This window comes from Dermacentor variabilis, chromosome 7 (assembly GCF_050947875.1).
Source record: "Dermacentor variabilis isolate Ectoservices chromosome 7, ASM5094787v1, whole genome shotgun sequence".
NCBI classification, from domain to species: Eukaryota; Metazoa; Arthropoda; class Arachnida; order Ixodida; family Ixodidae; genus Dermacentor; species Dermacentor variabilis.
Window position 1 is genome coordinate 117,213,711 of NC_134574.1, and position 71,849 is coordinate 117,285,559.

Sequence of the window (71,849 nt, forward strand, 5' to 3'; positions counted from 1 at the left end):
AAGGAAAGGCGTGCTCTCCTCACCACGCGTTCCGCTTGATCGCAAGATTTCCAACATTGTGCGTGCATGTTAGACGGCACGCACGCAACTAGCCACCATCCTTGCCGACTCACGCTCACACGGCTTCCCTCATTCCCATAGGATGCGATGCCTTATAGGCGCGATCTTATTGACCGTCCGACTTTATACGCGGCATCGAAGCGACGGCGCAAGTTCGCCTGGAGTGTCTATCGAAATTATGTCTATCAGTTGGGCTTGAAGTATCATTTGATGCTTTCCCATCGCGTGTATAGTATTCTTGCGCCTAGAAAATTCCCTGTTTATTACGTGGTACCTGTTGCACTATGTTGCACAACGTTGCACGGTTTGTGCAACAGAGTTTCACATCTCTCAAAACACCTTTTCATCTCTCAGTATATGACAATCGGTGTTCTTCCTTCACCACTGCTTTTTCACTGCTGTTTTTCAATTATTCTTTTCATCGTAGAATTACCAGTGCTATTATTACCTCTTGCACAAACATATCCAAAGCTTTTCCAAATTTCTTGCTTTATTTGCAACTTTCTTCTTATTCCTAGCAAGCTGTATTTTTCATTTTATGCGATATCCTCCAGCTATTCTATGAGACGTAATGCCAGTAACTCTTCAACTATGTAACCCTATCTTTGAATTGTAACAGTCCCCCCCCCCCCCCCCATCTTGTGCAATGTAACATCTCCTTCTGAAGGCTTTGGGGTATTTTTGAATAAATAAATGAAGTTGGGTCAGCAAATGACCATGGCGCAAGAGAATGGCACCTTTTAATGATCCGTAGTGAAAACATAAACATTTTCCACCTAGCGTGACATGTCTAAGAACGTATGACGCTTGTGCTATTGCTCAGCGGCGCTTACAGTAAAGCCCCCCCCCCTTCCTTTATTGGACTTCGTAATTTCTGACTATCAACTTAAGCTAGAGTAAACAGGGCACTTGGGAGCAGGTCACAAGGTAGTTCAATGTCGTTTCGCGCTGCCGCATTGTACAAGCAGAGTTATTGTGGTCATGTGGCTAGAAGGGAACAGACTAATATTTTCTAAGTACAATTTAGTTAGAAAATTAATATAACGTTAAGGGTGGCATGACACACATGAGGCATTGGTAAACAGAAAAACTCGTGCACTTGTAGAACCCTTACGTTTAATATATTCCTCCAATCTCGATTTCTGCAAAAGTTCCCCTAGCACTTTCGTTTATTCTATATAAGCGCAAGGGAACTAAAGGAACATCACCAAGCGTAAGGAAGCAGTACTTGATCTGTTCGCTGTTCATAACTATTACGAGCCTCACGAAATCGCCGGAGGTTTAGCATTAAGCAATTAGTGTGGAATATCGGCGTCCTTCCACAAATCCATGACATCACTGCCAAGTGTTTTCTCCTGAATCCTCTTCTTTAATCGCTTCACCTGGTCTTCCGAGAAGTGGTTCCGCCAATCACCGACGACGCCTTTGCGAACAAAATCACCTGTCATCGGCCTATCGCAGGCCTCAGCTCCTATCGATTCCCTCAGAAGTGCGACCGATTTGGGCACCTTTGTACCGGGTGCGGTCTCGAGATCATCGAATAAGGCTCTTATAGAATCGTTAAGAGTTTCTTTCATGTTCTTAAAGCCGACGTTCAGCAGTATGCTCTCTAACCGACTGTTGTCACTCCGCAGCTTCTGGCCGAACTCCTTACCAATAAAGTCAGCGATTTTCAGGGCCCAAGCCTTTATGTCCTTCTTGAGCTGCTCGTAGGTCACGAACAAGACGTTCGGATCATTTCGATGCTCATACCATGAAAGCAAATGGTCGAAGTAGTCGCCAGCATCGACCTTGCCTTCCACGAACATGTCGAAGAACTGATCGAGCGTGCCTTCTTGGAAGCGGTAGATGGGCACGTTCCTGGTGTGGTAGAAATGAGACACGCAGCAGTCGTACGGGTTTCTCGCTACGTAGATGTACTTGGCGTCTTTCGAGTAAGGCTGGAATTGGAAAGCCATGTGTGTCTTGATTGGGCCGGGTCTCTTCATGTCCTTGACAGATTCGGCTCCCTGGGCTTCGAGGAAAGGCATCTCTATGCAGGTGAGCAGCTGATTTCTGGGGGGAGGGTGGTTGTTTATGATGTTGTACACAATGTGCTGCATCCATGTTGTCCCGCACTTGGGGTAGCTGACAATGAATAGGTCTCCCGGTTGCGCCTTGTAGTGCATAGCTGAACGGACGCATTCTTCTGGAAAGCTCTTGCAGATGTAATAGCCGTCCACTTCGTGATACTGTTGGTAGTGTTGCATTTTTTCTTCCATGACCAGGGTACTGCGAAGAAAGAGCGATGACCAAGTTAATTATTTGTCTAATACTAGCAATGGAGACTCATTCCGTGATTTCAAAAATAAGTCGCCGTATCCCACGCCAGGCCAGAGAATTTATTCACACAACAAATCATTCCGACATACGAAGTAAGCGTAGTAGTTTTGTCAACTCCATAAACTGCTGAAAACATTATCTCCCCATTTAAATTAAGAAGCAACTTGCGACGTGCGCAGGCGAGCATGCACACATGTCACTCGATGAACGCTGACGCTCTCTGCCAGAACGCTGGTGGTACGTCAGAGCACACACGACACCATCAGCTATCGTCCCATGCTTCATACTCACCGATGATATTATTTTTAAGATGGGGCGCCCGCGACCGCTCTCAGCTGCAGAATAAGCGAGATGCGCGCTAAGGTTTGAAGCCTTTCTGCTGCGACAAACCCCGTTTCCTTGCTTCTGTTAGGTCGCTAGGTAATGCGTAATGTTTAGCGAGCCTGTAACTGCCATTTAATGGGGAAGTTAGCCGCATATCCACGAATTTCTCCATCGACATCTTTCCGGGACAGAAAGGTGCAACGGCGCGTTCTAAAGCAACAACTTCTTCAGTTACATTTTGTACGCTTTAAATTGCTGTGCGGGTGGGGCATGTAATCTATGAGAAAGCGAGAACGACCATGTACGAGTCTACCTTCAGCAACGAAAGGCCGCAGTTTCGCCCGAAAAGCAAAGCATCCATTGCGATAGTAAAATTTGTAGACAGCAATATGAATTAAGGAAAGTAGTTTTATCGGCCGAGTGAACTTGTAAACATCAGCTTACTAATTAAAGCATGCACGCACGCACAAGAAATCATGAATAAAGCTCACTTGATGACCGCGCAAGCTCGCTGTGAAATCGCTGGAGTGGCAGCAGTGATCGAATTGACCTTTGTACTGCCTGTCGCTTCAACGCGAACTTAGCAGCTAGAACATATTGCCCACAAAGCAACGAATCCGCGGCGCTCCTACACTCTGTATTTATCGCAGATGGCTTTGCAGATAGGGCCTGCGCGGCCACTCCATACGCAGCAGCCGCCGGACTAGAACGCGCCCCTATCCCTTCCCTACCTGACCTCGGTGCCTTGCGCCCGACTGGAGACGGCGCGCTTCCTCACCCCTTTCGTCCCTTGCATGCGCGAGCTTCAGCTCTCATAGTCGGATCACCCTCATACAAACAACCTATAGCGCGACGACAGTGTTGTCACTTTTGGACTTTATATGGAGCTTTACGGCGACGCCGATAGCGGAAATGCTCCTGGAGTGGCTATATTATATAAGTGCTATTGCAACAAAACGAAATTAGAAGTTGATAGCGAGTGCTTTTCTACCTGTTTAAGACTTAATGCAGTATAAAACTCATGCACTCGGCAATTTTTCATACACGTCGCAAATTAAAAAAAAATCAATTAAGCAGTAGGTTCACGACAATTGATATTATGGCGAAAAATTAATTTTTGTCCGAAGTTTATATCCTCTATGAACTCATATTATCATACATTTCAGTTTATGACACCACAGATAAACCTTCACAATCTTTTATCTAAGAATGCGTCATACGCACTTGTGGTTCGCGAACCGGACATATTGCTTCACCAAAAAAAAATAATAAGTGTCGTTCAATGGAGATAATAGCGGTGGATTGCAACGTACTTTCGCCGAAGGTGGAGCGTAAGAAATCTTTATTTAAAAAACGATTTCGAAATGACCGTCTGCCATCACAGTCTCAAATTGTAATACTAAAAGAAATTCCGCGTCTACCGCGTGGCCCCGAAGGAACGCAAATAAATACAAAAGCAGGTGAAAAAAGTGCTCAAGGATGATGTGGTAAAGCCTTCGAAGAGTCTTGAGCATCCCAGTTGTGTTGGTGACGGAAAAAATATGGCACACTAGGCTTCTGTGTTGACTACCGTATGTTAAATCAGGTAACAAGGAAACATGTCTAACCCCTACCACGCATAGACGATCCACCAGACAAGTTAAGCAACGCACATTGATTTTTCCACACGCATCTACGACGGGGTATTGGCTGATAGAAGTCGATGAGAGAGCTCGTGAGAAAAACCACCTTCAGGACGCCCGATGTTCTTTACAAATTTAAGGTACTTCCTTTCGTTTTGTGTACAGTTGTATATATATATATATATATATATATATATATATATATATATATATATATATATATATATACATATGATATGGGGATATATATATATATATATATATATATATATATATATATATATCCCCATATCATATCAGTCAATATCATACATCTAATATCAATACAGTGCATCAGAGCAGCAGGCAGCGTGTCTCAACCAAAGCAGCTCAGGTAATCTCGAGCTCGCGCCTCCCGGTTGACTGGCAATGTGTCGGCAGCGCCGGGCATTCCTATTCGCTACAACCGCCCCCCCCCTCCCCCCATAGGAAAAAGGAGTGATCCTGGCGACTCATGGTGAACACAGAATCCTGTGGTCGTAATACGGCTTCAAGCGATGTACGTGGACGGTTTCACGACCACGACAGCGTTGGTCCGTATGTGGCGTGACAGTCTGGACAATATAGTTCACAGGCGATGTCTGCGCTACAACACGGTCGGGTCCTTGATATTTGTACCCAAGCTTGGATGAGAGTCCAGCAGGAACGGCGGGAACCCAAAGCCACACAAGGGAGTCCGGAAGAAAGTGACAATGCGGGTGATCATCGTCACGTGGAGACTTTTGTTGGCATTGGTCGACGGCTTAAAGGAATGGGCGAGCTGACGGCATTTCTTTGCTCGGCGGGCAGCTTCAGAGATGGGTGTACATTCGGATGAGTAAAGTCTGTACGGAAGAATGGTGTCGAGGGTAGTCGAAAGTTTGCGGCCATACAAGAGAAAGAATGAGGAGAAGTTCGTGGTCGCCCGTGGTGCAGTTTTGTAGGTGAAGGCGATAAACGGCAAAATGAGGTCCCAAACAGTGTGATCAGAGGCGACGTAGTTGGAGGGCATGTCGCCAAGGGTGCGGTTAAATCTTTCCGTCAGACCATTAGTTTGAGGATGGTAGGCAGTGGTGGCGCGATGAACGATACGACATTCAGGAAGGAGCGCGTTTGTGACTTCTGAGAGGAATGCACATCCTCTATCACTCAAAAGATCATGAGGTACATCGTGACGGAGAATAAAGTTTTTTTGGAGGAAGGATGCTATATCACGAGTGGTGGCAGTAGGCAGAGCGGGCGTTTCTGTGTATCGCGTCAAATGGTCGATGGCGACGACCATCCAGCGGTTTCCGGAAGCCGTGCTCGGAAAGCGTCTATACAGGTCAATGCCAATGCGATCGAAGAGCCTGGCAGGACACGGGATTGGCTGTAGTGGACCAGAGACATGCTGAGCAGAGACCTTGCGGTGTTGGCACTGAGGGCACGACTGAATGTACTTGCACACAAAGTTGTCCATGCCATGCGAATAAAACCTGGATCGAAGCCAGGTGTACGTCTTGAAGGCACCCGCATGTGACATTGCGGGTCAGTATGGAAGGCAGAACATATTTCACAGCGAAGATGTCGAGGTATGACCAACAACCACTTTCGGACGTCAGTGACGTAATTCCGGCGATAGAGAAGTTCATCCCGAATTTAGAAGTGAGATGCTTGATGGCGCAGAGCTTGAGAAAGTGAAGGAATAGTCGACGGGCTTGAAAGGAAGCAGATAAGAGCACTAATACAGGCATCCTTGCGTTGCTCCGAAGCCATGTCGCAGCCTGCTGGGAACGAAAGTACTTGGTCAACGGCAGAAAGGCAGGCATCGCTTTCGGTTGACACGGGCGAACCGGAAAGCGCGTCGGCATTGGTGTGGCGGCGGCCAGACCTGCAGAGAACGCGCACGTTGAAATCTTGCAACCGCAAAGCCCAGCGAGCTAATCGTCATGAAGGGTTCTTCAACGTGGACAGCCAACAAAATGCATAGTGGTCTGTAATCACGTCGAAAGGGCGGCCATAGAGGTAGGGTCGAAATTTACCAAGTGCCCAGATTATGGCCAAACATTCCGTCTCCGTAAAGGAGTAATTATCCTCGGCTTTGGTGAGGGTGCGGCTTGCGTATGCAACGGCGTGCTCGTCGAATCCAGATTTGCGCTGCGCAAACACAGCGCCGAGTCCAACACCGCTGGCGACGGTGTGTACTTCGGTCGGAGCTGTCGGGTCGAAGTGACGCAGTATAGGCGGCGAGGTCAGTAGACGACGCCACTCTTGGAAGGCATCGTCACAAGCGCACGACCAGGCGTAATCGTTCAAACCTCTCCGTAGAAGCTGATTCAAGGGAGCAGTGATGGACGCAAAATTCCGAATGAAGCGGCAGAAGTAAGAACACAGGCCAAGGAAGCTGCGAAGTTCTCTTATGGAGGAAGGTTTGGGAAAATCAGTAAGTGCACGGAGCTTGGCGGCGTCAGGAAGAATACCGTGTTTAGATACCACATGGCCAAGGATGGTGATCTGACTTGCGCCGAAGTGGCATTTATTTTCAGGTTGAGCTGAAGGCCGGCGGCAGTTAGGCACTATGAAACTTCCTCCAGCCTACAGAAATCGGGCGAAAAAATAACCACATCGTCTAAGTAGCATGGGGACGTTTTCCACTTGAGACCACGCAACAGGTTGCCCATCATACGCTCAAATGTTGTTTGGGCATTGCAAAGACCGAAAGGCATGACACAAAATTCATATAGGCCATCTGGTGTCACAAAGGCCGTTTTAGGTTGGTCTTCAGGTGCCATGGGGACTTGCCAATAGCCGCTACGTAAGTCGATGGAAGAGAAGAACTCCGTGCCTTGGAGACAGTCAAGGGCGTCTTAAATTCTCGGAAGAGGGTAAACATCTTTACGAGTTATTTTGTTAAGACGACGCTAATCGACACAGAATCGAATCGATAAATCCTTCTTCTTAACAAGAACAGCGGGAGATGCCCAGCGGCTATCCGAAGGCTGAATGACGCCGCGCTTGAGCATGTCAGCTACTTGGTCGTCGATAACACGGCGCTCTGTCGCAGATACACGATATGGTCTTTGTCGCAGTGGCGCACTGGTAATGTTGTCGATTCGATGACAAACAGTTGACGTACTGCCCAAGAGAACATGCCGGCAGTCGAAAGACGAACGGAACTTGTCGAGAAGGCGCAGAAAGTGGGCGCGTTGAGAAACAGTCAATGTGTCGGCGATGGAGCTATGTAAAACACCGGTCGAAGTCGGCTCCTGCGCGGGGTTACAGGTCACTCCGGCGACCTCATGAGCGGCGATGCAACCAGCTGGCGTGTCAATGATGGCAGCAGGGTCAACACACTCGGCACGGCCAACGCACGCCCCACGAAGCAAAGTGACAGGACAGGACAATCGGTTGGCGACGAGCAGTCTGCTGACGCCGGCATGAACCTACAAAAGAGCGAAAGGCAGCGGGGAACATTTGCAGATTGCAGAACATTTGCAGATTGTAGAACATTTACATTTGCAAATTGCAGATGGCGTAAAAAGTGCGCTGGCATCAGCTACAATGTTGCATGACACTGTAGAAAGGGCGGATGAGTGCGGTGGAATTGTAACGTCTTCGGCAACAAATATTTTATCTTCAGGCTCACGAGCGTCAAGGAGTGGGGCATGACACAGCGTTTGAAATTCCACTTCAGCACGAGAATAGTCGATGATTGCCTTATTAGCGGAAAGGAAGTCCTAGCCCAAAATAAGATAGTGGTAACAAGAACACAGTACCAAAAATTTGACGATGCAGACGAGGCCGTTGATCACAACGCGAGCAATACATGCAGTTGCAGGCGTGATGCGGTCTGCGGTGGCAGTACGAAGTGACACGTTTGACAGTGGCGTTGTAACTTTTCTGAGCGAACAGCATAGTTTGCCACTGATAACTGAAACTGCGGCACCAGTATCAACGAGGGCGAGTGCAGCGACGCCGTCCACATATATATCAATAACTTTAGTCGGAGGAGAGAGAGGCCTTGGTCTGTTCGTGGGTGACGCAGTTCTCGCCTCTAGAACGGCGACGATTAGTTTTCCCGTTCCCGAGTAGAAGGACGACGACGCATTGGAGAAAGCCCGCGACGTCGAGGCGAAGGCGCATGGCGGTCAACAAGAGCGCGGTGATTCGAGGAGGAAGACATCTGGCTAGGGTTCTGAGACGCGGAGGAGGACGGGTATGGGGAAGCGTCTGGCTCGATATAGACGCTACGGCTGTAGGATGTTGCTCGGCGACGACAAAATAGTGCAACGTGGCCAGTTAAAACACACGCAAAACATATTGGACGGTTGTCAGGAGTGCGCCATTGTCCACTGCTGTGTGGGTACAGCGGCTGAAGGAAGGGTGGAGCTGGACGCAGCGGCACGACTGATGGGAATGGCGTAAAAGTTGGAGGTGGTGGCCGTGCGAGAGCCTCGGCATAGCTGAGCGTTGCAGTCACCTCGGGAAAAGCAGCGGGAGTCGGCACTGGCGGAGTCGCGCGGGCAGAAGGGAGAGCTGCGCAAACTTGCTCCTGGACGACCTGGCGAATGTTGACCGGCAAAGGCGAAGGTGGTGGCTTGGCTGAGGACAGCAGCGAAAGCTGACGAGCGACCTCAGCAAGGACGAACTCTTTTATCTGTCAAAGCAGGGAGTCCATATAAGGAGCCGCGGTCATGCTCCCAAGGGTTTCGTCGTACGCAGGGGGGCGCCGAGTGAGAAGACGCTGTCCGCAGAGCTAGTCGAAAGTCTGGCAAAGCTCAATGACCTGAGAAACAGTGTTTGGGATTTTGAATAGCAGCATATGAAAGGCATCGTCGGAAATGCCTTTCATGATGTGACGTACCTTGTCCGCCTCCGCCATAGTCGGGTTGACACGCCGGCAGAGGTCGAAGATTTCCTCTATGTAGCTGGTGAACGCTTCACCAGTTTGCTGGGATCGGCTTCGTAGGCATTGCTCAGCGCGAAGTTTGCGTAGGCCAGGGCGGCCAAAAATGTCTGCGATGCTGGTTTTGAAGCTAGCCAACGTGCGGAGATCGGCTTCGTGGTTTTTGAACCACAGTTTGGCGACACCCGATAAATAGAAGATGTCGTTGCCGAGCTTGAGGGGATAGTCCCATTTGTTGGTGTTACTGGCGCGTTCAAACGATTCCAGCCAATCTTCAACGTCTTTCTCGTAGGTGCCGCTGAAGATATCAGGATCCCGCTGACGCTGGGCACCAGCACATAAGGTGGCTGGAGTAACCGGTGGGGATGTCGGGCTGGGGTCGTCAGGCATGACGGATTGCAAGGTTCGGGTGCGTAATTCCAGGTTGGGAGGAAACCGTAGCACCTCCACCAGAATCTAATATCAATACAGTGCAAGAGAGCAGCAGACAGCCTGTCTCAACCAGAGCAGCTCAGTCACTCTCGAGCTGGCGCCTCCCACGACTGGGGATGTGTCTGCATAACACACACACACACACACACACACACACACACACACACACACACACACACACACACACATATATATATATATATATATATATATATACATATATATATAGGCTTTTTTAAAGCTTTTGAGTCATTGCCACGTACGCCTTCTTCCTGCCGCCGACGCTGTTTTCGTGAGAATGAGGACGAGAAATTACGCGCAGAAACACCGACAACTAGTCGAGAACAATGTCTATGTGATCTGGATAACGTAATTGTTTTCCGCTACAGTACTGCTCAATGTGACCTCAGAAAAAAATTATGGCAGATTCTTCCGCTGTGAAAGTCTGCGTAAAGCGGAATACCGTGCGCTAATTGCACAAGGCTGCTTTTGCTCTATAGCTAAGTAAGCACTCGTCAGTCCTAATCGCAAATTGCCACCCTGGCACGAGTTAACCAAATGGAGGTGATAGTAGAAAACTTTCATTTTCTCTTCACGCTGTGACATAGGTGAGGATGCGATTTGGTCCGAAGATCAAAAAAACAAAATTCGTTGATTGTCGTCAATGACGACAAGGGCCGTCGTTAGCGTAACATAAGTTAGTGACAGACGTGCGCTACGGCGGAAAATGGCAAACCTAGTGTAAAGCAAGAAAAAAAAGCCGGTGCAGTAACATTTGAAAACGAAGAGAGAAATTGCCACGCAGTTTGTCAATCTGCTCCATGGAGTCAGCGTTACACACATGCCTAAAAAGTTATGGAATGGCTAATCTCATGAAGAATACACAGAAAAAGTAACACTGAAAAGATCCAACGAGATCCTATTATTCCGAACTAATAATTTGGTTTGCAAATAAGCCTCACGGAAATGCATGGAGTAGTAGAGAATGCGTCGCCTAGCCAGAAATACTACGCGTTAAATAAACTGTTCACTGCCAAGCATTGCCTTGTTGGCCAAACACGCACACAATTCCCTCATTTCCTCCCAGTAATCGCAGCATGAACCTCTTTACAAGGAACGTATATGTTCTGACTCTCTGCTTGCATAAAGGTTCTAGCAACGACCTTATGTTCATGAATGTACGTCCGGCTCGATTATCTTTCACCGAATAATGTTTCTTGGCGTGTGATTGAAGACCACGTCCGATGATACCACCGGCGCTACTTTTCCATCTACAAGCTGGGTTTTTCAACATTCCTTAAAGCAACACTAAGGATAAAGAGAGAGAGAAAAGCAATGGAAAGACGGAGAGCTTAACCAGAGGAGACGCTGGTTAATCTGTATTATCTTTCGTACTCCAAATCGAAAGACTTCTTAGTTTAGACTGATGAAGTGCTCATTCAAATTCTGTTTAGGTTAATTTCTCGTAGTTATGTTGATTATGGGAAGAGAAAATGAAATCAAACTTAAGATTTTGGAATTTCACGTGAGAGCACCACCATTGTCAAAACTTCAGAGCGACACAGCAGATACTGAAGCATTTTTACACAACTGGGCCACTAACATTTTTTAAAAATTTGCTATGTTTGGCCTTTGACTCACTTAGGTCAGTGTTAAGTTCGCCTTTCCCTATAACAGGCTAGCTGGGCCCGAGCTACCGCTGTCATACCATTGACGTCACGGAGGCCTCGGGCGAGAACAACAACGCTGCGTCCACACGCGCGTTTCGTTTTTGCGTCTTTTAAGGAACCTGTGTCATATCGAGTTACCGCCACTTTTCCGTGTCGGGTGTCTCTGTTTCTAGCCAAGCCTTTCGCGAGCCTTTCCTGTGGGGATGTAGTGTCTAAAAATATTACTCTTTTCGTAGATAGCGTAGCCAAAATATTTCGGCAGTACGACGCGCTCCTCTAGCCCCCCCCCCCTCCCCACTAAGCGAGGGTTCACGCGAGAGAGTGCCGTGCTTTGGAATTTTGCCCCATTCTTACCTCCTACTCGCTCAGCAAGATCTTTGTCTTTGAGTAACTTCGCTAACTACAGGTTGGCTTACCTCACAAGTTTTTTTTCTTTTCAATAAGCAAACACGCCTTTCACAATGAAAAAAAAAGAATTTAATTATGGGTTGTTACGTGACAAAGCAACGATCTGATTATGAGGCACGTCGTAGCGGGGGACTGTGATTAATTTTGACCAGCTTGGCTTTTCATCGTGCACCTAAATCTAAGTACACTTGTGTTTTTGCATTTCGTCCCCATGTAAATGCGGCCGCCGTCGTCGGGATATGATCCCGCGACCTCGTGCTTACCAGCACAACACGAAAGCCACTAAGTAACCACAGAGGATGTTTCACAGGGAGATTACCAATGTAAGAGTAGAAGGAAAACTTACCAATGCTGCAAAATCAGAATTTTTTCTTTAGTGTCCTTCCCTTTAGATGGTGGAGTGTGCCAGTCAGGCTAAAAGCCTCCAATGAGTAAGTGGTCGGAGCGACATGTAAATATGTAGAATGTCTGTACAATGTTCATTTTTTCTTTGATTTTGTGCTTCCGTTTCCTGCATGTGTTTTTTCACCTCTGCAGGGCCTTTTTGCCACGTGGCTTCGCAGGTGTAACGCAAAAAAAAAAAGAACATGTACAATGAATATCTGCCGGGGTCGAGGTAGCCATATCCTGTGCCATATCCTGTAATGTTGTTGCGGCATAAATTGAACTACGCTTCACCGTAGTGAAAAGCCGCCCGTTACCACTGAAGGCATTTTAGGCTGTCGTATCAAACCTAACTGAAAGAAAACTAAACGCGGATGCATTATGACTATTGAATGTACGTTTGTGCCTGATATCTTTTTATTATTTCCCTGTGTACCAATTCTTCCATTAGTCGCCTTTGTTACATCTTCTGAAACACGACACCATTCCACAGCAGGAGTCACACTGAAGGGACAAAGTGGGCGCACGCTGGAGTACTGTAAAAGCACGAGGAACGCTAGAATGAGAGCGTCGAGCAGCCCAATAACTATCGTGTAGGGGAGGAAAATGTTTCTAATAAGGCTTTGTAATAAGACCTTGTAATAATAATACACTGCAACGGAATGTAATATGCCGCCGTGTTGTTTCCTTTTTTTTTTTGCATATGTAACGCACAAGAGGGGGCTGGTCCAAAATTGCACCAAATGTCGGGTTCCTTAGAGAACGCCAGACACGCACCAATTCTGCCCGTTCGCTAACACGCGAGAAAGAAGCCGCTACACGCGACAGCCGCTCCAGTAAAGTCTCGTAGAAACGTGAACGGGAGCTCACGGTATGAGGCCACAACGGCGGCCAAGTAAGCCAGGAGAAAATATCTAAATAAAAATGGACAGCAACATAGAACAGCCCTTGGAAACGCTCGAATCATTCTTTTTGCTTGTTTTCCTTTTTCGTTGCCATTTTTCTCCTCAGCTCAGCTGACTTGGAGAAACAAATGTTGCACGCCGTGTTTCCTGCGGTGTTGTGCTGACGCTATGCCGTGCTATATGTAGCGCATAAGACTGCAGCAAGAAGTTCGAAGATGCATGTTATGCAGTTTTTTTATGGTACCACAAGGATAGTAGGACCGCTTGCACTAGGATCAGTGGCTGCACAACGTTGGCCAAAAGAACTTTGTTCCGACAAAGAATAGCGTTGTTTGCGAGATACGGTGCCTTTCTTATGGCTTGTATGAAAGCGTGCCCTAATGCTACATTTTTGAATATTCTTCTGGCCTGCTCGACGGTGTTCTGCCGCGACAATTATTGTGTTGCATAAAAATGGATTTGTCCTCAGTATGCTGAATTTTCTGCTTGCGCGCCATTACCTCGCCCGTCGTCAACTGTTATCCAGTGGTAAATGCAGCACTATTGGTTGTTATTTGCGCTGTGAACAATTACGTGCGAAGAGACAGCCTCTCTATTGCACTTTTCGTGATTGTTAGGATCCGTTGCCCTTTTTACTGAAAATATAAACAGGGGCCTCAAAAAGAGTTTTCTTTCGAACTTGCTTCCAAGTGTGCGCTAGTCACTTAGATACAATGAATGCAGGCCCTGAAAAAATTAATAACAAGTATACCCGTGGTATTGCGACTGAAGAGCGCTAGCTAGCTCAAGATGTGTTTCTTTTTTTCCTGTTCTTTTATTTGCTTTGGTGTGAGCTGCCATGCACGCATGTGTGGGTGACGATTATTATTTGGTTTTCTCGCGGATATAAGCAATCTGCAGAGGGTGTCCACATGATCGCGCGCGCTTGCTCGCAGTGAAATTGCGCAACCGTCCTATTCAGTTTAGAGATCGAACCGCAAAAGCTACTTTCACATTGATTAGACAAACACATGGATGAACGATGCACCCGCGACTAATTCATTATGAGAAGGCAGGCTGAGTACAATACCACAAACGAGAAAAATTGGCATTCACCCGAATGTAGCACAAGGCTACAAAGGAAAGCCATACGAGTTTCTCAGAAAAAACGCCTTCCAGTTGAGGGAAAATTCATGCCGGTTCGAACTTTTCCTCAACTGCGAGTCATTTTTTTCTGAGAAACCGGTATGGATTCCTTTGTAGCTTCGTGCTACATTCAGGAGGATGACAATTGTTCCTCCACCTTGCGAGATTCCGTAGAACTGATTTGCTAAATACACTGTCTGCGGTGCACAAGCGCGCACAGGCGAGAGAAAGAAGCCACTAACAGAGGTATGTGCCACAAGCAATGCCGTTTCAGATGCACAAGGTAAAGCAACTTATTATGTGGCACAAGAAGAAAAATGTCAGGAAAATGTAAATCGCCTCAAAGCTCTTTTAACATCAGTATGCCAAATTCATACGGCTTTAAGGAGAAACCAGCCTCCTCATTAACCTTATCCTCAGGATTCTCGATGCGGTTACCACAATTTTTCAGTTTCCTACAGCACTGGGGCACGCACTTGGAGCACAACCAAGCACCTCCATCGAATACTGCGGCTCGTCCGCTGGAGCCAAGGAGAAAAAGCGTGCCGTGCGCAACGCGCGAAGTCGGCGCGCGAGGCTAATCGAGGAGGAAAGCACCGCGGGAAGGAGAGTACCGCACTTTGGAATTGTCAAAAGGTTTTAGATGTCACGGATTGGCAGTGGTTCTGTCGGTGCAGTGGGTAAGCAATGTGCACCATGCAGCATTTCGGCGGCAGGTGTTCCGGCCTATACAGCCGCTGAATGCACTGTGTGAACCTTGCGTTAGTGAAATATTGGTTGGGATCTTTTTTAAATGAGGTGCGCCCACTATCGCGAGCGCCACTTCATTATTGATTTTATTATCCCAAATTTCTTAGCATATGGCAGTTGGTATATAAAAAGGTGTGCTTGGTCAGATTCTATCGGCATGTTCGTTTTCAGGATGCGTGAAACATATCAGAAAACTTCACTCATGCAAGGAATGCTTCACAAATAGTAAAATTGGTAGGAATAAAGAAAGGGAGCAGTGCAGTTGTAAAATTACGTTGCAATTTGGTAAGGGCCTTTGTACTGGTTGCGCAAGTGTATCAGGAAGTAAATGAAACTTCTCGTACATGCGCATTCTTTATAATGTTTTTGACAATTCGGAAACATTGGATACTCACATAAACTTTCTCTTTTTTTCTGGTATGCCTTCGAATCGGAGCCGACGTTTATTTTTTCAAAATGTGAGACAATAAATTCACGGGTCATTTCATGGGCTAAGAAGCAGTTTGGAATTTCACAATTGGAGGCGCTTATGTGCCCCACAACAATTTCATTGGTCCCTGCAACGAAACGACACCGCAGTCCTCATCTGCTCAGTGCAGCGAAACGGTGCCAAAGAAAGTGTTCTCGCTAATGCGAACTGATAGTGTCCCATCGCTCAACATGGGTGCCGAGCTTAATAACAGCTTAATAACAGGTGCGCGAATAGACGTCCTAGCTGCTAAGCTAATCTTCCGATCATCTCATAGGCAGTGCACTTCAAAAGCTATAAAACAGGAAGCAAAGCGCGAATGCTTAGGGCAAAAAAGTAAGAAGCTGTTTCTGCACGTGGTCCACGAACAGCAGTATGTTCATTGTGATTACTGAAACGCAATGTCCAGCCAGATAGCAAATGTTGTGAGGCAGCCTTGTTGCTTGCTGGATCTCGCATTCATATTTGCAGCGCGGATTTGAAGATCACTTGCGCAGGAGAAAACACGTAGACTGGACGCGCACCCGCGCTATACCAATCTACTTGTTTGCTCCTGTGCTAGCGTTTCTCAATTTCGCGCTACAAACATGAATAAGAGACGCACAAAAGTGCTGCGCATATTCGTAGCCTTTCTTTTCTTCATTCCGTCAAAACGTGCAAAATGTATCTGCCATCTGGGACACAGAACCCGTTTATATTACACAATATACTAATCAATTGATAACATGCCGTTCTTGTTAAAGCATGTTGTGTCCTTAATTGACTCTGACTACTTGCATTGCAATAGAGTCACTGTTCTTGAAAACACGTGCTAAATGCTTACTCTTTAGTATCGGCACAAGGTAGTTCGCTTTTCATTACACAGACACACACACTATCAAACATCGCATGATGCTCTCCTGCAGAATACACAGACACCTTTCTATACCGATATTTCTTTATACTTCACACTCATGTGTAATAACTTTACCAATTCGGGAAAAATTGATGCGCATCGCTCAATAACGGTCACCTAGCTGTCAGTCGTGTTGATCGGCTTCGCATGTGCGTAATTTCTAAGTTCCATACGCCCTGGAAAACTTATTTTAGTGTGTAATACCGTGCAATAGCATCTACGTACTGTACCACTCTTAAAAAGAACAGTTCGTCATATTCACTAACCATGCAAATACTAACGCATTACATCTCAAAAAAGCACTATGTTTTTACTAATTCTAGGTATGGAACCGATAGTATTTTTCATCTCCAGCTGCAGATAGCGAATAGACCCTACTTATACTAAATAACTAGTAACTAAACATTAACTAGCTGCTAAATGAATGCTACTAATTATTTTTCGTGATATTCACTACTTCGGTATACTCCAGTTAATAACCCGACTGAAATAGAATAACCAACAATACGCTGGGCATCACTGCGATGAATACAGTCAGGATTATTCTATTCCTAAGTGTTGCTTGCATTGTGACAGTAAACCGATGGCATTGATTAAATAAGGCTCATGGGAAAAAAGAGAACCGGTTCAGTTCGGTGTATACTAAGCATGAATGATTGCCAAACGTGATGCTTGCAGAAACATTCAGGCCCAGTCTCTTCGGGTGACATCATACTACATAACGCCATCGAGAGCCATAATCAAGAACATATAAAAGAAAACAAGTGACCTCTGCCGGGCTAGTTAGTTGACGCACATTATGGCGAAGCAGCACAGACAACTGACATGTCCGTTTTCCTCCCCCCCCCCCCCCATTGTCTGCGCTGGTTGACCATAATACAAATAACGAACGACAAAGATGCTAGGCGACACGTACTCTGAGAACAACTTGAAGAGTATTCATTGCCTCGGCCTTCTGGCTAGTAATGACAGAACTTATTAACTTTATCAGCCCCAGGCTAGTACAGAACTAAAGTAGTTTATTACCTAGTATTCTAGCAATCAGCGTGAATTTACTAGCTATTACTAACTTTATATTGAAGATTGTAGGACGACAAATGGTCTCGGGCTGCGAAAGAGTCGTGGTTATCACCGCGATTTGATAATAGCGAAGCGAAAGCCCGCGAAACAGCTCTTTCGGAACAAAGGACGATATCGCTACCTGGCGATAACCGTAGAAGCTCTAGAGGCACGACGACAATGCGTGCGCGGGTTTCTCTTACCACATCTTTTTTTTTTTTTCATTTCTGCCACCATTATAGCACCCGCCGCAGATTACCTCGACGATGCGGCAGGCGAGTCGAGTGGACTCGCGCGCCAGAATTCGTAAGTACGGCCGCGCTACGATGGCCTAGAATACTTTCCAGTAAACTCCATGCGGCATACAGAAGGAAAGGCGTGCTCCCTCACCAAGCGCTCCGCTTGATCGCAATATTTCTAACATTGTACGCGTGGATTACACGGCACCCGTACCCAACTAGCCACCATCCTTCCCAGCTCACCCTCACCCGGTTTCCCTCGTTCCCGTAGGAAACCACCGTCCTGGGCGCGATCTCACTGATCTTCCGGCTTTATACGCGGCATCACAGCGATGGCGAAAATTCGCCTGGAGTGCCTATCGCAATTATATGTATCGGCCGATCTTGAAGTATCAGTTGACACTTTCCCCATCGCATGTACAGTATTCTTGCGCAGAATAAATTCACTATTTTTTACATAGTACTCCGCCATATAATCTTCCGTGCTGCACGGTTTCTTCAACAGCGTTTCACATGTCTCAAAACAGTTTTTCATGTCTCAGTTACATGACCACTGCTTTTTCTCAATTACTCTTTTCACCTTACAATTACGAACGCTATTACTGCCTCGTGCACAAACGTGTGCAAAGCTTCCCAACCCTCTTTCTTCGTTTGCAACTTTCTTGTTATTCTTTGCAATCCATATTTTCTATTTTATGTGATCTCCTGCAGCTATTCTATAACACTTAATGCTAGTAACTCTACTTCTATATAACACTATCTTTTAAATTGTAACAGTTCCCCTCCCCCCCCCCCCCCCGTGTTCTTTGTAATATGTCCTTCTGAAGGACTTTCGGTTATTCTTGAATAAATAAACGAAGTTAGATCAGCCAGTGACCGTGGCTCAAGAGATTAAGACCTTTTGATGTTCCGTAGGGAAAACATGAACATTTTGCAGCTAGCGCGACATGGCTAAGAACATACACCGATTGTGCTATTGCTCCGGCGCGCTTACAGTAAAGCCCCCCGCGCCTTTTCTTTTTTTTTTGAACTTCGTAACTTCAGGCTTTCAACTTTAACTAGAGTAAATAGCGCACTTGCGAGCAGGTCACAAGGTAGCTCAATGTCGTCTTGCGCTGCCGCTTTCACCAGGCAGAGTTATTGTGGACATGTGGCTAGAATAGAACAGACTAATATTTTCTATGTACATTCGAGCTAGAAAGTTAAAATAACATTAAAGGCCGCGTGACACACACGAGGCATTGGCAAACAGAAGAGCTCGTACAATTGTTGAACTGCAATGCCTCTGATAGTTTCCTGCAACTTCAATTTCTGCGAAAAATTCCCCTAACATTTTGGTTTATTTTATACCAGCGCAAAAGATCTAAAGTAACAATAGCACGCTTAAGGAAGAAGTACTTGACCCGTTCGCATTACACACTCAGTGCGGAATATCGACGTCCTTCCACAATTCCATGACGTCACTGCCTAGCGTCTTCTCCTGAATTCTCTTCTTCAGTCGCTTCACTTGGTCTTCCGAGAAGTGGTTCCGCCAATCGCCGACAACACCTTTTCGAACAAAATCGCCTGTCATAGGCCTATCACAGGCCTCAGCTCCTATCGATTCCCTCATGAGTGCGACCCATTTGGGCACCTTTCTACCGAGTGCGGTCTCTGCACCATCGAATAACGTTTTCATAGAATCGTTGACAGTTTCTCTCATGTTCTTAACGCTGATGCTCAGTAGCACGTTCTCTAACCGACTATTGTCGCTCCGCAGCTTCTGGCCGAACTCTTCCCCAATGAAATCAGCAATCTTCAGGACCCAAGCCTTGATGTCCTTCTTAAGTTGCTCGTAGGTTACGAACAAGACGTTCGGATCATCTTTGTGTGCATGCCAAGAGAGCAAATGGTCGAAGTAGTCGCCAAAGTCAACCTTGCCTTCCACAAACATGTCGAAGAACTCATCGAACGTGCCGTCTTCGAAGTGGTACTCAGGCATGTGCTTGGTGTGGTAGAAATAAGACACGCAGCAGTCGTACGGGTTTCTCGCTACGTAGATGTACTTGGCGTCTTTCGAGTAGGGTTGGAATCGGAAAGCCATGTGTGTCTTGATTGGGCCCGGCCTCTTCATGTCCTCGACAGATTCGGCTCCTTGGGCTTCGAGGAAAGGCATCTCTATCCAGCTCAACAGCTGGTTTTTGGGAGGCGGATGGCCATTTATGATGTTATAAACAATGTGCTGCATCCATGTTGTCCCGCACTTCGGGTAGCTGACGATGAAGAGGTCTCCCGGTTGTGCCTTGTACCGGAGCGCTGAGCGGACGCACTCTACTGGAAAGCTCTTGCTGATGTAGAAGCCGTCGACTTCGTGATACTGTTCACAGTGCTGCATCTTTAGTTCCAAGCGCGAGGCACTGCGAAGAAAAAGGAGAACGCAAAAGCATATTAGTGTAATATTAGCAGGGTGACTAATTGTTTGCTTTCAGAAATAGTAAAAAGACTGGAACGTCGTAAATATAGAACAATCAACGCAATTCCTAACATTACAGGAGTAGATGCGAGCGGCGAGAGCAGTTTATTCGTACTTCTGAGTTGACACATTCTCGCACTGCTTTTTCACTTGAAGGTAACTAAACAAGAACTCTTTGTGGCGGGAACACGGTAGGGTTAGGTAAATAGACACGAAATGATGGCATCGCTGTACCGCCTACAAATCCCTTTCGACCCTAGTAAGATAAAACGAAACATTTCAAAGCTCAAAAGCGAGTTCAGTTTCCGAATATACACTTTTTTACCAGCTAAACGAGATGAGCTCTGAAGATTAACACAACTTACCACATGGTTTAACTTCAGAACAAGATAACGCAAATTTACAGCAACCGCAATAAGATGAGGCCTCCCAACCTTTCTGTTTGAAATAGCAATTCCTCATCTTCAGAGACCACATCTCGGTTATAAAGTGTCACGGGCACAAAACTATTTCTGAAGTACTGTAGCGCCAAATAGACGACACAAGAAGAAGAGACACGGACTTCGACGGTTCCGACTTCGTCGTCTTCACCGTCGACGACCTCGTCCTCTTTTGCACCGTAAAAAAAAAAAAGACATTGGGACTTCATGCTGCTAGAAAGCTGCAAGTAGCGACTTTCTAATTACACATAGTCCTGGTCAAATAAGAAACTGCAGATGGATAATGTCACTTGAAAAGGTGCTCAAAGAGGAAGGAAATACGAAATAGCAGCGCTAGAGAAAATAAAATGAGCAGTGACACTGTATGGCGCAGTTTGGGATTTCCACAGCGCTTATAAAAGACTCAGGCGGTTAAAATCAATGAAGAGACGTTGATTCCAGTATAACACAATGCTTCGCGGTTGTTGTGTCAGTTTAAGGCGTATCAGCCATCACGAAGGCACCGTATGTTTTTTTTTTCTATAGGAGCGACCCAGCTGTCTGAGTAAGCGCACTCTAACATTGACCATAAAGATAGGATAAGGTTCAGCGCTAAGGACATGCCTGCACGTATATTTGAAGCTCGCGTTGTTTGTCGCTTAGGGTGTATTTGGCACCCGCGTTACCTTTTCGACAATTTCAGGCGACTACATACTTCATAGCCTTGCGCACTTCGCGAAGCTGACACATACAAACTTATCCGGACCGCTCCCTGGATCTTTGGTGATTGCCTCGACGTCTTATTCTTGTTTTCACGTGCTTCCTGCATTATTACTGCAAAAAATACATGCTTACTGCATTATTTGAGTTATTTCTTTGAAAAAAAAAAACTCACGAAAAAGTAACCGCATGCCAGCGTGTGTTGTGCTCCTTACTTGGCTGCAGCTTTGTTTGTTTCTGTGAACTACCCGATGCAACGTAACATAACAAGTAACACGACCAAGAAATCCGGAGTTAAACTTACGTGACTCGTCTTCAAGGGTGTCAAATAGCCGCAAACACACCCGACCACGAGCGCCGATTAGAAGGAAGATACGAGCGACAAGACCCCGTGTCACACGCAATCTTTTTCTTTTTTTGGGTCGAAGCAAGATACCTTTATCGGCGGTATCGAGGAAATTGTGAGAATGCTAACGACTTTTACAATTTTCGCAGCTTTGCTAGCGCGTGAGTTGAGGGATACCCAGCGTGGAAGAAATTTAGAGGTCAACACACGTTGCCCTAAGAGGCATGTTACTGAAGGTGTCACCTTGCCAATATTTTCATACATTTAAACAATACGAGAAAAAAAGGGGGAAGCACCTATCGTATTTGTTAGAACAGAGTGCATCATACTGTAGTTCATTATCAAATGAAAATTGTAAGTAATTTTAGATCTTGCATAATGATTATTTAGAGAGATTTACATAGAGATTCATTCATAATTGGATGAGATCACTGCGAGCGCGATCGATTTGACTTAGCCTTACTTGCGAAGTTCTTTAAAGCGCTTCGATTGACCATTTCTGAAAATGCTGCATTGGCAGATTTCGATTAAGATATGGTTAAGTTTGCTAGCAAACAGAGCGAAGAGCAGTCCCATTTTGAAGTTTCATGGGTGCTTAACTATAAAATTACTATTAGTGTCCGCAGACAAAAGGGTCCCGTCAATACCTGTGACGAGGATTTGTGTAAGAATTCTAGATATCACCGGTACAAACCAAATTGAATCTAAACTTTTGGATCTACCTGTGAATTCGGCATTGCCAGCATTCCGATCATCGTTTATCATCGCCGTACTCTATGTCGGCAGTGGGAAAAATGCCTCTACCAGCGGTCTCCGCATTACTCTCGCCATGCACCAGCTACCCCATCTTATGTCCTGCAAATTTCCCATTATCACCACACCACATATTTCGCTGCCGCCCACGTCCGTGCTTTTCTTCCCTTGGCACGTAACCCGTAGCTTCATTTACCCATCTGAATCTCAACTAGAATATTGGCCACACCATCTTGCCCTCTTATCCACGACGCCGTTCTCCTGTCCCTTAACGTTACAGCTATAGTCTCTATTTCCATTAGTCGTTACGCAGGTTCTTAGCTTATTCACAAACGTCTTGGTTAAAGTCCAAGTTTTCGCCCCATATTTTAGCCGCAGTATAGTTCAATTATTGAATTTTTTTTTCTTTTCCAAAATAGCGGTCACTTGCCAGTCATGACTCCATACTACCTACCCTATGCATTCCAACCCATTTTTCAGTTTTCTGTATAATTTGTTTTCACTCTTCGGGTCACCGGCGACTAATCTTAACACATTTAACACTGGAACCGAATAATTACTTCTAATAACTTGCATACATGCACACGACATGAAACACGTTGCAAAAGAACACAAGCATAGCGTAAATGCGCAGTGAAAGTTACCTGAGCAAGAGCTTCGTTTTTGTTTTCTGTCTCTGCGGCAATGCTGCGCCTCAGGCGTGAACAGACCTCTCGTTCGTTGGACGAACGCTCAACAAAGAGCTCATGCCACGACGCACACGGCCAGCTTCCCATTACGATTTCCGTTGGCGATAGGAAAACGTTATCACATGATGGGGGCCTCGCCCCGACATAACCGGCATAATGAACGAAGTGCTTGATGCACTTTATGTTCCCCGTGCGCTGAGCAAGGTTTCCACGGCAAAGGACTGATAAAACAGCCTTCTATCACTATCGACTGCCCTCCTAGTCCCCGCTCTATTGAGGCGCCGAAGTATACAGACTATGGTGGTGACCGTGTGGTTATAATCCCAGATACCTCCTAATATTCGTAGCACATGTATTTAGTCACGGAGTTGTCCTACTCTTTTTTGTTCTCTGTGCACTCGCTGAACTTGGGCCCCTGTGTCCCCCTGTGCACTCGCTGAACTTGGGCAGAGTAGTCCAAGCTCCGACCCACAGCTCCGCGCATACGTACGTTGAGACGCGCGTGGCACCAAATAAACAAGCACAGTGGTATCTTCTATTCTGAATATAAAAAAACGAGAAAATAAAGTAAGGTAAGCGTCCGCACAGCTGAATACAGCACAGCGCAGAAAAAGCGATTACATAATAGAATCGGTATAAATTAATAGGGCTGCTAACTCATATGCAGTGTTCTAGTAGGGGAACTAAAACTACATACTTCAGAACCACCAGCTACACGGGAAATTAGTTCTGCGGAGGCCCGCAAGGTGAACGAAAGCGCATGAAAGTAAAAAATGGCATCCACCCGAGCTGTAGCACGAAGCTACAAAGGAAGCAGATACGGCTTTCTCAGAAAAGCTCGCAGTTGAAGAAAAATTCGTCCTGGTCCGGTACTCGAATATGGGGACGGATTACCCTAGAAGCTGCGTCGGCGGCATACGTTATAGAATCATTATTGTTTTCATAGGGCACTACACTACACCGCCACAACCGCCGTCGTGGTCAGCACGCATCCAAGAAATTTGCCACAACTGCTGCTGCAGCCGCTTCGGCACCTCCGCCGCACGTGACGTTATAAGCCCAGACGCACAGGTCACGTGCGCAGGCACCGTCGCCACACTCTTCGCTCCTCTCCGGTACCGGTTTCCATGCGCCTTTTTTCGCGGCGCGATGGCGCATAACCCTGCCCTAGCGAATTAGTCACCAAACGTGTTGGAAGGGGCACGCGCGCGGCCGCGCAGTCACAAGCCCCGTTTACATGAATGCGACAGTGGCGCATCGCATTTCCCAGCGCATTTGGGAAAGGCGATGCGACGCCGTTTACATGTAGCGCATTAACTCTCGCGAGAACGCAGCGCCACAAGGTGTCGCATAAGGGAAGTGCAGCCGACTTCCGGTCTAACTGGTATCCGGTAGTGGGCGGAGTGCACGTTGGTGGCTGAGTGCCGAGAAATAGACAGTTTTGGTTTAGCGTACGCAACTGATAGCGTACACTATACGCTATAGTGTAGTGTACGCTAAGCAGCGCACGTTTTTTACGGTTTTAGTTGACCAGCGAGATCTTCGGATCTCAGAGGCCATATGCCGTCGTTGTGGCTATTTCCCGACTCTAGAGATAGGTAGCGCTGACATCTCGAATGTTTCTTTCGTTAGGCTTCGACCCGTTCGAAACGAGCAGCGATCTCGAAAACACTACAAGGTTAGCCATAATACTCTGTCGTCGAAGCGGCCTGAGACTAAGCGAAAGCCGTTTACACAATCATTTGCTGCGAACGAAGTGCATTTTACAAAAGCAACGGCAAATTCAATTCGAAGCGGGCAGCCGGGACCGCCGCCATGTTGGTGGCCAATGCCTTCCCATCTTTCCTAATGCGACGATCCTGCGTTTACATGCTCCGCGAGAGTCGACTCGCGCCCGTAAATCTACCCTCGCCTGGCGCACTAATGCGATGCGCCTTCCTAGCGCATTACTGCTGTTTACATGAATGTGATGCGCTATAAATGCGATGCGATGCGACGTTGTCGCATTCATGTAAACGCGGCTATATATTGGGAGAAAGTATTACCCCGCCAAAAAAGTTCAGCAGAGACACTTAAAAGTGCTTGCGTGTGGAAATGCCAAAGCATTGTAGTCGTTTTGCGAAAATGTTTTCGCTTAGGTATTCATAGGTATGTCGTTTTGGACGCTGTAAACTTGCACGGCATTCCTTTTAGGAGAGTTTTTTTTTCACTTGATCTCACCCCAGAGCTCTCTGCGCTTGCGCCACGTTGCTATAGACGTCAGACTCTGGAGTTTTGCAAGAGCCGTAGCGCCACCTGCCGGTGCGAAGAGGCAGTAATTGAGTAGTGCGAAGCCAGACTCCCATGCTAAGTTGCCTAAGCAGCTTTCGACTGCGAAACAACAATTTGACTAGATTTTGGTCCATATTTCCAGTGTTTTGCCAATTTAACACCCATACAGAGAGCTATTAATTTCTCCGCTATTCGGACGGGCCACCGAACTGCCATAAAGTGCTTGCTGGCTGACGTGGTTCGCTCGTCAGTCTGATGGTGGAAACGACGACAACCTGGATAGCTCTGCGCGCTACCCAGAAACGCCGCAATCGACGCTACAGCTGTGTTGTAAATTGCGATGAGCGTGAAGGACTGAATAACAACGTTCACTTTTACCGATTTCCATCGCGATCGTATGAAGGGGAAAGGCGAGAGCGCTGGATACGGGCCGTTCAACCTGTTGGGCAATGGAATTACTTGCATTCCCTACAACACAACGGCTCGCAGGAGAAAGTGCGACAATTTTGCTCTGGTGTAATTGTGTTGCGTAGCCCTGACGGACGACAGCGGTAACCAAGCGAAAACACAAGAATCTGCAGCCGCCACTACGTTGGTAACAGAAAAAACAACGTTGCGAACCATCCTGCGCATGTGCCATCGATATTTGCACCTTTTAACAAGCGTCCGCCTCCGCTTGGCTGAACAAGTGAAACGGAGAGATTTGGCGGGTCAGTTTAACCAAACATTTTTGTTAGTTTATGAATTCAAATCCTGTTCTAGAGCATCGTTGTATCGCGAGCTGATTTATAGTTTCGGTGTTTTTTATGTCCTGCGACGATACAACAAGCATGTTTCACAATGTGCTGAGCCTGCCTGACTGTGTTTTTCGAGTGTGAGCAATAAAGTTGCTGTAGGAGCACTAGATGAGTAATTGCGAAGTAACGCACGCGTGCAAGAAAAAAATGTCAAGTTTGGTTACATTTATTTGTGCGCGCGTGTTGCTCGAAGCGTCTGCGAAAAGTTCAAAGCTACTGAGCGAGGCTGTAGCTCTTGCGAGAATTGAAGATGCGGCGCGTAGGCACTGTAGGAAGCTTACTTTCGTTATAGTCACACGCTGTTTGCCGCCTTGAAAAACGTTTTCTGTTTGCTGCCCTGAAAAAGCCTGTGGAAGGATTTACTCTATGTAAATAATTGCGAGTAAAACGTTACGATAAAATGCATAAACCTATAGGAGATACTTAAGTCTTTTGTTCGGGAGATTTTCAATATGAACCAATTTTACATGCTTAGATTTTTATGCTGATATGCCTATAAACAAACCTGATGCTCTCTGTACTTGCGAGTTGCAGCACGCCGAAATAGCACCGAGACTTCTTTCGTATTGTACACGTACTTCGCCCTGCTGAGCTTTCTCCCTTTCCGAAGCGTGGATGGGCGGAAGAAGCTTTCCAGGTCCTTGATATTTAGGAAACCGTGCCTCAACACAACCGAAAGCGGTGGGTCCATTGTGGCCTATGCACTTTCGGTTGCGGACAGATCTTCTTGCACTACTCAGTTCCCGTCAAGTCTGCAACGGGGGCGCTGGTGACGGGTTTTTCCGTAGCGCCGCCTGGGCAGAGTCTGATGTCTATAGCGATGGCGACGCGAGGTCTACGGCGGAAGGGAGGAGAGCCATGGGTGAGACAGTCTGTTTCGCGCGCCGTTGGCCTAACAGGCGGTAAAAGAAGTATTTCAGGAGAGGAATCTGGCTAGGCCGCGAGAGCGCGCGCGGAGAGCCCGAGAAGGTCACGGTACGGCGAGGACGAAATGCAGCTTTCGCCGCAGCACGGCAGATTACGCGTCGGGCGCGTTTCCATTATGTTGCCATCGTTTACGTGTTCTATGGACGCGACACACGAAAATTTCGATATCGTTTCATATATTGTAAGTTTTTCCAGATATCATTCTGTAACGCCAACTAAATCGAAGTGGCGGACATTTTGGCAGCCGCTATTAATGAATACTGTCCCAATTACACGGCATAGTGCGCTTCAAACAAGCTACTAGTAGTAATCCCGGAGCAGATTACGTCTGCCGACGTCGCAACAGTTCACTCGCTGGCATGTGATGTGAGTGCATGCGTAGGTGACCTTGGGAGGAAACGCTCCCAAATTGGGCATGCAAGCTGTCGCGGTTTCTTTCGCGATCTGCAGGCATTCCATATGAGCTGTATCTGAAGTGGTAATTTAGCGCGAATAAAAAAAAAACGGTGTGTTTTTATTCGCGCTAAGTTACTGCTTCAAATATGGACGACCAACTAGCCCAACAGTAAACTCTTCTAGAATTCATCTGACCTGGCTCTTTCGGTCTTCTGTATTGAGCCGGCGGCCCTGGATTTTCAGACTGCGCGCGCTTTCCACGTTGCAACAAAGGCAAGCGCTTTCCATCTGTGCTTTTAACACGAAAGCGTTTAGGGCCCCGTGTCACTGAAAATTCGGCGTCGACGACCAGCGTCCGAGGTCGTTTCGGCAAAAATATTTTCGAACCACCCATATTCAGGCCCTCCATGTCCCGCAAACTAGCTACTGAACTAATTGAATTTCTGAAGCTAAAATACACAGAAAACTCGTAAAGTATGACTAACAACTTACAGGCATGATAGCGCCGTGTTTTAATTGGACTATTCGAGAAAGCATAATTCTATTACTTGAAAACTCAAAGGAACTCCTTTTGCAGAGTTTCTACCTTTCATAGATCGGCCACGGCGTCAGCCATTGGCACGTGCCGGCGCGTGAATACCTTGGAGGCCACTGAGCCAAAGAGTTTTTCTCTGCAACAACTAGAGGCAAATCGGGCGCCACCGTCTATGGGACTTTCCTAAGGGACGCTGTGCCGTGATGAGAATGATGGTACATGTGCCTGCGAGGCTTGTGTTGGCTCATGTTGTAAGAGGCTTCGTCTAAAACGAGGATATGCCTACACAAATAACGTGTCCTTAAAGTAAAACGTCGCCTCTGACGTTTGCCATCGCTTCCGATAATGTCAAGGCATCTGTTAATCCGTTAATGCTTCAAGGCATCTGGAGTCGGCGAGGAGGCGCAAGAAGCACACCCACTCGTCCCTAAAGCGCTAGAGGTGAATCGCCACCGAACTATCCTGAACCGGCGAGCCTCTTTGAAAAGCGCACAGCGTTCTCCATAGCTTAACCTAACCCAACCTAATTCGCATCCCGTAGATGCGTACTACAGAAAATAAGAAGTAGAAGGGCAAAATATTTCTCCAACACCGCTAATGGAACCCGTGCCTCCTGGATGAGAGCGAGGTATTTAACCTCTAGACCAAGCCGGAGACAAGTTCTACTCTTTCCTAGACCCCTGAAATAGGATAACATCGCCTTGGAGTAAAACGCGTCTCATGAGCAGAGAGCAGTGGGGCTGAGATCAAGTGCAAAAAACCTCTCCCATTCTTTTTTGGGCACCCTTGCTTCGTGTTCTGCGGCATGCTTCCGTGGGCAAGCTGGCATCGACCAGGTTGCACAGATTCCGCTGAGGTATCCTCTTCGGAGTGCATGCACCGATAAAATCCGAAGAGAAAGTGACGCACGGGAAGCAGCGACTTGACGTGAGCAATTTCGCACACGGCACAACTTTAGCCACACGTGACCATGGAACCATCATGGCGTCCGGGAAACGTGCTTGTCTAGCACCCCAGGGGCCCGAGTTCGAGTGCCACCCAGACCTAGATGTACCAAATTTTATTTTCAATTCCGTTAATTGATTTTGTTTACAGAAAGTTGCCTGACAAGTTTGATGTCAATCCGAGCATTGTTTAGATGATTTTATTCATCCCACCGTCGGCTATTTCTTGTACCATTTTTCGGTCACACCGGCGAGGACAACGCCGGATTTCCGCGGGATGGGGCGTATAATGCTTTTGCATTAAAAAACGCACGGACGCGCACTGCACCGAACTCTTGTGCCGTGTATTGCGTTGCAACTCCGCTGGTCTAACCGAAATCGTGCGTAGCGAAAGACTGCAACTCACTTTAAAACAGAAAGTGGCCAGCGCTTCGTCCGGACAGCACAGTGAACCACGCAGTTGCCGCCTTGTATTGACGGCTGTTGAACTTATCGATAAACCACCGCGTTAAACACGTGGGCGACACTTCAAAAACATCGCGTTGCTGACCCAGTCCTTTTTCCATCGTCGGCCTCTCTCTTGCTGGTGGTGGCAGCGCGTGCCTGACTTCGCGTACTCGGTTAAGGCGCGGTAACATTGGGTCGATGCGAGACGGACAAGACGCTGACGCCAACGATCGCTCGACTGTGTGGCTCAGGCCATTTGAGCATAACATAGACCGACAACGAGGCAACCGACGGGCGTCAGTTTTCGCAGCTACGACAACTCGCGCCCCTCAGGACTTCTCGTCCACGGCACCGACAAAATGAGCGCGCCGACCATGAGCGGGCCACCGAACCCCACGTGATCGGCCGTCGAACCGACAAGGCGATGGCCGCAGCGTATTCACTCGTATATGTAGGTATGGCACTCAAAATGCGCCGACATGCCATAGACATTGAAGTGCACAAGCTTCATTCCTCTCAAGCCGTGCAGTTTTTGCTAATGTTTATACTGCTCAGGAAAGCTTGGGTTAGGCCTGGCCTCGTCGAGGTCGTGCGCACGCTATCGATGGACCTGAACATAAAAAATAAGCACTTAGGACGAAGGAAACCGCTCTTACGCTTAAGTTGTCGCACTATAGCGATATGATATCAACTACTCTTCCCCACGGCGCGCACACGATAAGCGGCAAGCGGCGACTCAGCGTTGTGCCAACATGCTGTACTAACGTTACCGTTCCCGAATGCTCGTGGTCGCATTCACTACGTAGATTGGGGGGCTGTACGTGTTGATGTATGTACACATTTCTTAATTACAGGGAAGCCCTGTTTACCGCTGCGAGAAACTGGAAAGAAGAGATAGTGCGTTCGGTACTACAGCATAAACTCACTACGTTACCACCGTTGTCAGCGATGGCATCCGCGTTTTAGCGAAAGGACTACACGGTCTATAAGTGAGCGCTTATGCCGAGCACAGCGGCATCTAAGAATACTTTATAGCACGCGCAAACACTAAGTATGATCAGATGTAACAGCCCGATATATGTGTGTCTAGATCACAGTTGCCGCTGTTCAAGTGGCTCGCACGCTCATATTGACTCGTCTCAGGGTGTAGCAACGCGGCTGATATGCGCAGATATGTACGTTTTGCTACGTTTTGACATTATTTCTTATCAACATTGCGCTGTTCCACAATATCCGAAAGTAACAGCTATCTACGACTGTAGATGTCGACATAAACAAATGCACCTCTTTCGCAAATCCGGCGTCGAAGGCTGCCCACGGAGGCTTCTTGAATAAGGGAAATGTTTAATTAATGTGTAAAAGGAAAACAAAAAGCCATAACGAGCTCTAACGTGCGTTGGTTGGTGTATGCCTGAAGAAAACGAGTAACAGCACTGAACAACTGGGCGTGACTTCGTTTCGTCTGTCTCAGTCACGTCGCGCTGACCAGCTTTTTTACTCGTTTACAAAAAGCGGTATGCAAGCGCAGAGTTCAGCGACAACAAACTCCAAGGCAGCCGCGTCGGCAGAGAGAACTCAGCTTGCCTTTATCCGCGGCACTGTTAGCACAATTGCGCCCTCGGGCCTGTTTACCCAGTAGTCGATGGGTGAACGACATGCTGCCCCCGAGAAGGTATCGCGATCCACGAAACGCATAACCGATGCACGCTCAACATGGGCGCAGGTATGCAAATCAAGCGGCGAAAGCCTCGGCACCCTTGCAAAACGTTTTCAGCAGCGTGCCTCGGGGGGCAGCACAAGAACATGAAAATGGCGAATTCCTGTGCACGCCCCATGTCCTGCATGCGGCCGTACCCCACCTCGGAACCAATAAGACTCCCGGGAACGCATGCGCGGGGGGGGGGGGGGCATACCAAGGCTAGAACAAAACAACTTTGCTGTCAAAGTTGTCAAGGGTGGCAGCTTAAATGACGAGCCGCGGGCCTTCCTTTACTGACAGGGAGACAGCGCACAAAAAGCGACAAAACAAATACATAATATCATGCACATAATACATAAGAAGCACAGACAAAGCGTGTAATACATCATAACCAAGTAGCAATGGAATCTGCGCGCGCGCTAAGAGCAAATAAGAAGACAGCGAAGGCAGGCAATTAGAATCATTACAAGGAACATAGGGCATATATGTGTAACATAAGAAAGCAATTTGTAAAAGTAACAAAAAGATCCAAGTAATACATATCAAGAGTACATAGCAAACAGCACAGACACGAATGAAAGAAAGAAAAAGGATAATTATTATAACATGATGGATAATAACACCACCAAAAGGAGGGGAGGGGGGTAATACAATGTTTATGGAGGTCACAAAAGCCAAACTACATAGGGTATTTTAGTAAATATTACACATTTCTCAGTAATATGTGGTTTCAGTGTGTATTGTTAGCGTTGTTACGTTTCGCCTACGACGCGCGGTTTAGCCGGCGCGACTGCAACAAAGCGGCAGACATTTTGGCCCGTTCGGCGTCGCCGCTACGCTCCCCGCCAAGCGCGTCCAGGCATGTTCCGATGCCACGTGTCTTCATGTGCGTGTGTGAGTGTATGTGCCATTGTGCCCGACTGGAGGCGCTACGAGAATAGAAGTCACCTTCTCCTCCCAGCCATTGTGCCCGACCAGAGGCGCTACGAGAGTAGAAGTTACCTTCTCCTCCCAGTCATTGTGCCCGACCAGAGGCGCTACGAGAGTAGAAGTTACCTTCTCCTCCCAGTCATTGTGCCCGACCAGAGGCGCTACGAGAGTAGAGGTTACCTTCTCCTCCCAGTCTTTGTGCCCGACCAACGGAGCTACGACAGTATGCGTCACCTTATCCCATTGTACAATCACGTGCTCGTCTATTGAGGGGTTCCTTCTTGCCCTCAACTGCGAGAGTATAAAAACAGCTGCCCCGGACGCCAAAAAGGGGGCTCCGATTTCTTCTGTTGAGTAAAGTGCTCTCCCGTCTCTCTACTTCGGTCAACCTGACCGCCAACTCTTTGCGATGTTAAAATAAACAAGTTGTTTTGTTGTTACCAGTCGACTCATGCTTTGCCGGGACCTTCGGATGCTTCCAGTTGTACCCCAGGCCGCCAGGCCAACGCTACCCTTGGGGCTTGCGACCCAGGTGCAACAACGGGCGTCAGCGCCGAGTTCCCAACAGGTCGTACCATCGGTGCGACCACAACAACCGTTGCCATCGGTGGGATTCAAACAGCGTGTTTCATAGCCGAGGAATTGTGTTTTTAATGTTCTGATGGCCTATGTATTTCTTAATGTTCCAGCCATCTAGTTTTCGTCGTTGCGTGCATGGTTTATCGTAACATGTTCTTGCAGAGTCGCGAGCAGTCCTTCGCCATTGCCGATAACAGTACAATTATGTCCAAGCTGACTTTGTCAAAATCCATCGATTCACGGTTGCAGGTGCGGGAACTGCAAGGCGGCGTTCACACCCATCCTTGGTTGATGCGTCTTTTCTTTTGGTTTACGAAGCGTCGTTTCACGAATACATTGCCACTGCAGGAATAGAATGGTAACTTCCTGGTACAGCTAAGCTTACTTTCTTCTTCGGTGTCCCTTTAAACGTTGGTCCATGCGCTTCACGGTAAAGGCCTCCGTAGAGAAAGTGGTCGGAACGATCTATAGATATGTATACAGATACAGAGAGAGAGAAACAAAACTCAGTTTGATAGTGCAAGGAGACGGGTGGATACCGTGGTAGGTGTAGCCTCGAGCCCAAGTCCCCTGCGGCGGTAGCAGCAATTTCGGCTCTGGCGATCAGATTTCGCTGATCCTCCAATGCTGAGCTGCTAGTGCGTTGCATTTCGGTTGGGTGAGTTATTAACGGCTTTTTTGGCCGGCCCATGTGGTTTGGTACAGGTTAGCTCGCTCTGTGCAGAAACGGCAACGGGATTGCTAAGAGGTGGGGCACATGGCGTGGAGGAGCGTGAGGTGGGGATAGGTGTTGGTAACGAGTAGCCTCCACGCCGTGGCTTCATTTCTGGCAAGGGATTGGTGCAATGGCGGCATCGTTCTTCTCGAAAGACCGTCGTGCTGGAGTATTTCGTAGTAAGCGTGTAGTGCTTGTGCACTGAGGTCTTCTGAGGTCTCTTGCAGAGCCCCGTTGTAGTGACCGCAAGCTATCGTGCGTGCGCGGTGGTTTCCGCTGACGGCTTCGTCACCCGTTGTCGAGAGCATCGTGGAAAGTGATGCGAGGTATTTTGTTGAGGCGGTTTAGGATATGGCACGCAACTTTACGCATATCACTGTTCGCGTAGGCTCAACATGCTGACTGATAATCTGTGAGAATGTATATTTCCTCATCCTGTCTTGATGCCGAGATGGTGAGGGCAATGGTGGCCTCTTCTGCTGCGGTCACGTTCTGCGCACGAGCGGAGGCGAATAGCAGTTCCTGCTGTCCGTGTACTGCCTCGCTGATTACCATGCCCTCCCCATTAGGGTAATTGGCCGCATCTGTCCAGCGAGCGGTGTGGAGATTTCATTTATTTTGGGTCGTGCTTTTCTCCTATCAAAGTGATATACCGGGTGCATGTGACGCGGAATAGGGGCCACAGTTATTTGCTTATGCAGGGACTTGAAAAGTTCTTAATGACTGTTGTTTGTCGCCACGGGGTATAGCAATCTTCGCAGAGTTCTGCCTGTTCCAGTGATGATGAGGCGAGTCATTTACACATGTCGGTGTGCTTCAATTAGTTCACCTGAGCTGTTTTGGATGCCCAGGGATAGAAGTTTCCTTCTTCTCCTACCTGGAGAGAGGCCGAGGGCTTGTTTGTAAAGGTTCCTCACATTGCTGAAGTTTTCGCTAAAGTTATGTTTCCATTTCCTGCGTGTGCTTGCCTCCGCTGGCCTTTGTCGCTGTGTGGCTCGGCAGAATTAACGCAGTAATAGAAAATCTACGATGCATATTTTCTGCGTTAGAGGCAGTCATACCTTGTATTAGGCGGCTCTCAGATCGTCGGCGGCTCAGAGGCGGCTCTCAAATTGTCGAGCCATTCGCAGCACCATACTTTTTTCTGCCCATGCGCATTGTTCCCGCATCGCATTACACACAGCAATAGAGAAGCACCCGGCTTGGAGCGATCTAAGTATGACAACATGAGAGATAGAATAAACATTATAAAGATGTACTTTTAAGAGATAGTGGTTTTGATTGGGCTTGGAACATGGTAATTTACAGAGTCTTTGCAAAACAAGTTTGTGTATATTTGGTTGCCAGTCTTTCAGCGTGATCGAAGTCCTACTTAAAAACTGAGGTATGAGAGCGGTAGCTGCTATGTGTAGTAATTACAGTGCACTCACATTCAAGTAATATTTGTTTAGTGTTATCCGACGGAATACTCATTCTTATAGCACGTCACGCATATAGTGTTGCAGGAAGTACCATTGCTGCGCACCTGGTGTTCTTTTTTGGAGGTGTCTCACAGCGGGCCAATCGAGTATACAAATGTAGGTGAATGGCGCTCCGAAGAAAATAGGGAGGGGGGGAAGGGAGAAGCAGCGATTCTATGTACACGAGACTGAGCAATACCTGATAAACAGTGACCCAACATCCATAATTCCTTTTCAAAAATAGAAGTTTCCTTGCTGCTCAGCCCGAGCTCGTTGATCAAGTAATGTTGTTGGGTTTTAAAGAAAACGCACTCATATTTTGTTCTGCACAGCGAGCGTCGATTAATGTTTGCACTCAGCCGCGATTTGTATTAGTAGTAACCCTATAGCTTACGGACACGCTGCATATTTCCTACTACACATCACGCTTGCCATATAGTGGCTATAGCAATGCGCTGCTGAGGTTGAGGTCCTGGGTTCGACCCCAAACGGTGCGGCAAAAATGCAAAAATGTTCGCGTGCTTCGAATAAGGTGGAAAGACCTCAGGTGGTCAAAATAAATCCTACTACGGCGTGCTTAATACTACTATCATGATTATGGCCCATAAAACCGCAGAACTGAACTGATCTTATTTTTTCCTACTAAGGCGCTTCGATTTTATTTCGCATCCAGATTCACAGGGTCTGAGTGAGACCAACAGCACCGCAACGAAAAAAAAAATTTGGAATTTAATTGCGCGTTCTAGACAAAAACGGCAGTTTCAGTGAAAAAAAAATAAGATATTCGGGTCATATACAACAACTGAACATCATGAGCATGCAGTTAATGCATTGAAATAATTTTTGTAATGGTGAAGAATTGGGGAAAATTATGACAGCGATGGTAAGATGTTTTCGTATAGGTTATAGCTTGCGGAAATACCCTGTGCGGCACTAAGAAGTATCCCTTGATCTCGAACTTGATATCACAACCAGTTATGTAACCTCGTATATGGACACACTGTAAACAGTCTGTGCGTTTTTTTCAATGACATGTGACCTCCGACTGACTGCTTTATAATTTTATTTTTATTTATCCGCTATTATACGACCTGACGTTAGTTCCTGCGCTAACTATGTGTTCTAAAGAACATTGTACTAGTTCTAATTTTATGTGCTCTTTGCTTCACCACATTCCGAATTTTATTTACTGTTTGCAATATTAACGATCTATTTTATGTTAATATTTTGTTTGGTATGTTTATTTGTCTGTTTGTTTTAGCAGTTTTTGGGGCTAAATATGATTTCTGTTTGTTTTAGCCGGCCTTTCTTTACGTACAATTTCCCTAAGCCGGGAATAGAAGCGGGCATCGCCCATAGTTGGAACCACACAAACATTTAAATAAAAAATTAGCAAACCAAAGAAGAAGCAAGAACCAAACGTCAAGAAAGTAAAAGAAAATAAACGTTGTCGTTATGGATCATTGTCGTGCTATTTCAAGTAGTGTAGTTTCCGCCCCGTAGTCGGCGTTCTTTCAAAGTTGATGAAGTGAAATATTGTGGTGTGCGAACAATCTATAGGTTCGGACTATACGTGATCTTATTTCTTAAGGCGGTAAGCACCCTTCGAGAAAACAAGTTCACAATGAGGCGTGCTATGACTGTCACTGCCTGCGATCAACATTTCCAGCCCGTACTGGTACTAAGCAGACGCTGGTTGTGCTGCGCAAATGGCAACTTTTCAGTGTTTAATCTTGTGAGAACATGCGCGAACCGCGTTAGAAATGCTGCCACGAATTTATACGCATTCGCAGACACAAGAAAAATGTAGAGATGTGGGCTCTTTCCCAGGAAAATAGGAAGGGAATTTCTGCGCAGAAGCTACGAAGATGCAGGAGTCCGGGATGGCCAAATTTGTAGAAAAGCATGCAGCGCAGGCTACTTCTCTACTGTATACTGAGGCGTCCCCGAGGACTATGCAGTCGTGAGTGGGCTGTCTAATAAAAAAAAAAGCCTTTTAGTCCCAAATCGGCCTTTCCGAACAACGCACCAGGCGCGTACTAATAATCGGAAAAATACAGTGCGTAGAACCCGAGCTGACGCAAACAATGTGTTCGGTTTGGTTCCTCGCTCTGTCCCTGTGTGGTCTGGCTGTACGTATAGTTGCTCGCCGAGGGCCAACAGAAAAGTTGTTTGTGAGTACTAATTCAAAAATAGCTGAATTTTCATTGTGGTCTAATGTAGCGCTTATTTGTACTTTATTGCTTCGTTCAATCCGAAGGAAGAATATAAAGATAGAACTATAGCTAAGATGCAGTAGAACCACGGCAATGTAAAAACGGAAGTATACCATTGCTGCTGGAAGTTACATACGGTGAATGCATCGGCGATAAAAGGAGGTATATTCTAAATAGTCTAGAAGACTCACGGGCTCATAAGTAACAAAGTGCAGGCGCTAGAAAGCCGCAACTCAAGCGCGAGCATGAGCCTATAAATTGACTAATTGGAGCCGCATTTATTAGTTAGCCCATTCGACAGCTGCATGTTATTGTTCGATTGAGAAGTTGCGCCTATTGACGGAAAGTAAGCGCGCAGGAAGACACACACGAACAGCCGAGAAAGACACAAGACAGGAGCTAACTCACATCTATTTTATTTGCAGCCACGCCAGCAAATATACGCAGAAAGCATGACATGCGCAGTGCATAACAACAATGGAAAAATGTAATGACAAGGTAACCCAAATCATCAAAACTACAACACACGTTCAAGAAACTCGATTTCTGCCCTGAAGAGCTTCACAGATGTATCGCTCACACATTTATCTCCCCTTTTACTGACATAAAAGGCTTCGTTCACGCCCAGTCTTATCGCGACCTTTGCCTGGGATTCTTACGTCACTCAGTCGCGGTTCACACGCTGTGCGATTGGCGCAATGATCAGCCAAATTAGTCCCACCTCCCATAATAGCCCTCAAATGACCCCTTCCCGGTCATTAACACAGCGCCCAGTCTAGCCTATGTAAGCCAGCGCCCAATATGGATCATAGGTCAACGTGATCTCGAACAGGACCCCCGTACAGCAGTTAACAAACTGCTTGGCATGCTTTTGTCGGCTGTTTGTGTGTGTCTTCCTGTGCGCTTATTTTCCGTCGATCTGCAATGCACCATCTAGCCCATCTGCAGGTGTCGTTAAAGGTTGCACTTAACGCACAAATGCAAAATATATTCGCTGGCGTAGAAAAGCGTAAAACCTGGCGCCATCTACTCGTACGTTCCATCGTATAATATACATGCAGCTGTGGCAGGTCGTGGCCACCTTCTATACGTGCTGCATGGTACGCGCTTTCTCATCCCTGGCAAGCTTTATCATGCGTCCGCATTGCGGCAGCAAACATCACGTATCGCCTGTAGTCGTGGCGTAATGACTCACGGATAGAAGGTCGCCGGAACCTATAGCAGTACGCCTTCCCCGACGAACGGCGTCTCGCAACAAGCCCTCGACGCCACAAGTGTGCCGCGGCTTGGCTGCTTGCTTGGCGCCGCGCAGGCGTCGCGTGTGAGGAAATTGAAGACGGCGTCAAGGCCGAATCCACTACGTCGCTTGGAGGGGAGGCAGCGTATAAAACAGCGCCGTTACGGACGACGGGACCCCGTAAGACGCGCGAGCTAGTCGCGCACTGCGCATACGTGCAAAACAGAAAAAAAAGAAAAGATCAAGCGAGCGCTCTGAGCCTCCTCCTACATTCTGACGTATACCTCAGCGTTCCAAGGGCATGTCGTCACCCATTTGTGCGGGGGGATCGATGGCCGAGTTTGTCTTCTGGCATTCTGTTAAGTTCACAATTTCTACGTTTAGCGACTTCGAAAGGACGCTAGGCGAAGATATTAAACTGTCCTAGGTCGGTAAATGATTCCCCTAAATTTTGTCATTGTTTTCCGTGCGCCATTATGGGACCTTGTTCCATGGAAAATTTCTGCTGAAGGTGTCCCTGCAGCTCCTGAATTTGAATCGCTCACCCTGAACGAAGGGGTCAATGTAATCCGCACGGGACCTCTCTTCGAGCCACTTCTTTGGGACCCCTGTCAATCAGCCAACGCCGACGTAACATAATCACGACGCAACACGTTTCGTGATTTTCTCGCTCACAAAAGCTCTTTCTTATTTACGAATGGCCAATTGGTAAATAAATTGACAAAGTTAACCTGGGGCCCCTTCACTATGTTAACCGCAGCAATCATTTCGCGCTATCTTCACATTTAGCAAAACAAACAAACACACAGACAAAAAAAAACGACGATGACGTACACCTTTAGGTTTATCGTCCATGTGGGAAATCAGGTATAAGAACTCTGCCCGAGAAAGCAGCTGCTTCCCTGAGGAAGACAAGACTAGTCGTGTAAGCGATGTTAGTGTTCGGAGTTCAGGGTTGGATGGCAAATGCTACCTTGCGGGCACTACTGCTGCTTGTCTGCATATTACACAACATACAGCGAGCCGTGTTTGCTTGAGGCATTGTTGTGCGCCATTGTTTGTAACCTATGAGAGCCTTGAGCATTGTCATTGCTTCGCATTTCACATCGCATTGCGTCAGACGTGTTGGCATAATTATAGGGCTCTACGTGCAAAACCACAATCGGATTATGAGGCACGCAAAAGTGGTGTATTCCAGATTAAATTTGATTCCCTGGTGTTCTTTAACGTGCTCCTAAATCAAACTGCACGACCGTTTTGTATTTCGCTCCCGTATAAATCCGGCTTCCAGCGGGGTTTGAACACGCGATCTCGAGCAATGGCATAGCCGTCAAGCTACCGCGGCGGGCACATAAGCATTGATTTGACGTGCGACTGCTTCCGCAGTGTCGCCTATACTCTACGCTGATTAAATGCGGCTTTGCGTCTGCACGCCGTGCGTCAGTTGTCAACTTGACAATTTTGCACACTGTTTATTTTTCAGAAATAGCAGAACCGTACAGTACCGTGCCTTCAGTTTGACCGCAAGCGCTTTCGTGTCTATAGTAGCAGCGTTTCGTTATCTTCTGACGTCGCGTTTTCTCTCTTTCAGTTCATCTTTCGCTTTTGCTTTCGGTTTATCTGCCTTTCCACTACTCGTTTTCTTCGCAGACGCAGCAGAACGGAGGCAAAAACGAAAAAAAAAGTAGAGATTGCTTCAGCCGTTAGCTGACACTTGACCTTAACTATGGCAGGCTACTTTCGTTGGAGCGCATGTGGGGCTTATACGGTTAGGTGGAGATCGTCGCCTTAGCTTTATTGTAAATTTGCTTTCACTAACTCTTTTCGTTTAAAACTGAAACGCTGGACAAAAATGAGACCTACTATATGGAACACCTACACGATCCCCAGTTGCACAGCAGGCAAGAAGGCAGCTAGCTTACTGCATTCGCTAAGACACAGAAAAGGCAGTTAAAGCTAGCGGGTGACAGGCTACGCATAGACAACAAGACATACATATTTGATATCGCTACTAACTCGGTTATTCCTTCCAGTATATAGCTCAACGGCAACGCGTGTTCAAAAAGCCATCATTGGTCAAACTACCATCATACCTATCCGCCAGTATCATTATTCGAAGGCCTGTGCGTAAACGCCACCGGCTTTCTTCCTTTCTTGAAGACAGCAAATCTGACATACTAGCATTAACTGAAACTTGGTTGCATCAGGATAGCTCTCATAAAAATATTTGAATCTGTTCACGGCGAAAATATTTACAGTTGTGACCGAAAAGATAAAAGAGGCGGAGTAAAAGCAACACTGCCGTCTTAGGTAAGTAACTGTAACTCAAGCTTAAAATCTTAAACCTTAAAGCTCAAGCTTAAATAAATAATCTGGGCTGTGTGCATGTACTCATCCTCGCGAATACTTGTAGGTGTCTGTTAGCGGCCTCCATATTCTACTGATTCACTTATTCACCACTTGCACTGCGACATGGCTTCATTGACGGAGCTTCACCCACCTGATGCCATCCATTTTGTGGGAGGATTTTCCTTTGATCGACATGGTGAACTTATTTTCAACATGTAATCATTCAACAGAATTTATCAATTTAACCTTAGATTTTAACCCGTTTCAAGTTGTTACGCAGCCTACACAGGGAAATGATGTCTTAGACTTCATCCTCACAACTGCCCCTGAAACAATTCGCCAAATTGTTTCTATCGGTAGTTTTAGTGATCATTTGCTTGATTTGGAGGTTTGTTTGGACAATGTGCCTTGCCATGTCGGTTCCAGTTGCCCCACTTTGTGGAAGTAGTGCTTCATTATGTGGATAATTTTCCCCTAGTTTGCCTTAAGATGTTTTGTTTATCTACGCACGTTCCCTTTCTTACTGAAAAATGTTGATGTATACTGCTGACACTTCTGGTATTGGTTCTCCTTGAAGTTGAAGAATGATGAGGCAGTTTGTCTTGGTTTATGTAGGGCCGAGTTTTTTGTCTTTTCTTGAGATGGAGTCGTTCTCGTAGGACAAAGATGTACTTCAAGATTTTCAAGCGTGTCCAGTACGATTTCTTGTTGCCGGCTTATCGTGCGCTCGTTAGTGGTCCACAGTGTGATATCATCGGCGTAGCCTGTAAACGACATTCATTCACTCTGTTCGAGGTGCCAAGCAAGGTTGTCTAGCACCCTGTTGAATAAATGTGGCAATATCGCTACTCAACGTGAAATTTTTCTCTGGTTTTTATTTTTATTTATTGTCAGTGTTCATCATGGTTGTGACCCAAGTGTATTTCAAATGTCTGGATACACAGGAAGTCTTTGGTAAAATTTGATCCTTTCGCTCCAACTTTGTGCTGCTCGTATGATGGTATCATATTTTTCCGAGTTGAACGCTTTGCAAAGATCTACCATGACGAGAATGGAGGAGGTTATGCCTTCGTTTTCTTATGGTTGGATCAATTGCCTGATGATGTACGTAACCACTGTCCATGGTACTAAGGCATGATGGGACGCTGATTTGTGATAGGTGGGGGAAGGCAGAACTCTCAAGGTGCTGCTAGATTACTGTCACTACCACGCTTTCTATAAGTTTATAGATTGTGGCCGTCGGTAAGACAGGTCACTTGTTGGTAAATGATGTCACCTGATTTTCAGCCTTGAGGACAAGTACCATTCTCGAATGCTCCCACTAGAATGGCATTCTTTTTTGCAATAGACATTCATGCTGTTGGGGGCCTCTTCCTTGGTCTTTGTGTGTAAGTCTTCTTAATGGCTGCGCAGGTGTAGGTGATGCTCCAGGTGCACTTTATTGACAAATGTTGATGAGTGCCAGTTCTAGAAGAAACATTGAGAAGCGACTGCCTATTTTTTCTCCAGCACATGGTGAATATTTTTCATATTGTTTAGGCTCTGACGGGTGACTCGGTCGTGGGAAGAAAGTTGCAGCTGCTCCAGCTTCCCATTTCTCCATTGATTAATTATTGGCTAAAAGAATGGGCGGAAAGAATAAAAATATTTCACACATCCAAACATACTTGAATTCGCGCTGAAGCCTTTTCAGAACTGGGTTTGTATTGACTGTTTAGGATTTGCAATGTCGTAAATGCTGATATACAATATATTTGCGCACCATAATTCCATCTTGAGTGTTCAGCTGGAGCAATAGATAAAGATGTCACACGCTCTAGAATCAGTTTCCGACATTGGAAAGCAATCGTGTCAAAGTGCTGCACTTCAGCTATCACCACTTGATAACACCTGCGAATTGAGTTCTACTAAATGAATATGTGAAGTGCCGGGACACCATTAAGTTTGGGCCCTTAGGAGAACACTACCGGTGATTACTTTTCTGCAGTTCAATATCAGTGCACGCTTCCTTCTGTCGCATTATATATCCTCTAGGGAAGAGATAGTTTCTAAGTGAGAATCGCACTCAAGCTATGAGATCGCTTTCGGTACATTACATTTATCTACTTTTACCTAAACTACCTGGGACGTATTTATTATTTTCGGCATACATAGACCATGGTAGTTTTCTTATTGTTTTTGGCGAGCAATACATACTTATGTTGCCATCGCCATATAAGTTGCATATGAGCAACTTACGTAGAGCGCGTACATTAGGGATGTGGCGTATAACAAGTACTGTTTATTTATTACACACGTGGGACATTGAAGCTTACATCATTGACAGTTGCTAGTGCTGGAGGGTGGCGGTGGGGAGTGGCTTCAAACGCCCACTGACACATACACGGAATTTTAAACGAAGTTTCGGCACTGGTCTCTCTTTTCTTGAGTGTTTGAGTTTCCTTCGGGCAAATTTTACCAGTCTATGCACTTATTAGCCCAATGGCACATTTTTATCAAACTAGCCCAGTGCTTGTCTCTCTCCATGCACTTCATGCTGCTTACTACGTTAAGTAGTCCTAATGGCGTGTGATAAAGCCATGTCTAGTCGCACTCATGGAGAGCAGCACATTGTACAAATTTCTGTTTGTGTAAAAATGCAGTTATGCAAGAACATTTAATGCGCACAGAGGACGAAGCCATGTGTGCATTTGTACATAGTTTAATGCATGATGCACCATAAACGACCCGCGACGTCAGTGAATCTTTCTGAGCCCCACTGTGAAGGCCTGTTCTGCATGTCTCCGCATGGAGTAAAACCCAATGCTCTTACTTACGAAGCACGCTTTTAGACATGTCGACTGAATCATTGCTACTTCCCACGACCCCTGCTCTGGACACCCTCCCTGACTTGAGGGGATACGCTGCTTCGAAACCATTTGAAACTCAGCTGGTTCTAGTAACAGTGATTGCATGGTTGTCACGCCATTGTCGCAGTTCCGCCGTCGTCGCCTTGCTGTCATGTCATCTATGAAAACATGTCGATGGTGATTTATGCTGCTTTCTCAACGTGCAGGAGAGAATTAGCACTCACTGATTTGAATGGTGGCATATTTGGAAGTCAGAATGATACGTGAATATGCGCACCACGCTTTTCACCGAGACCCGTCAAGACCGTCTCGAACAGACACTACGCAAAAGAATAATGTATGTGTAACGCTGTTATTAAGAAAGAACACTGCGATTAGTCGTGTTTTGCCTTTCCCATGGATGTATTGACAACCACGTGAACAGTACAGCGATACATTAACTGGTCAAAACAACTCCTTTTCAACGAATACGATGCAATGAATGAGTGCATTGGATGCTATGCTAATTCCTAAATATGTAGTGTTACCGTACAAGTTCTTCCGGCTCGACTAGTCTGTAAAACGTTCCCGACGGAACGTTTCAGATGGTATTTCAGATGGTCAGGGGGTCAACGTATTTTCACGCGATTTGTTTTTTTCATTACAGCCGAATTTTGACAAGGAATAAACTATGGGCATTAATCATCCGGTAAATATAACAGTGGGAGTACTTGTTTTGTATGTGAGTAGTTGGATTGACGACATAAATGTTTATATGTACAACCTCAGGCAGGTTGCGTCGATACAAATTAGTTGAGCTCGGACGGAGGCTGCACCCACGAAGCCTAGAATTGTAGTCCGGTGTTTTCATGAGATAAAGACCTCTATTTGCATATAACTTCATCGAATCTGCTTTAAGGCTAACTAGAACAAAAGTTTAGACCACGTATAAGCTAGTGTAAATACAGAAGGACCTATATGCAAAACAAGACGTTTGAAATACCAGCAGAAACTTCACAAAAACTCGCAAACGTTGCCGTTTTTGATAACGAAACGGAAAAGAGTGAGCGAGTAAAGATATTTGAAAACAAGGTATTGACGGATGACCTTGTTGTTAAGCAGCCACGAGCCCTTGGATCCGGGCGGCTTCTTCAGCTCTCTTGATGACTTTTACCTGAAGGTCAGGGTCGGCGCTGAGCAACACGGCCTCCCACTGCTCAGTATTAGTTATTTCGTGATTTGTATGATTGGTTTTCTGCTGGGCGGGACCACATAATATGGAACAGATACAGTTTTTGTTTCAATGGTTACATGTACTAGGGTACTGATCCGGATAGTAGTAGTGATAGGCTACGGGATTGGGGTAGGTGTTCGTCTGAAGTCGTCTCCAAGCTACTTCTTGTCGCTTGTTAAGCGATTTGTGTGCTGGTGGGTACACTGCCCCTTCTGACTTGTAGTGCTGAGTTATTTCCTGGTAACTGACCATGCGATCCCTCTCTGATCCTAGCGTGAGCCGTCCGGGTGTTCGGTTGGCGAGTCCTCGAGCGGCGGTGTGGGTGGCATCGTTGCCGAGTTGAGAAGAGTGTCATGTTGCCAAAATGATCTGGATTGGTCGTGGGTGTTCGTTGGTGTCTAGTATGTTTTTTTCTGGGAGCCGAGACCCGACCTTTCGCAAAATTGCGTACTGCTGCTCTGGAATCGCTAATTATGTAATGACAATGTGGGGAGGCTTTTGTCAGAGCGATAGCCGCCTCTTCCGCTGTTTCAGAGCTTCTGCTATGGATTGAACCACCTGCGCGTATTTGACCTGAGGAGTCCACCACTGCAAGGGACATACAGTTGCATTGTATGTCTTCTGCTGCGTCGACATAGACTACGTCTTTGAAGGCGTCGAATTTCTGATGAACGGCTTTGGACCGCCCGGCCCTCCTTTCCTTGCGGAATTCGGGGTGCATGTTTTTAGGGAGTGTATTAATTGAGATGGCGCCTCTGATCGTGAGGAAGGTCTACTTTAGTGCTTTGCATCGACTCGTAGTTGTTACCAGGATTGTGGAGTGTGTTTTGCCCGGCGGCACTCTGAGCTAGCTTTTCGTATTGAGATATAAGGTGCGCTTCCACAAGTTCCTCGAGGGTGTTGCGCACACCTAGGGCTAGCAATATAGCGTTGGCCGTTCTTTTAGGTAGTGCAAGAGCATGTTTATAGGCCCTCCGGATAATTCCATCTATGTTTTCTTTCTCAGCCGCTTTGAGGCCGAGGTACGGGGTGATGTAGGTGATGCGGCTGAGCAAGAAGTTTTGTACGAACCTTATGAGGTTGGCTTCTTTCATTCCAGACTGTCGGTTGGCAATTGTTGAGATGAGTCGCATCCTCTGCTGAACGCACGCTTCTAGTTTATGAACTGTATTGCCGTTGTGCCCGTGAGCTTGCATGAAGAGGCCGAATACATGGATGGTGGTCACCACCGGGATCGTGCCTCCTCCGGCTCGCACAGTGATTTCGGGGGGTGGTGCAGTGTCGGATTGGCGGTTTGTATGGGCTCTGAGTAGAAAGAGTTCTGATTTTTGCGGGGAGCAGGTGAGGCCTTTGTCGGTCACGTACGTTTCAGCCGTGTCTACAGCTTGTCTTAGCGTGGTTTCTATATCTCCACCGCTACCTTTAACCACCCATAGGGTGATGTCGTCCGCATACAGACTGTGGTGTAGATAAGGAATCTGATTAAGTTGTTCCGGTAATCGAATCATTGCTACTTTAAAGAGGAAGGGAGACAAAACTGATCCCTGCGGTGTGCCATGACTTTCAAGAGGCATTTTGTCCGAATGTAGTTCTCCCATTCTTAGTTGCGATGTGCGGTGGTTGAGAAAATCTTTGATGTAGTTGTAGGTCCTCTGGCCTACACCTAGGTACTGCAGATTCTCCAGTATAGCATGATGCGCTACGCTGTCAAACGCCTTTGTAAGATCAAGGCCCAGGACAGCCTGGGTACCATTCTTGGATATGTGGTCCAGAACTTGATGTTTAAGCTGAAGCGGAAAGTTTAGGACGAAAGCCAATTATGGAGTTCGGGAATATGTTGTTGTCCTCCGCTAAATTGTGGAGGCCATTAAATATTACGTGCTCCATGAGTCTTCCTGCGCACGAGGTAAGAGAGATCGGGCGTAAGTTCTCGAGCTGTAGTTGCTTACCATGTTTAGGTATGAATAATATTTGTGCATTCTTCCATTGCGAGGGGATAGAACCTGCTTCCCAGCAGCGGTTGAAGTGCCCTGTTAGAGCAGTGATAGATGCGTCGTCTAGATTTCGGAGGGTCTTTTTTGTTATGCCATCGGGGCCTGGTGCAGATTTAGTTCGGAGTTTCAGCAAGACGGCTCGCACTTCAGCCTCTAGAATGGGTGCGTCTAGGTTAAGATTATCCGGCCCAGCGCATGGCTTCTGGGGAATTTGTGCATCTGTGACTATGTACCGGGTTCTGATCTCTGTCAGCAACTCGTCGTTCGTGCCCTGGTATTGGTGAGTGATCATATTGAGGTCTTTCCTCTGCTCAGATTTTCTCTTATCCGGGTCCATAAGATATCGGAGGAGATTGCAGGGACCGAGTTGTCCCTGCATGCTGTCGTATACCTTCTCCCATTAGTGTTTGGTTAATTGGTTAGCGTATGCTTCGATTTCAATGTTGATTTGCGTGATGCGCAAGCGGAGTGTACGGTTTAGTTTATTCTTTTTCCAGCGGGTTTACATGCTCTTTTTGGCTTCCCACAAGTGTAGGAGGCGGCTATCCACCTCGACGAGACCATCGTCTTCAGGGATTTCAATCGTGGCGCGTTTCACGCAATCTCTGAGATCCCCGATCCAGGCCTCGAGATCGTTTATATGCTCGGTGGCGGTTGTCTCCCGAATCTGGCGGAAGCGGTCCCATTGCGTGAGCGAGACTAGTTTGCCCTTCTTGCAGGATGGACTCACCTGAATGTGCATTTCTATGGTATAATGATCGTTACCGAGGCTTTCCCTGGTATTAGTCCAAACATAGTTGCCTATGTTTTTGATGAATATTAGGTGGGAACTGATGTCAATACCGACACTATTCCCGATATGGGTGGATGTCTGGGGGTCTCTGATCGGAGTGAGTCCCTGTTGTTGGGCTTCTAGCCAAAGATTACGACCTTTCACTACTTCTGTACGGTATCCCCATGCAGTGTGGGTAGCGTTAAAGTCACCTAATAATAATATGGCCTTTTGTTGGCCTTTTGTTTTGTTTTGTTAATAATAATATGGCCTTTTATTAGGCGTCTCACTGCGCTCCTGTTGTCTTTTCTGTATTCGGCTGATTTCTGCATGCCGCTTAGTGATTTCGGTTCACTGTTGTTCTGTTAACTGCCTCATTTGTTGGAGCCCCGAGAGCCTGAATCTTAGGATAGTGAGCATTAGGAGAAGAGACCATGTTAGCCAAGTTCACCTGGGGAGCGCTGTTAGTCGGGGTCGTTCGTTTCCCAGAACTCGATCGGTTCCGCGACGTCCCGCCGGAGTCGCTGGCGCTCGAGGTTGAGCTTAGCCTCGGTTAAAATTGAGACCGGCTCCTGCTGCTCGATCCTCCGGGAAAAAAGCTTGCACTGGTTTCTTGGCTGTTCTGCGTTGATCGGCGTTCTCACGATCTACTTTGCCTGCCTTCAGTGAGGTGGTTCTGTTCTTCCACCGATATTTTTTGCCACTGTCGTTGTCAGATGATGTAGGGGATTTGGAAAAGCTTCTTGGATTGCTTTGAGCCGGAGAGATGGTTGCCGTTGCAGTAGCGCACACTAGTTCACAGTCATGGTCCGTTGGCGGGTTTCGCTTGCCGCACCGGTTACATTTTTCGTTCGGGGTGGGGCACACATCGTTCCCGTGGCCGACTTTTCTGTAGATTCCGCACACTTCAATCTTCTTCTTGTACAGAAAACATCGGTACGTAGTATTTCGGTAGTTCATGTAGTGTGGTAGATATTCATCTTGAAGAACGATGATAACTGAAGACGTCTTGCCCATGTGCCTGGCGTGCAGTACCCGGGGGGTACTACGCGCCAAACTTCTAATAATGTGGTCTTGTATGTCGTAGTCCGGAATCCCATGGAGGATTCCTTCGGCCGAGTTTGCGGGGGCCGTAATGTAGGTAGTCATGCTGAATCTCTTCTTTTGTAGTTTGAGCTTCTTGATTTAGCTGTACTTGAAGGCGTTTTCTTCTCTTGGTCTGCTCAAAATAATAATATTTTGGCTGGTGTTGATTCGTATAGTGTCTTCTAGTTGCGTCGCCGCTTCCAGAGCGGCCGTTCTCATGATGTTGCCGGTGATGAGCGCGGAGCTCCAGCTGGCTGTATTCAATCCGTCACGCGGTCGGAGAACCACCTTGAAGTAGTCTTTCGGCAGCGTTGGAGGCTTCGGCACTTGCCGACGCGGAGGGAACGCCGGCGTCTGCGCTACTGAACTAGTTCTTATGCGCGGTATTGCGTTGTATTTGGTAAGGCTTGGTTTGCTTCGCTGTAGGTTCTTATGGGCGGCGTGCCACCCTGCCTCGTTTAGTTTTTCTGGGGTGCCTTCAGTCCCCTCCACTTCTATTTCCATAGCTGGCTGATGAGTTGGTAGAGATGCCGGGCTGCCGAAGTGGCGTTAGGGTTTATGCGGTGGCCGACGAACCGGGCATGAAATGTGGCGTTTTATAGGTGGATATGGAAACTGAAAAAAAAAATGCCGACATTGCCGCTCACTGGAAGTGCCGCATGACCTACGATATGCGATTCCTCGGTGGGATCTCAAACATAAAGCGCTGCCCACGACTGCCTCCGGTACGCTGAAATATATCGGCGGTAGTGTGCTGGAACTCGCATCACCGCGACCTCCACCATGTGCCCCCTCGTCTGTTTATGTGATGTTTAATGGCTCCGCAATAAGAAAAACTAGATGAGTGCCAGCCTTGCGCCTTTGCCAAGATTGCTTCAGAAGCGTGTACTGCTTGCTTGTACCAAATTCCGTCAAAGCGAGATTTCTTTGTTGAAGGCATTTGTAAGTAAATGCAAGTTGGATGTCCACCCAAAAAATATAGAAGTAAAAATACCTTTTCCGTTTCCGTGCAGGCACTGAAACGTCTTCCTATTTCGCATTTTTTTATGGTCGGCGTCCAAGCTTCATCTGATTACTGTCTCCTCGTGACCAGACCTGTTTCGTCAAACTCTTCATTAGTTGGTCTTTGAGGTCAAGGCAGGTGCCAAACAGGTGTCTTATTGTGGCTGTAGATGCTGAGGTAGATCTTTGTGACGTTGTATTTTCAATGTACTTAGGTACTGAACTTCGCTTCATGTGCTGAATATACTTCACACGGCAACTTTTGCCCTGCTGTTGTCACGCCTGCAACCAATCAGTAATTTGGGCATGCGCTTTGACAAGTGATTCAACTCTTTCTAATAAATAAGTTTGCTGTGTGACTGAACAAGTTGTTATTTAATTACTCGGTAATTAGAAGGGCTCTGTACAATACACACAAGCATCATCGTTCCGCCATGATGTTCTATTCAACGGAGTGCCGAAAGCTTCGTAAAGAAAGGATGCAACCTCCACACATTTATCAACAGTGCATACCGATTTCCGACTGAAGGGGATGTTGGCCAGCAAACACAACTTCACAGAAACAAAGAAATTCCATAAACGTGCTTGTCTTTGCCCATCTTTCTTTCTGCATGAATGTTGGTCTGCTTTTAGCTATCGCCAATATAACTCGCACTTATCATCCTAGCTTTGGCGTGCTTAAAATATTTACATGCCGTTACAGTACTAAAAGGGCCAAATGGAGCCTCCGGGGCTCAAACGGAGCATATTGACACGCATGTGGCCGTGTTGGGGTGGCAGATCCAGCCTGCGGTGCACTCCACTTTCGGTGGGTCTCCGCTGAGCAACAGCTGGAAGCAGTATTCATCTTTGCCTGAAAATGGAAATAGAACCCCGGTTAAGGAAATCCTAGTACTTCGAAACAGATCGATGATATTATTAGACTTTGATGGAAAATAAAATTACAATTGATACACGTGGTATAACGTCTGAAAGCAACGCTAGAGCTATGCTAACTCTTCAGCTTAGAGATCCAAATTAACTTCAACTACCTGATGCTGTCTAGCATGCACCTATTTATAAGCAGCGGAACGATTTGCCATTTCGCCTTTTGCAAAATAGGGCCACTGTGAATAGGAAATGAAGCCAACACATCATGCTCAGTCGAGAGAGCAACAGAAGTAGGCAATGAAAAACGCAAAAGTAGGGACACGTCGGGAGCGTTAAAACGTTTTCGATAAAGTTCAACAACCTCCACAAAGAGTAAAATCGCTGTTGCATAGGAAGTTGCATGGTTTTTTATTGAACTCGCTAGTCATGGATGCTCGAATAAGTATTATGGCGCAAAATAAACGAGTGCAAACAAACAGATGTTCACAGGACGTGCACCAACTACCAAATCATTCTATTCTTCGAGGAAGACAAGCACTTAAACGACAATACTATTGATACATAATGCATGAACGTAGGAAGCAGAGCAAAGGGAAGCATAGTCAAGAAAACCATGGGTATAGGCATAAAATAAAAAGAAGGAAGAAGGAACAAAACGAGGAAAGCATGAAAATTGCTCCATTGAGGTCATTCATTACGTTCATGCTTTAATGGACAAGCTAAAAGAATGGCAAAATGGTACAACGTGAACGTTGTTTTGCCTGCTCTCCGCAAATTGTCACGTATCTTTGTCGTGATGAAAGAAATGGACAGGAGAATCGGCGGAACCAAGCAACTGGCTAAGTTAACAGCGTGAGTAGCTGGCATTCAGTTGCATCGAGTTGCAGCGACTCGATGGCATGGGCCAAACTGGTCGATGGTTCTATGAGAGGGCGCGTTTACACAGACGTCACGTTAAGACATATAAGGAATTGGTATGGTAGCGACATTGCTTTGCATGTCAAGAAGTATGGGTGCTTCCCTATGATCCAGCCCACATTCGTTGGAAAAAGTCACGATAGGACTGAAAGGGAAGTCATATAGGCTGGTCACTTTATGAAAATGGGGATTGACATGTGTCAGCAAACCTTCGCTGTATCGTCTTGATAAAGAAGTATATTTAATAAAGAATTTGGCCACGTTATAGCGCTAGCTTTGCGACAGCTGTATATATTTTGTTTTGCTGCTAGTGCTTGCTGCATTCATGGTATTATGGGTATAATGGTTGCCTTCTTCGAAAAAGAAAATAAATCGGTATTTCACGTTGATCCCGTCAATCTGGAATTCTTTTTATTTGTCTTTTTCCTTAGCCCTACTACACTTTCCAGGTCTGAAGATGTTTGCGGGATGAAAGCTGAGGAACATATATTCATATACTTCGAATACTAATAGACGGAGAACTTAAAGTACAACCATTATAAACGCGCACCTACCTTTCGATGTGCCACAGTCAACCCAGACGACCATTTAATCGCGAAGAATACAGTTCAACCGATCTAAGTAGTGTTAGGTATTAGATTTATAAACAAATGTAATCACGTTCAGATAACAAAACTGGCGAAAGTACGTGACACAATGGACGGGTCACGTAAACTTAAAAAAAATGGAGGAGGAAAGCACTGCCTCTGAAAAACAAAACAGTGAACTTCTGGATGTTTATAATCAACGCACGTAAACGAGAGGTGTGTCGCCGAACGCAATCACTCGTAATGTATAAACCGTACCTCTTAGTTGGTTGCCGAGTCTGTCGGTCTTTATTGTGATTGTAATCAAAATAACAATGCTGTAAACGTGTCACTAAACGAGGTCGCCTCAACGTGAAAACAAAGCGATGACCTCATAAGCATTTTGTGTGGGTAAATTAGTAGTAGCTGAAGTAAAAGTGCCATATATCATGGAACAGTGGGAGCGAATAGCAGAGACACTTACCTTATCGCACTAACAAGTAGCGCATCCGTTCGTGAAGCAATCGGCCAGCACTGCTGAAGATAAAAACCACCAGGTGCGAAAGCATCTACAGATATGTTAAGAAGTTTGATTCAATACAGCCTCAAACGGCAGTATTCTGAACGACTCAATATACGAACTGTCTTTAATTGGACCTGTCAGATATGGCAAATCAATTAACCAATTAATAAGTGAATATAAGGCATGAAAAAACACAATATAGTTCTATGGATAGAGAGGAAGGAATAAGCGTCACTGCTTAATGGAAGACGTTACCTTCGATATAACATGTACCAAAGGTAACAATTTACGCTTTTTGAGTAGCTGAAAAACAACCTTTAAGGACCAAAAGAGCAGTTCGGACCTTTGTAAGTGAGCAGTCGTCAACGCTAGAGTAACCGAATAAGTTTTATTTATTGCAAGAAGTTTTCGCGCACTTCTTTTGCGTTATTGCCACCTTTCTTGGCGCAAACATCGAGGGCACAATTGTAGCTGTTTCAATATGCTTGATTCTGAGCCACTAAAATTCTTAACAGGCTTACATATGTGCACTATACATCGCACTAAGATCGCATGCTACTGCTTTATTTAGGCCCCTTTAATGTCGATAGCCTCCCGCAGCGTTGCAGCTCATCAGTAAAAAAAATGATGTGTCAAGCAAAAAGTACGCCCGTGCGCGCTTCCCTGAAGCCAGCGATAAATATTCTGGACTGGCAGCGAGCAATCATATCCTTGGCGTTGCTCACATCAGACGCACAATAAATTATGCCAGTGTTGGAGACAGTAATGGAAGACCCTCTAAAGGCAATCACCTTCTATATTTTAGTGCATTGTTTACCGTCAGTGCACAGGAAACCCTTAATTTCTACAATGCTCATGCGCGAGTACGGCTCTAAGTTAGATAACTGTGCCTCTAATAATGTGTTATTTGCAGCTAGAGATTGATTGGCAGCCTCCTTCCCGACATCGCTTATAGTTTCTAAATGTCATGCGAGGATAAGAAGTCCCCTTCCTTATTGGCCAGAGCGCATAGAACTTCTAGGGTACACAGACGTCCACATGTCCGTAAGCGTTCGTAAGCGTGTCCGTTCAGAAACGTGAACTACTTGATACCTATACAAAAAAATATATAAGAACGTCGCAAAACTCACTTGCGACTCGAATCCAGGAACTACGACACGTATACAAGGTCGGTATGCAATGCAGCTGTGGATGGCTACAGCACACGTGCCGTGGCTTCTGAGCTAGTTGCAACTGCCTCATGCTCGTTTTCTGCGAGAACAGCCTGATTTCTATTTGAACAGCAACAAGGTAACTGCTTCATGCTCGTTTGCTGCGAGAACAGCCTGATTTCTATTTGAACAGCAACAAGGCAACTGCTTCATGATCGTTTTCTGCGAGAACCGCCTGATTTCTATTTGAACAGCAACAAGAGAAACAACAATGACCGGATGAGAGCTTATCGCTCCATCCGTGAGCCGTGCGACAGAACCGGTAACGGATTTCCGCAGGTTGATATGTGCGGTCGGCTGCCTAGATCGTTACAGCGAAACTGAACAGCTTTCTCGCGTAAATATTCCTGGGCGCCATAAATACAAAACACGTGCTCACGTATACCTAGTGCCCATAAATAGAACTTGCTGCCAGTCAACCTGCCTCGCAATAGCTGCGTGTTACTGTGTTCTGGCTTGTTTTGAGTAGCCCGGTTGCACGTGTTGTGGAAATTGCAAGCAGCTTTCACTGCACCAAGCATATTTACAGCGATCTCCGAATAAAATTTCTTTGCATATCACTCAAATGCACTGTGGTGTTCCGAGCACGTTCAATATCTAGATGTCTTTAAGAAGTCTGTCTGTAAGAAATTCCGTAAAACTCAGTTGTGACTGTGACTCGGCAATGACGTGTTGATCCACCGATGCACTTAGATATCTAGGGCGCACGTCCGCGTATAAAATGTTGGCACCTCTTAAACATCTACTGCAGCGATCTAATCTTTGTCATTATTTTATTTTGGTACTAAGAATACTGTCATCTTGTTCTTTGTTTTTCTTTCCTTCTCCCAATCTTGCATTTATATGTTTCTGTCCCTCCTTCCTGAGCAGCACGCAGGCGCTGCGCTCGTGTCAGTAGGATTGGCTAGCTTGCGTCTTGCTTTGTTTTTATATATTTCGATTAAGTGTTTCTATTCAAAACAAGTAGCATAAATATAAAGAACAGATAGTTATTGCTGATAATAGTAACAAATATATTAATATCAATGAAGTATTAATAGCTGGCAAGATATTTTACCTTGCGATGTATAGATCCTGCACATATGATGGCATCTTCTGAAAATCTTCTGCACTCGTGTCTGTCGTTTTCCTAGACCTTGTTTCAAGTGGTGCGCAAATAGCATTTATCATGAATTGTTGCTGACTAGCCTAGACCACACCCTTCTGGGAGGAAGGTTCGCGTCTACTTTCATTTTTGGCTGCTTCGCTGTACGTGAGGTAAACGTGTGTCAGTAACACTGTAAAGCAGTCAGGTGTAGCGATTACCGTCCTTGATTGCCTCGCTAAACCAGCCTCTTCCTACAACCCAGCACCTATCGATTATATTGTACAAGGTTACCAGAAGGAATAAATAAACAAAATAAATACATTGCACACAGCAGAGAGATGCAGCCTTGAAAGAGCCCTCACATTGACGCAATTTGCTAATGTCGGGGAACATGTATTAGCCTGCATATTTGTTACTAGTGTAAATACGGTTCTAGATGTATCGTGGATGCCTCGTACATAAAAAGTGGGCGTGGTTGAACTGCACAACTCGTGGTAAATTAGCGATATTTCCCAGGGGCATTCTTGCAGATGTTTGATTTGCCTTTTCTCAATGTAATTCGGGTATTTGACTGTGTCCGATGACCGGCCTGGGAAAGTGCCGTGAGTTGCAGGAGTCGAAATTTCGCTAAAAGAGTAATTCTGTCTGAAGTGAGCAGAGAGATTTTCAGTCGGTTTGATGTTCTTGACAAATAAATACTTCGACGCAGTCAGTTTGGCGATTCCGACAGAAATGGAAATGTTTATCTAAGTATACACAAGAGTAGCGAAGATAAAAAAAACACTTGAAAAGATAACCACATGAAATCAAAAGGGATATTTGCTTTCTTCAAAGCACTGCTTTTTTTCAGTGTAAAGAAAAAAAGGCCGCGTTATTTATAGACGTATTACCAAGTCTAAAGGTGATCGCAAAAAAAGCCGTAGAAAAGCATTAATTAGACAGCACACCTACAAGAGGTACAGAATATCCTTTATTTCCTTTGAGTCACTGCTTTCGTTTGGATAACCCCCGTTATATCTAGAATATCCGAAAATAAGTGAGGTTATGCTCGGGCTGGTTTGAGCGAAAAGAGCAGGCACGCAAGTTTCGGGGTTAGGGTATTGGAGTGCACGTCGTCGTTTTGTGATCGCAGTACAGGCCATCGGAGCACTGTGCTTTTGGCGGTGGTCCTCCTCTGAGTTGAAGAGCGAAGCAGGAATCCTTTTCACCTTGAAGAACCAAACGAAGACACAGTATTACAAAATGTGGAGTAGGGATGGTTGGTCGGTGTTCGCAATCCACAGTAAACGGAATGATCTTGACGAGGACCAACACCCGCACGCGAAGGGAACGGAAAAGTTCCCTTTTGCGTGTTGGCGCACTTGGATGTCTACCGATTATGAGGTGCAATAATGCAAGCGAATGAACGAGGATCGCAGTACGGTTGGTCATCCGGAAATTTTCGATAACGTAAAAACGCGACAATTCTCTTCGGTTATACGCCTTACGTTCTAACGTGCATGTCTTGAGCGTCTGATATGCGGTTGCGTAGACGCAGCTGCATTCACTGTCATGGCCATCCTCGAAGTGTACTGTTGCCGAGTGTAACACCCATACATTATGGCATTCTTCTAGTGCTACAAGGCATCTTTACTGAAGCCTCCCCAGTGCACGCGTTTTTTTTAACATTATTCCGCCTAAATGATTTCCGGTTGCTTAACTCATCGTTGTTGACTTCTGGCTCTTTCACCAGTTTGTCATTTTCTATTATTTGTTGTTTTTGTTGGTGGGTGGTGATGTTGTTGGTGCGGTATCATGCTTTGCAATTCCTCGCGTGAATCAGCCTTGTGGTCTTCAGCATTTCAGTGCACAAATAAACAAACAAGTAAACTTCAGGGAGTGGTAAAATCTATCGCCCTACGTGTGCCTATCCCAAAAACACTCGTTTTTTTTTCTAGATCAATAAGAGCCACGAAAGCTTTCTTGCAGGTGAAAAAGAAGTTGACGATACAAACTGCTCAGTAGACAGATGAACATGAAAAGCAGAGCGAGGGTGCAAAATTTATCGTTTGGCTCTTGCTTAGGAACGTGCAAGAACCACTGTGCAAAACAATACAAAAACGTTTAGCGTAGCTTGCCTGTGGAGGGGCAACATGAAGAATCACATAAACTTTTGTTTTTTTTCTGAATAACCTTGGGCCACAATCACGAAAAGTTCTTACGCTAAAGTTGTTCGTAAGAGCAGATTCCAGCCAGACGTGGTGTCGGACATATCGTTAGGGATGGCGGCCAGTCAACGGCAAGGAGAACTTGCGTAAGAAAACGTTTTCTAAATTCGGTCCCTATTCTCGTTTTGAAACAACATTTCTATAGTGTGCCGTGTGGTTTTTGCAGCAATGTTTATCTTATAGCTGAAGGCAACTGCACTACTTGAAACTGGTAAATACGATCCATAGTATGTTTGTTTTAGAATTTAACATTATTTCCATCCCGTTTATAATAAAAAGTCATCGCAAGTAGACCTGTCAGTGGTTATGTGAGTGGTAATATTCGCAAAAAACATAATAATGCATTCAATTTGCTGAAAATTTATTAATATATCTAATGTTCCTGTCCTACTACTCACCGATATTAATTCGTCAACAACAATTCAGAAATGTGCAAGTTATGATGGAGTCACGTCTGGTTATTAGGTTGTACTGCCGCAATTTTTGAATGTAAGCCGCAACTGATCCACATAAGGATCAGTACACGTTAGTCGATAAAAAGCTGCGCATTATCCCTACCACCTGACCTGGTTCGCACAGTGGTTACGTGCGCATGACTATTGCGCTCTAACCAAAAGGTCGTAGGTTTCATTCTCTCTGGCGGAGGCTGCCGTTCAATGGTGCCAAATGTAAGCGCTCCAGTGGACCAAACATAGGGTGGGCGGCAGAGTCCCCAAGTGGTTTGAATAAATCCCGAGACCTCGACTGCGACTTCTCTCATAAGTACTGTTTTATGCCAGGATGATAGCCATCCTCCTCCAGCCGGTCAACCAATGAGCTGACGACTTACCAAGGAGTTTGATGCAGGCTGGACAACACTGACAGAAGGTCGCATTTGGCTTCACAATTCCGTCACAGGTAGCTTCGTCCACTTGTTTGCATTGTTGTTGTTCGCAGTATCCTGGTGGGCACACGATGCTGTCAGCTTGACCAACAAACAGTAACAACAGCGCTGCTGCAGAGAGCAGGGCAACGACTTTCGACGATGTTCTCTTCATTGTTTTCTGCTGAGAGAGAGAGAGAATGAAAGTTTATTTCATGAAAACGAAAAATACTAGTACCAAAATAGGTAGCTGCTCTGTCAATTGCTATAAGGTATAAGTTTTCATCAGTATATAGGGGAAGCTATATACTACATGTAAGCTTCAAGGACAAATAGTATACTTGCGTAAATAAAAATTTAGGTGTCCACTTCTCACGTTGAGCCGCCCCCCTTGGCAACACGTACTAGAAAACAGAAGGTGGCGCGCACCTGCGATCACATCACACGACAAGGCTATCACAACCTTTAGCAATCATGATTAGTTTAATGACTACCGCACTAGGCATCATTTGCGTTCGCCGGCGAAAATGATTTCTCCGCACAATAGGTGATGTGATTGTGTCAGTTAGTCTGCTTGTGAAAGCGCACTATAGTAGCAAGCTTACACGGAAACTATACTATGACACAACGTGCTGTCATTTATTTTACTACAAAACTTATCAACAGCACTATCATTCCACTCATTTGTTAGTTATGTGCGCAGCAGTGCATGAATTGTAGGTAAATCCAGGAAACATGAAACAAACACGTTCTATTCACTACTAATGCCCGGAATCGGCTCTTCGCCGGAGTTTATCGAAGAAGCAATTTTGATATGTCTCCCATAGAGCTTTGTTTCACAGTAACTGACATGATTCACAATAGGACAGCACAGATACAAGGAGTCGACCTACGGGTGTAGCCATCTGTACTACCCCTAGAGAGTCCCCGGCCACCGGCTCGGTTCTCTACGGAATTATGCTACAAAACAGCAAAAGTTAAGTAAATGTCCTCACTGGAACAAACATGCGACGCCCAGCGCATCATTCCTTTAATAAACCGAATAGATTCATTTGACTCTCGCAATTTTTATATCGAATAGCTTTCTTTCTTTTGGTTCTTTTTCACGCTTTTGTTACGTTTCGTCGAGGAACACAAACTTGCTCTTTAAAAATACGTATCTCCAAGACGTATCTGGTATGCGGACATTTAGAAATGAGCGAATATGGTGGGGAGGGTAAATATATAGTAGTATAACTACACGTGTTTGCATAAAGCTTTCGTTTGCATAAGTATGCACAATCGTAATGTTGAAAATTCAATTCATGACATATTATAAATTGCTTTTAAATCAACGCTGAGTTCATTTAAGTTATCAAAGCATTTCACAGGTTGATATGAGAGGAATTCACATTCCTTGCGCTGGTATCCTGTTTGCCTCGCTATATTGCGTATACGGATCACCGCTTTCAGAATGTAAGTATACAACTTCATACAGGTGACATTGAAACATTTATTTCTTTTTGATTGTTCATTTGTTTTGTTCATTTTGGTTCAAATTAACAATTATCAAATATCAGGTGCTGCAATTCATAGTTGGCGAGAGTGAAAATTTTGAAAATATGTATATCTCCGTGGATGATGTGAACGTGTTATCACCGTGAATGAAAACACCAGCGTTCCGGCTGAGCTGCTGCGTGTAAACCCTGTTCCGAGTGGGACAGGCAGTACACGTCAAGCTTACGTTATGTAGTAATTTATGGGCGCTGACTAAGGCTGATCGTTTCCTGTAGCTCGAAGCGCGATGCCTGCAACACCAGTGGCGCTCCCCATAACGCGAGTGTCGTGAGACGCCTGGCAGTGACCAGGGCTCAATCCTCGCAGCCGTACCTATTTAAAACACTGTCCGAAGAGCCAAGCACAACCATAAACCTCGTTATCGCAGTCAATGCTTCGCTTTTCGGGCAATACTGCAAATTTGTTTAACTGAAAATGTCATAAAAACAGCTGTTAAATTCTGATTCAATGCCGTCATATGTTGGTAGCTACATTAATGAGGCTAAATTGTAATTAAATAGTGAATTCATAGTACTACCAGGAACATGAAGTTGCCCTGCACTAGACACTGCAGCAACCCGGGCCTCCTTTCTTGCATATTGTTTTTGGGGGGAGGGGCGGCGGCGAAGGGCAACGTTGATGAGAAATTTTTGACACATATTATTTCTGAGCTTAAGAATTGAAATACCTGTGCCTGATCGTGATAAGGAAAAAATTGGAGGACGCTTAAGCTTCGCCTTCAAGAGTGGAACGCGACAGCGTTCCCGTCGACCCGCCAAGGGGTGTAAGACAATGGGCTACGGCGCAGCGACTATACGCGCCCCGCATCGGACGCGGTGAGCGTCGAGCAACGCAGCGTTCGGCGCGACAACGAAATGTGCGCCTGAGCAAGCGACGCACGCCTGAGCCTTAGAAACAGCTCGTTTCTAAGGCAACGCCGCGTTCACTAGAGGCGCTTTTGTACCGCTTTCTAGCATCCAACTCGTGCCTCATTTAAAGAAAAAAAAGAAAAAAAGTCGTGGCTCAGTGGTAACGTCTCCGTCTCACACTCCTGAGACCCTGGTTCGATTCCCACCCAGCCCATCTTGCAAGTTGTTTTTTATTCATGAAGTGCCTGCTGGGATTTATCGCTCACGGCCACCGACGCCGGCGCCGACGACACCGGCTTTTCTGCGACACTAGCTCCTTAACGCTGTCGCGTTAAAACACGCTTGCTGTAGCGCGGGACCAATGTGGTGTCTGAAGGTATAGATGCTGTTGTCGGCGGTACCTATTTGTCACGTTTCTCTGTAGTCTAGGCTCACAGTTCCACGCTGCGTTCGCGAAGATCTGCATCGTGCCTTTTGTCGACATGCGCCAAAATTCACTTTTTTCGATGGATAATACACATTTCAGTGTACATATTAGCAAACTATTTGTGACTACTTTCGCTGTTTCTTTTCAGCTCAGCGAACGCAGCGTCAGTGATGACGCAGCGCTTTGTTGAGAAATCAAATAGCGATAATTTTCTTGGACCTCATTTGAGTCTCCATTTGCGTATGCTTAGCATTCAACAACATTCTGCAGCAGCTTCAGAAGCTTTATCGCGGATCGAATTAGCAGAACGCGTTAAAATCCTGAGCTTTGGGACTACCTCTAATTAAAGTTTAAATTTCCAAAGAATTCTAATACAGTCGCACTGCACAAAATGTTGCATCTTGAAGGATATAAATGTCGCACATTCTAACAAATTAAGGCTTAGGGCACATTGCCTCGTTGCTCCAAAGCTACCAAAGGTGGCACAGTAATACAACTTACATATGGCAACCCGCAGTACAAGAAGCACAAACACAAATGCACCCTGTCGACGTGCTTGTACGGTCTGGTTGGTTCATTGAGAAAGGCGCCATAGAATTTTTCATTATAATCCATACACAAAAATTTCACTGAGTACCAAATCCTTCCCTTTGATTAATACCAAACGAATCTAGTGATTCAATTTATATAGCACGACAGGTTTTATGTGCAGTACCTTGTTTCTGGAATTGAAAACGTCACTGGTGGCGGACAGACAGGCGCGGCACAACAAAGCAGTGGTCGCGAAAATTAATTGCACTGGTACACGTTATGAAATACTTTCTTCCATTATGTCCTTGCCTCACTGCGCCCTATTTCAATTAGAGAATGTTGTTTTCTTGAAAATTCTCTCGTTCGGTTGTCAGAAGAAAAGTGTAATATTTGTAGCCTCGCACGCCTAACTTGCTTTGGAAGTATCTAACAGAAAATATGGGGCCGATCCCACAGGCTGAACACTAAAGTCTACGCAATGAAGTCTAACACAGCGTCTCAAAGAGTTAGTTGTCAAGACAGTAGAGTGCCGGAAATTGACACCACACGTTTTAAAGAGCAATTTTGGCCCGAGAAAAGCATGCGTGCGACCTCAACCTGTGCTGCAGCAGTCAAAGAGGTGCGACTCAACCACCAGAAGTGCATTTTATTATATAGCATTATAGGCGGAATCCACGTACGTTGAATGAATCTAACCGAAAGCTTGACATCTGCTGTAGAGGATTTAGGAGCAGGGGTTTCGCCTCCGTTCAATGTGCAGCCAAGCCACATGAGTACTTCTTGAGCGCTAGGTGTAGTGACCACAAGTTAGATCTGTTCTCAGACTCAAGCAAAAGAATCTAATCCAACGACGTGTACCTATGGGAGATGTACTCTCAGTACCTATACAAATATGTGTTGGAATCACTATTCACAGCAGTAGCACTCCTCGAACCCCCCCCCCCCCTATCTCTAAAACATATATAAGGCGAATGCAGATGACTGACTGCCAATGGTAAACCAAATTTTGCTATCTCATAGCTGCACTGAGCAAACGGAGTTTTTCTCTGTTTGTTTTACAAATACTGATCTTCAATACATTTTTCAATATAGAAAGCTGCTGTCAACGGTGGTTACACATTTACCATTTCAGAAATCCGTCTGGAAGCGTCAGTCGTGGTTGAAACAGAATTGTTTCGGTTTGCCTAGAAAGTGCAAGCATTTTAATTACAATGGCCTCTTTTTTACTCGTAAGGATCCCACTGTACCTTGCGAATTCCATACGTTACTAACAACGCGCCGACAAGGTCGTAAATTTTCTAGCAGGCTGCTTCTTACGACCCGCCTTTATACTACAAAGATTTGTTTTATTTTATTTAGGAGTTTGCATATAACTCCTTAGAGAAGCATCTAACTCCCCGCGTAACCACTTCTCCCAAGTTAGGCAGCTACCGTCTAATTTGCTACTGCTCCCTAAGATTTTTCAAAACTTCTAATTTGGCCGTTATCTCTGATGGCTACTGCCACGCTACGTCTTGAAAGTCCCGATAGTGCTAAAACGGTTCGCTGTTCAGTGAGAATTACACAGCTGCAAAGCACAATCAACAAAAATAATGCAATTCATTACACAGCGCGAATAAGTATCACAAATACTTCTAACATTGCCCAACCATCACATTCGACCTTTATAACTTAGGATTTAAACTGCACTCCGCTAAAGGTACGCTCAAAGAATTTCGTTCGAAACTTGGCGCGACCGCTACGTTGGAGTGAATATTTTGGTGTGGAGTTTCTTCTCCATGTACAGTTTTTGCTTTAACAACACGGAACTAAAAACATTGTTACAAGGTCTACCATCGCAAATGTAGTGCGAAGTGAACAAGCGACGTAAAGCTGCAAGAAGAGCGCATGATCCCTTGCGGTCAGTGGACGATTTCTTTATGAGGAAAGGCCCAAAAGTTGACGCAGACGTTCAACCGTACATATTTGAGACACATTCGCAGCTTACGCTTCATAGATAGGGCGTCGCTGCTATAGCAACTCTGCAGGACGTGCCTGGAATGTAACACTGACCTTTTGAAGGCTTGAACTTCACTTTCGCCGGTGAGTGGCTTGGCTCAGAGCCGTGGCTATGCAGGAAGAATAATGTAGGTTAGGCCAGCAGCTTGCCGGCGAGGTATTGCACGCTGGGCTGTAAACGCAGCTGTGTGGAATCGGGAACATCTATATGAGGTGTTCAGTTAAGCGAGACATTAGAGCGAAATGTTAAGTCGAGCTGACGTGACTAAGCAGGGTGCGTAAGTGTCAAGCGCTTTTCATTCCCTAAGAACAAAGTCGCTGTAGGCAGAAAACGACGTAACGCGTTAAGAACAAATATTCACTGCCACCGGAAGAAAAAGCTGGCAATTTCCATGGCGTGACGCGTGCCGGTATTGTTTTGCGTTAATCGTCACCAATCATATAAAAAAGTCATGTACTTAAGAAATCAGCTTGAGCTAAAGAACAGTTTAGCGAATTTTGTGTAAAGTTCCCAGACCCTAACTTTACATAGCTCTCTCAACGCAAGTTGTGGGAGCCTAGCGCCCTCTTCCCTCTTGACTTTGACCTAAACCGGTAGCGGCTCCCCACACGGTAGGAGCTCGGACATCGCTGGCGCCGCTTAGGCTACCTAGGCGCGCGTTCAACTGCGGAATGAATACACGGCGCATTAGGCTGCGACCCTCTGCAACGAAGCTATTGATTCACTTAAGATGAACATTACTTGATTAGCTGAAATATGACTGAACATTGTAGGTTGGTTAATTATTTTCAAATGATTCTTATGCAAATACCGTCGCGGTATTTATTAACTTTGCAACTATGTGCACGGGATCTTTGTACAAATGACAGCATTTCAGGTTGAAATTTTTGTCAGTGTATTATCTTTATAAACTCGGCATTTTACCCGCACACCAGCTATAAGCGGTACACACTCGCGAGCGCCCACAAAAGTTATGTTCACAAGTTCCTTCTCACTTCTGTGGAAGTGCAGAAGTTTTTACTTTCACTAGGACAGCAGGCATGCTCCGTGTGTGTCGTAGAAGGAAATCCACAATTCTGATATTGTGGGTTTCGTTAAAATATCAGTTTCATTCTTGGTGACCAGTTTCACAATTAATGCTCCACAAGTATCTATTCACCGGGTATTTTCGCTTTTCATTTTCGCTTATCGTTACGTGCTGTTTTTAGGCGGACACCAATTTGTGCATTAAAACGTTGTGTCATGTCTCTAGTGGATTTTATTAAATTTTCGGAATGGCTGCGCTTGGTCTATTCGTTCTCTCCCCAGCATTTATTTTCCATTTTGCATCTTACATCAATGACTCCAATCCATGCCACCATATCAGTCATCTATATTTATTTCATTCTAGAGATAGTGCTCTTCCTTTATTCACGCAAACAAAAATCAAATTAAATTTGCTGCATCAACAGAAATCCTGGGAATGGCTTGTTGGATCTGTAGGGCCCAAACGGTTGTAAATGTCACATCAGCACGTCTCCATTTACTTCCTAATCTGTTCGAGGACCTTGTGCATTCTCCAGGGCAGGTTCTCAATCCAGAAATCCTTGACGAATGCCGGCATCAGCTTCCCCATGACGGACGCGACCGTCTTGACGACGTCTCCCGCACCTTCCAGTTTCACATCCATCGTTTCGATCCATTTTGGAGATACCCGGACTGGCCGAAGGGACACCTTGTTGTCGGCTTCATCCACCTCGAAATTGACGCACACCTTGACGTGTTTCGCCGTCGTGGCCACCACTCCGGACTTGCCACCGCAGTACTTCCAAGGCACCGAGATCTTCAGCGGTGCCCGGGCCACCATGCTGGCGCTAACGAGAGGCTTGCCATTCTTACAGTACACGCGTACGGTGCCGTATCGTTCCAAGTGGGAGAGGCCGGCTAGGGTCATCTCACCAGTGGTGACGCCAGGCAGTACTTCGTTACTTTTGGACGAGTTGTTTGAGCCTCTTGGGAATATGTATTCATTTGGCATTTGAGCCAGGAATCGCTCGGCAAGGACTTCCCAATCCTCATCCGGGATGTGGCACTTTTCTGCATAAATAGGAGAAGCTTAGAATGTAGCAAGGGAATGCATTCAGTTCAGTTCAGATAATGTTTATTAATTGAAACTGCGGGATTTGTGCGAGCGCAAGAGTTACAGTAAATTTTAAGAGCAGGAAATGTGCGCACAATAAATGTTTCTGACATCAAGGGAGGGAATTTTTCAGATTTATTTCGTGATTGGTTTATTGAAGCATCATGTCCTTTGGTACTATTTGCGTAACATATATCTGCTTGTTTATTATTGCAGTGGAAAAATTAATTCTTCATCTGTGGTTATAGATGAAGAATTATTTTTGCACTTTCCAGACACCCTGCAGCACATGATCCAGGACTGCCCACTGTGTGACACACGCACAAACCCCACCTCACAAGCTCCGCAAAACGACTCCAAAGGAGGACGCTTTATAGAAGTACAATAAAAGCACCCCAACTCAACGTACTTTTATACCCCCACTGAAACGTGGGAAGCCACTTTCCTCTGACGATGTGGATGACCAACGCAGTCTCGTCACCTGGGCCAAGGATGTAGCCCAAGCCGTATGGTTCCCGGAATAAGGAAGCCTCTCACGTGGGGTGAACTGTGTCCTTACTCGGATTGCCGTTTCAGAAAATGAAACTTTATTTCTCTCTCTCTCTCTCTCTCTCATCTATGGTGCGCTCAGATAGGGACTCGGGCTGTATGATTTGATGTCGGGCGGCTTTCTCTTATGTTCCAACAGGACCTTCACCAACGTAGAGGTTTGTTGTTGTGATTTGACAGTCAAGCCGTGCGAAAGTGTGGTAAGTCGTCCCTCCAGAAGCGCTAGGACTCGCCGTGATCTCTTCTTGAATAAATGCTTTCTATAACTATTTTCGGCAGTGAGCTGACAGTATTCTGGTTGAGGTGGTGTACTAAAAGTACTGCACCAGGCAACAGCACACAGTTGAATGACGTTGAACATGGAGTGACTGTGCCTCCTTGTGGCAGTCAAGCGGTGTTTGAGAAGCTGATACAATTTACCAATATGGAGAAGGAGGCCGTGTCGCCCAGGTGTGAAAAATATTTTTCTGTGGCTTCGCAGAGGCAAATAGAATAATTAAAATGGATTCTTACATTCGCTTGTTATGTGCGTTTTATTTGTAAAGTTCTTCGAAGGAGTGCAGCTGATTTCAAAGATATTGCGCGCCTCTCCTAAATAAAACACACTTATCATGTCAGAAAAAGCAACACAGGTTTATGACGTGCGACATTATTTATTTCAGGAGATATTACAAGCCTCAAGCTTCGTAGTTAGGAATTGCGTTAACTTTTCTGCTGCTACTTACGTTTTTATTGTGTGATGCCAAGACTGGAATATAAAACGGCTGTTGCTTGCTGCTTGAGCGCCACAACAATGTTTAATTTAACCATGCAGCAGAAGAACCAAATGTGTTTCATGCCTGCCTCGTAGGTATTGGACAAATTAGCTATGTTGCTTGTATTGGAATGGCAGATACGCTTTGACTAACGGAAAGCCCTCCCCACCCTCCCCTCGCACCTTACATCAACGCACATTTCGCGATAGCGCAAGACCCACGTTATCAAAATCTCATCCCAAGCTATTCTTAAATTTGCCGCATCGCGCCATATAAAAAAAAAACAGCATGAATGTGATATTTATGAGCAAGATTGCCGATTCGGGGAGAACATTTGTTCAGTTCAAGCTGTTTTGTCGTTGAGAGCCCGCACTCTACAAGTGGGTCACCTGTGTGAGGATATAATGCGTGACTGCTTTTTTAGATGCCAGAAAAAGAACAGCGCGCCGCATATCATGTCGCGTTATCGCAACTAATGTTTATGCTGCGAAACGCTTTACCTTCTTTTTTATGAAGTGATGACGTGGAATTTGTCATATTTGTCGTAGATGTAACAATTCAAGTGCAGATAATCAGTAGGCCAAAAAAGGAATGTGGACTTAATCAGGACACTGCTAATAACATAGGATTAATAAAGGATCAATATTGCTTCGTTGTGAGCATATATATATATATATATATATATATATATATATATATATATATATACACTTAACACATCACAATTAACAAAAATTGAGCCGCGTGGTTTTCGTTCTCTAGTTTTCTATATAAAATACACCATATGGGTTACGTAAATATCAGTTGCAAATGAAATATTTTAATTATCACGCCTGGTAAGCATAAAGATAAATTAATGTTACGGAAAATAGATGAACCATGTTTTTCTCCCGTACAGTAAGGCTGAAATTTGCGCAAGCAGCTGGCGTTAATATCTAATGGTCGCTAATCGGAATCGTTCAGAATCGTAGTATACCGGAACGCACACCCCCACACACACAAAAACAAATCATAATGCAGGAGGATTACGTACCAGGTACTGCAGACACCAGCACGAACATAAGGGAAACCATAAGTGCGACTCCTTGGAAGGCCGCCATTTTTCAGCTTTCTAGACGTACAGAAAAAAAATCACAGGTTTGAGGAGACGAATATAATAGCGAGGAGCATGCAGCGATTGTTGGTAGCTAGCTTGTTAGGGCGCAGATACCGTCCGACCTCGGCGGCATTCGAGTATGATTCTTATGTTCAAAATGGTATAGGTTCAATATGTTCCATCTGTAGCCCACGGAACAGTAAAAACAGTACATGGACTACCAAGAGCGTAATTCTCAATATTATGATGCGCTAGCGATGGAGCGTGGCTGTATTGTACAGCGTTGCAAATGTTCAGATAAGATGATCAGAGATCCCTGATCAGTGATTCTCGTTACTGATCAGAATTGATCACTCAGTAATTTTCTTTCCTGGACGCGTCACTCCTGTTTCATGAACTTTTGTTGATAATTTGAAAACGTGAGGTAATGAAACTGAGACTCGTATAGGTCCTCTGTTAAGAGTACAGACCTTGGAAAGAAGCACTTGGTGGCAGCCTATCTCGAGAACGGTGCACGCAGACTAATAAACAATAGCTCAACTTTACCCCAGCAAGCAGAAACAGCAATTGACATAAATGAAATTTACAAAAACATCTTCAGCTTTATTTGTGGTTATCCATCCTATATTCGTTGAAAATGCATAAATTTTGTAACAGAAATAAATTGTGCACTGGCTAGTTGTTATTTCAATCAGGTCATTAAGTAATTGATTTGCTGTACTACTTAAAAGCTTCTTCTCGCAAATAAAAGAAAACGCTACTGTGGGCGTTCCGTAAGATATTTCAGCGCTCGACAATAGGTAATATGCTCTCAAATCTAACATATAAATATTATACGTCGGACAATAAAGCCGTCTTTTTTTGCGTATTGCGGGCGGGTACACACACGCAAGCTTGAGGCACCACAGTTACTTTAAGAAATGTTTATACACTTAGAGCAAAGCTTCAGCTATGCTCACTGACTTTATTATTTAGTCTTATTTATTCATACATATGGCTTCTCAGTAATGGCTATTGCAGGAGTGGATGTGGTTATACATGAAGAATAAAATTTAAAAAATAGTAATAAAAGAAGAAATGAATCAAGCAAGAATGAACAAGTACCACAAAATAGATCCCTTAATAACGTGGTAACTTGCCACTAATAGTAAAGACAAACTTAACTGGCGGCAGGCAATGAGTACCTCCATTTTAAGGTGTCCCAGAGCTCAATTGTCTGGCGAAGGCTGCCAAATTGAAATATATTATTCTGTGTAAATATGGATTTATTGTTTAGTTTAAGGTGACACCGAGTTCATTCCTTATTAAACTTTAAGAATGTCTTTGATAGGAGAGAGAAATTATTGATCATGTAGTATAATGTTTTCAAAGACTGTTTACATCAAAGGTGAAAACAGCAGGACTTAGATTCCGTGAGACTGGAGCTGTGGATGGAGAAAAATGCGGTCTTGGCGGCTGATTATCAAGCGTGTTGCCTTCCTTTGAACATATTCTAGCAGAATAATTTCTTTTTGTATACTAAGACGACCAAACAACGCGCGCATAATTCGACACTGGCCGTAGTAAGGATTTCTTTACTTACAGTTTAGCTTGTCAAGGTATTCCTTTCAGTGTTCCCTACAAGTAGCTCAGTTTATTCAGAGCTTTATTACAGACAAAATGAAGGTGCTTTGACCACGACAGAGTATGGTTGACAATAGCACCTAAATACTCGTATTAGTTAGCCCGCGCTACTGCTAATCTCACCACTAGAGGATAATTTATTATCGTATGTTTTCTAGGTGCCATTAAGGTCTCAAATACTGTAGCCGAAATTCTGGACCAGCCGTGTCGTCAGAACTTTTGTCATGGTTCGTGTGAAAATATACTGACTGATTGAAGATCAAAACGGGAAACATTAATGTCTTGTTTAGCAACTCGAATGAAATTGTAAACCGTAAGCTTCATTGAAAAGGCTCAAGACATGGAAGCTAAGCATGTACTGAATCTTCTCGAGATGCAGACAATTTTCAACTCATGTACTCAAGAAGCACCGACATCGGGCCTAATATTTATTACTGCGTGCGAGGGTTGAATGTCATCAATTTTTTCGCTCACAAAATAAATCGACGTTGGCGAAGGGAAAGCCCGAAGACGTATATATCAGTTCTTTGCGTGCATGTCTTACCTCGATTTTGAGAACTCGAAAGCTGATTATATAGAATTCGCGGCATGACGTTGGCTGGTATTTATTAAAAACTCAGGCTTGCATGGAGGATATTAGCACTCAGCGGAAAATTCAAGCGAAGATGTTCCCAAACTCTAATATGAAGATAAATGAGGTGCGGTGCTGTCCTCAGGCTTCTTATGAGTAAGCAGCTGCCATGTAGCTCAGAGAAACGTAGCGATAAACCCATACATGCTTTCAGATCACGAAGAGCATTGCTTACTTGAAACTGAAATGTTAGTGAGAAAAGTAATACATACCAGTGAAACTTATGTGGTAGCGCGGTGCTTTGGACAAACGTTGCCAGGCTCTGTATCCTCGCTAGGTGAAGCGTCGATGTCCTTTGCGGCGGAGAGACGGCATGGGTATTTATATACCTTTCAAAGTAGGCAACATATTTAAGCGCCTAACATCGCCTGCACCACCGCAAGGCCATCGCAGTCTTAAGCTGGATAAATAGAAGTCTAATGGTAAGTCGTAATTGCTTGCCCGAACACGAGGTGCGCCATTAAGCATGATCCACGGCGTCTTTCGGAACAAGGAAGTCATAAAGGCGTGCCAAAATCGCAAAATGTTCTGTGGTTTTGTATCCGTTTCGCGCATTGGCAAGGACACCGTCGAACTGTCAACAAAACATAAATACCGCGGGGTCACGGACGCGAAGGCAAAGTGAACCAGGCAGCCAGGGTGCTGCCGCCGCGGATGACCTTGTACGCTCAAATGGACACTGTTAGACGCGGCGTAACCGCCGCATGAAGCACTCAGAAAAGAAACGATTGCATAACGGGTTTTAGAGCCATTTACCGTTATGAAGAGGTTGCTGGCTCGACGGAGCGAAAGGAGTACTAATTGTGCAACTGCATGTGCTTCCAAGCGCGAAGTCAAGAAAGTTCCCATCTATGTGCCCGGCAACTCGGCAACACCACTGTAGCCCGCCGGCTAGCATCGAGAACACGAATTAGTAATTATTTCGTAATTTTGGACGGTGCCTTAGAATTTCAATACAGGTTGTTATTTTGCAGCGTGTCCAATCTAAATGCTCAACGTACGCGCAATGTGCAATCACCCGAAATTTGGTGAGCATCCACACCCGATGTGAGTGGCTCTACACGGTCGTTTGCCACCACGTTAAGTGTGGCATGGAAATTGCGTTAAGCCGGCAGCAACAAGCCCTTGGCTTTGAAAAGCTCTCTTCTACTGACCGCTGGTGGTAAGTTTGCAATCTAGGCGCTGCAGCGCTTCTGTCGGCTTCAAAGGAAAATGAACGTTGAATAAGACACTATGCATATCCATAGCACGTGCTAGATTGTTTGTGAACTCGATATTTTGGGAAGCTGGGCCCGTATTCACCAAGAGCTCTTGCGCTGCAATTGTTCGTGATAAAAACTTTAGGCCGATCCTGATGAAGACAAACTATTACCGAATGCAGCCGACCAATTGCAAATAGCCTTTAAGAACGAAAATATTTGTAAATTCGCCTGAAGTTACTTAATGCCAACGAACCTGATGCGATGCCTACAGCTGTCTTTAACTCTATTTATGCAACATTTAGTCTCACACAGTGTTTATGTTTATGAACACACAAGTCCCAACTTCATTGTCAAGCACGGTGGTACATTACGGCACGATGTGGTCAAGTGGGCGTGATCTGAAAATTTGTGACGAACTGCAGGCAGATAATGATAGCAAAAGGCATAAAAAAGCACTACAGTCGCTACATTGCCAGGCACGTAGTGATTAAAGTACTGTGGACGAACAAATTTTATAGTGCGGTTACGCGCATAGGCAGTAACACCGCAACATATAGAGGATTTCAGTACCCTTTGAATGTCACTGCTGCCACATTTGACTCTTTTCTTATTACTACGTCCAAAGCTTTGCTGCCACGTCACCTTGAAGATCGCTACAGGAACCGCGTTGCCGAGCATTTCTTTCCGTCATGCACCGACGGAAATAATCAAACCCTCTTCTTGAGGCAACTAGCTCATTTGCAGCTTCACCGTCACCACAGATAAATAAAAGAAAGCTTCATCCACCGCAATCGTTTTGGATAGGAGCAGTGAATCCTGCAACAATGTCCATTTAGAAGCTGTCCAAGTTAGCAATTTACTAAAACGAGGCTTCAATGATTACCTTCAAGGTAACTTATGTGAT

The 71,849-nt window shown here is 45.6% G+C and overlaps 3 protein-coding genes and 1 long non-coding RNA gene across 6 annotated transcripts; all 4 read right to left on the bottom strand.

The window, feature by feature from the left end:
- Window positions 1-783: 783 nt before the first annotated feature.
- On the bottom strand, window positions 784-38,346 carry LOC142587827 (sulfotransferase ssu-1-like). Of its 2 annotated transcripts, none has more exons than XM_075699118.1 (2): window positions 38,058-38,346; window positions 784-2,331 (listed from the first exon to the last, which is right to left on the bottom strand). In XM_075699118.1, the coding sequence occupies exon 2, from the start codon at window positions 2,319-2,321 to the stop codon at window positions 1,356-1,358; it is 966 nt and encodes a 321-aa protein (XP_075555233.1). In that variant the 5' UTR covers window positions 2,322-2,331; window positions 38,058-38,346; the 3' UTR covers window positions 784-1,355. The 2 variants fall into 2 exon arrangements, with proteins under 2 accessions (XP_075555233.1, XP_075555234.1); XM_075699119.1 differs by lacking the exon at window positions 38,058-38,346 and adding an exon at window positions 12,088-12,165.
- Window positions 18,451-22,974, bottom strand: LOC142587828 (sulfotransferase ssu-1-like). The gene is made up of 2 exons (XM_075699120.1): window positions 22,902-22,974; window positions 18,451-19,963 (listed from the first exon to the last, which is right to left on the bottom strand). Exon 2 carries the CDS (start codon window positions 19,939-19,941, stop codon window positions 18,988-18,990), a length of 954 nt encoding a protein of 317 aa, XP_075555235.1. The 5' UTR covers window positions 19,942-19,963; window positions 22,902-22,974; the 3' UTR covers window positions 18,451-18,987.
- Window positions 38,347-57,777: 19,431 nt separating the features above from the next.
- LOC142587059 (uncharacterized) lies at window positions 57,778-63,514 on the bottom strand. Of its 2 annotated transcripts, none has more exons than XR_012829344.1 (3): window positions 63,024-63,514; window positions 57,954-58,037; window positions 57,778-57,789 (listed from the first exon to the last, which is right to left on the bottom strand). It is a non-coding gene; the product is annotated as an uncharacterized LOC142587059 (long non-coding RNA). The 2 variants fall into 2 exon arrangements; XR_012829343.1 differs by having other exon boundaries at window positions 57,778-57,792.
- An 816-nt stretch (window positions 63,515-64,330) lies between these two features.
- Window positions 64,331-70,047, bottom strand: LOC142587060 (uncharacterized). Its single transcript, XM_075697945.1, has 3 exons — window positions 69,956-70,047; window positions 67,427-67,504; window positions 64,331-65,046 (listed from the first exon to the last, which is right to left on the bottom strand). The coding sequence occupies exons 2-3, from the start codon at window positions 67,491-67,493 to the stop codon at window positions 64,493-64,495; spliced, it is 621 nt and encodes a 206-aa protein (XP_075554060.1). The 5' UTR covers window positions 67,494-67,504; window positions 69,956-70,047; the 3' UTR covers window positions 64,331-64,492.
- Between the last annotated feature and the right edge of the window lie 1,802 nt (window positions 70,048-71,849).

Excerpts from the sequence above, each read along its gene's own strand:
- LOC142587827 (XM_075699118.1), bottom strand. The coding sequence starts at position 2,321 with ATGGAAGAAAAAATGCAACACTACCAACAGTATCACGAAGTGGACGGC.
- LOC142587060 (XM_075697945.1), bottom strand. The coding sequence starts at position 67,493 with ATGGCGGCCTTCCAAGGAGTCGCACTTATGGTTTCCCTTATGTTCGTG. Across the intron at positions 65,047-67,426 it reads GCTGGTGTCTGCAGTACCTG|AAAAGTGCCACATCCCGGAT; the intron begins GTACGTAATCCT and ends CTATTTATGCAG.
- LOC142587828 (XM_075699120.1), bottom strand. The coding sequence starts at position 19,941 with ATGCAGCACTGTGAACAGTATCACGAAGTCGACGGCTTCTACATCAGC.